A 72089-nucleotide genomic window follows, 5' to 3' on the forward strand; every position below is an offset into this window, starting at 1 on the left:
ACCTTTACCATGAAGTATTCAAAGGCCCTTCTCTCCAATATGTTCAAGCCTTCGATGCCATAGCATGCTCTTTTCTCCAAAGACCACTAGATTTTCTGCTCCACTTTTAGGAACCACAAAACTATTCCACCCATCAATAACAGTGCTACCTTGCAGATTGTACAGAGTTCCAATTCAAACTCCCCACATCAATACTAGTGCTCCCCGAACTATTTTGCAGGTATCCTTCTCGAACACTGTTTTTACACCTGCATCATCCAACTTGCTTATAGAAATTAGATTTCTGGCTAATGCAAGAATATCCAGAACACTCGGAAGTTCTCTAACCCTTCCAGCTTGCGACTTCAACTTTACTTTTCTGTGACCAATGATTCTAGACTTCCTATCATCCCCTAAGAAGACATCACCACCATCGTATTTCTCATACTCACAGAACCACTCTCTATGGGGAGTGAAGTGAAACGATGCACCTGAGTTAATCAACCATGCCTCATGATCTACATGTGTAATTGAAGAAGCCAAGTAAACATCCCCACCTTCATCTGAGGTGGTTTTTGCATCTGTAGAAGGAGCATCATTAGATCCCTTTCCTTTTCCAGAAGCTTTAGATTTACAATCCCTTTTGTAGTGCCCTTCCTTTCTGCATTTCCAACACACCACCTTTACATGTTTTCCTGGAGATTTAGATCTCCCACTCGATGACTTATTTTTGTTTCTATTCTGGGACCATCCTCGTATAGACAAGGAATCACCATTCTGTCTCTCCATATTTTTACATCTCATCTCCTCCATCATCAAGGATGAGACTATTTCATCAAACTGCAAGGCAGTTGCATTGCTACCTATTGCAATAACCAGACTATCCAATGAATCTGGTAGAGAACACAACAAACTGATGCACTTATCTTCATGTGAAATTTTAATATCAAAAAATGCTAACTGACTTACCACAGTATTAAATGCATTCATATGCTTTGTCACCAAGTCTCCATCTTTCATCCTCAGGTTATACAACTTTTTCTGTAGGAACAATTTATTCACCAGAGACTTGGATTGGTACAAAGTCCCTAACTTGTCCCACAAAGCCTTTTCTGTAGCTTCCCCTGATACATTTAGCAATACTGAATCTAAGACACACAATCGTATTGTGCTCTTTGCCTTCCGATCCTACTTCCATTCTTCATCAGGCACTCCTGTTGGTTTAATACCCGGATCTACCTCGATCCACTGATCTTTATCCACCAACAGATCCTCCATCTTGAGTTTCCACAACTCAATACTCTGACCATTAAATTTCTCGATCTTTATCTTTCCACTGCTCGCCGTCTTCTTTCACCACCAGAATCGATCTCGCAGATCTCCCACTAAACAGGGTCTACCACAGGCCCGAGCGAAACCCCTCAGCAACAAAGGCATCCCCTTGAAGCCAAAACTGCTCTGATTCCAAATGTAGGTTTTAACCCTGTACATAAATTACCTACATACAAATTCTAAAAAACATAGAAAATAAACAATGCAAGAGCATAACACATAAAACACATATACACAGAGATTTTCCCCTGGATCCCAAAATCAGGACTACCAACTTGATTTTTCATTCTGTTCCTTTCAGTGTTACAATGCATATTTATACATGCCAAAGCATCCAATACCATGGACCGAAAACCATCGCATCCAAAACCATGGGCCAAAAACCATCACATCTAAAAAACATGTGCAAAAATCATTCACAAAACCAAAATTTTCCGGTGTGCTGCCCCGGAGCCCATAAAGTGCGGTTACGAGTACCCCTCAAACCCCCTGTGACCTCCCCCCTCTAACCCCCAGTTAACTACATGGGCTAGTCATGGAAATAATATAACACAACCCAACACCTGTTGAGTAAGGACTGCCCCAATAGCATAGTCAGAGGCATCTGTCTCGATCTCAAATGGTTGTTGCAAGTATGGTAATGTGAGAACTGGTGTAGAGCAGAGGCGAGGTTTCAACTTTGTGAATGCCTTCTGTTGATATTCAATTTTTTTTTTTTTTGCTTTTTCTCCTCCATTGGTGACTTGACTCAAGGGCCAATTGATATGAGATAACCCCAACACGAACCTACGGTAGAAATTGGTAAGACCTAGAAAGCTGCGGAGCTCTGTTAGAGTGGTTGGGGCTGGCCAATATCGAATAACTTGGATCTTGGATGGATCCCCATGCACCCCCAGTTCATCAATAATGTATCCCAGATACTAAACCTGGGTCATGCCAAAAGTGTATTTCTCCAAATTGGCACACAACTTGTGTTGCCGCAGTGTTTGGAGAACCTGTCGAATGTGGTGGAGGTGCTCTTCCCAACTCTAGATGAAGATCATGATGTCATCCAAGAATACCACTACAAATGAGTTGGTGAATTGATCCAGGTGGATGTTAGTGGCCACCCACCTATCCCATTTGGACCCCCACAACTGTCTCTTTCAGTTTTTCAGTTTCCTTAATTATAGCGCAATTTACTATTTTTAGCAGTTTTTCGGGTCCTAAACTTCTAGAGCCGTTTTGAGGCCCTAAACAACGTTTTTTGGGAAATCTACCGCCAACAATTTTTTTGTTAAAAATCATCTTTTCTATTGTATTCCTCGGAGAGATCTTTCCAACGGGCCATCATGCGCGTCAAACGGAGATAATACGACCAATTCGCGACCCCGTGAAGTTGGCTGTCCAACTCACCCCAAAACGGGGCCCACAATTTGGCGTTTCATCTTCTAGGGTTAGGTTTTGGAATGTGAAGGGTTTTCCATTGTTTCTCAATATAAATAGGCCTTCGAGCCTCATTGTAAACACAGTTTGGAACAGTTCAGAGGCATGTAGCCGACACATCTCTTCTCAGAGATAAGCTACCAATGCCCTAGCTGGGTTATTTCTATTTCTATTGTAAGCATATTTCAGCGTTTCCCATTAATGAAATGAAGTATTATTTCCGCTGCATATCTGTCTTTATGGTTATCTCTATATTTTATTGCGTTCCTGTTTAAATCCGGATCAGTGGTATCAGAGCGGTCTGCTTTTTCTCGGTTTTTCTTTGCATGTCCCCAACGAGGTCAGGATATAAGGAGTTAGGGCTTGAATTGGTCGAACCTTTGCAAGACCAGCCTCGCAAATCTCGACGACCTCCCATGGCGGATGAGAAGAAAGACGAGGGGGCAGGAGATCATATCAGAATCTTGCTCGAAGAAGCCCTCGAGCGGCAAAGGAACGCGATGATGGTTAGCTTTGCACAGATCCTTCAGCGGCTACCCAGAGGCGACGCATCAGCTTCCAACAGCTACTCTGGAAATGCCACACCGTTTAAGGCACAAGTTAATTTTGAAATCCCCATCTTTGAGGGTCAAATAGACGCAGATGCTATAGATAAATGGTTAAATCTTCTAGATGGGTATTTTTCTGTTCATGAATTTTCAAGTCGGGAAAAGATTGTTTTTGCTCTTCTCAAAGCAGCCCCCCATGTCAAGGACTGGTGGGAAACATACTGCGAGCAGAAGGATGAAAGTACAGGCTCACTGTTTTTAGCCGCCCCCACTTGGAATGACTTCCAGGATGCCATAAAGGAGCAATACTACCCTGTCAAAAGCTATGAGGACAAATACATCAAATGGACCACACTGCGGCAGGGACGAGACCAAGATGTGCCAGAATTCACAAATATTTTTCATACCCTTCGCACACAGTTGGGTATCAAAGATTCTGAGCTGCATCTGGTACTCAAATACCGCGGCTGCCTACACAGATACATCTAGGAAGAGATGGAGTTCTTGAACATCTCCTCACTCGACACAGCATACCAATATGCTGTCAAAATCAAGCTAAAGTTCAAACAGAAGAAGCGAGACTTTGGATCTGCAAATCCGAAGCCCAAAGGACAAAGCCAAGGCGGGGTGACCCAAGACAACCCCTCGAAGCTGCAAGAAAAGAACAACACCAAGAAGCCGAAGAAGGACACAGGAAAGTGGTGTGAGTTCCACAAGAGTCCCACTCATAACACAAGTGAGTGTCGGACCAAGCAGTCGCTGGTGGCCGAGTTGAAGGCTTCCGAATTAGATGCATGTTCCGACTCTGAGCCAAAACCCAACAAGGCAGATGAAAAAGGGAAGAAAATCATTGATGCGGATCCTAGTGCCACTGTTTCCACTGCCAAGATCCAGAAGAATGAGCCCGAAGAGACAGAGGAGGGGGAACGTCTTTTCCACTCACAGATGTGGGTGAAGGGTTCACCGCTGCAATTCATTGTCGACAGTGGTAGCCAAAAGAAGCTCGTTTCAGTAGAGGTCGTGAAGCGGTTGGGCCTACCAACTACGCCACACCCAAAACCGTACAATATCAGGTGGCTTCACGAAGGAAGAGATCTCAAAGTTCGCCAGCAGTGCCGCCTTCCCTACAGCATCAAGCCCTTCACAGATGAGGTATTGTGTGATGTTACACCTCTGGATGTTTGTGATGTACTATTAGGCCAGCCATACTTGTGGAGGCGACATGCTGTGTATGAGTCAAGGCCTCGTGCTGTCATTATTTCTTTGGATAATTCATTATACAGGATACCAAAGGTAGCTCCACCTACTGCCACCTCTTTGATCACTGCTAAGAAAGGCAACAAGCTCATCTCATAGACTAGGAAATTTATTTTCTATCTGGTTCGCTCCCAAAGTAAGGGGAAGATCGTTGCTACATCCATGACCCCCGCAAAGGGTTCCTCCACGCAGTAGCAACAACATAGGGATATAGTCATGACAGAACACAGGAACAACTTCTCCTTACCTAGAGGGGTACCACGCAAGTTTCAGGTGGGCGACAAAGTTTGGTTACATCTACAGAGAGAATGCCTTACCAGAACCCATCAGAAACTCAGACCACTTCGACATGGTCCTTACACCAGTAACAAGGCTGTGGGAAACAATGCTTTGAAGCACAACATTCCTCCATTCCTTCGTTTTCATCGATTTTTCAATGTGGACCATCGCCGACCATGCTTCCCACCATTTCTGGACACATCAGAGATTGCAGAACAACTCACTAGAGACCCAGCTCAGTAGAAACCCAGCTCAGTAGAAGCTTCCTCATCTCAAGGAGGAACTCAACGCAATGGGGACCATTGATTCCTAAGGGAGGAGGAATGATCCAGGTGGATGTTGGTGGCCACCCAGCTATCCCATTTGGACCCCCACAACTGTCTCTTTCAGTTTTTAAGTTTCCTTAATTATAGCGCAGTTTACTATTTTTAGTAGTTTTTTGGGTCCTAAACTTTTGGAGCCGTTTTGAGGCCCTAAACGACGTTTTTTGGGAAATCTACTGCCAGCAATTTTTTTGATAAAAATCGTCTTTTTCGTCGTATTCCTCGGAGAGATCTTTCCAATGGGCCATCATGCGCGTCAAATGGAGATAATACGACCAATTCGCGACCCCGTGAAGTTGGTTGTCCAACTCACCCCAAAACGGGGCCCACAATTTGGTGTTTCATCTTCGAGGGTTAGGTTTTGGAATGTGAAGGGTTTTCCATTGTTTATCAATAATAAATAGGCCTTCGAGCCTCATTGTAAACACAGTTTGGAACAGTTTAGAGGCATGTAGCCGACACATCTCTTCTCAGAGATAAGCTACCATCGCCCTAGCTGGGTTATTTCTATTTCTATTTGTAAGCATATTTCAGTAATTCCCATTAATGAAATGAAGTATTATTTCTGCTGCATATCTGTCTTTATGGTTATCTCTATATTTTATTGCGTTCCTATTTAAATCCGGATCATGAATGGTCGCAAGATGTCATCCATCAACCTCATGAAGGTTGCAGGAGCATTCTTCAACCCGAAAGGCATAACCAACCATTCAAAAAGGTCCTTCTTGGCTTTGAAGGCAATATTCCACACATCGAAGGGTTCCATTGGTACTTGGTGACATCCAGACTTCAATTCGATCTTGCTGAAATATTTTACCCCCTTCAGTTGGTCCAGAAGGCCATCAATTCATGGGATCGGGTATCTATTCTAGATAGTGACATTTTTCAGTGCCTAATAGTTAATACAAAGTCTCCAAGTCCCATCCTTCTTCTGTACCAACATGATCGGGCTCCCACAAGGTGATGAAATCAGCCAAATATGACCTTTCTGTAGTAGCTCTTGAATTTTCCTGTTGATTTCATCATTCTTCAGAACATAGCACCGATAGATCAGTCCATTGGGTAACGACGCACCTGGGGTCAGATCAGTGGAGTGCTTGCTTGACAGTGCAAAGGCACCCCTAAGGGGGAGGTGAAGATGTCCTCGTATTCCTCCATGACCTTGTCCATCTGTTGTTGTCATGCAGAGGGGCCCTATCTGGAGGTCATGGCCACCGTCTTCTTCTTTCCTTGAGGGTGTATCATCAGGGAAACAAATTTTCTAGTTTCTGAAATGAGCTTACTACATTGTTTTGTAGTAATAAAAGGATGACAATAGGCGGTGCTACCTCCGATATCCTGTACAACTTATTTCCCAATGTAACAATAAATGTGCAAGGGCTTGACTCATCTACAATATGTTGCTTCCACAAGTATGGTTTGCCTAATAATACATCACAAACATCAAGGGGAGCAACATCACTTAATACCTCATCCATGAAAGGCTTGATGTTGTATGGAAGGCAAAATTGTTGGCTCATGCACAAATCTTGTCCTTAGTGAAACCACCTGATGGTGTATGGTTGTGGGTGTGTTGTGGTCAGTAAGCCCAGATGCTTCACGACCTCTGCGACAATGAGGTTCTTTTGGTTCCCACTGTTGACAATGAACTATAGCGGGGAACCCTTTATCCACATATGGGAGTGGAAGATACACTCCTCCTCCTCTAGATCTTCCGGTTCCTCCTTCTGGATATTTGTGGTGGCAACGATGGAGTTGGGATCCACATTAATAATTTGATTCCCTTTGTCACTCCCCTTGTCGGGTTCTAACTTAGAATCAGAACATGCAACTGATTCTGAAGCCTTCAGCTCGGCCACCAGTGACTGCTTGGCTCGACACTCACTTGTGTTGTGGGTGGAGATCTTATGGAACTCACACCACTTTCCCGTGTCCTTCTTTAGCATCACAGTGTTTTCCTTTGCTTGTGGCCTTGGTGGGTTGTGCTAGGCTATCCTACCTTGATTTTGTCCTTTGTTCTGTGGTTTGGGGGCACCTTTCCCTTGCTTCTGATTCATAGATCCAAAACCTCGCTTCTTTTGCTTAAAATTTTGCTCGATCTTGATGGCATATCAGTATGCCCTGTCGAGCGAGTAGATGTCCAGGAACTCCATCTCGTCCTAGATGTATCTATTTAGGCAGCAAGGTATCCACAATTGTTTCCAAAAATATATTTCCAACAAGGTATCCAAATAACCAATAACTCTACCTTAGAATTCACATTGTGCCTCAGAGATACACCATAGAAAACAAGTCTCCAAGATGACTGAAATTCATTATCTATCTCAACCTCAAATTATGTCATAGAGCTTTGCATCATACCTCAAACTATGAGCCTCAGAATTCACATGGTTCCATAGAGTAATGTACCTCAAACCTTCACATAGTTGCATAGAGATATAGCCTTAGATTTTGCACAATTCCATAAATTAATGTGCCTCAGACCTTCACATAGTTTCACAGAGATATAGCCTCAGAATTCACATAGTTCCACATAGATATAGCCTCAAAATTTGCACAGTTCCACAGAAGATATGCCATAGATACACGTCTTGATATCAACCTTATTTATATGCTAAAGTAAGAGCACATGAAATGTATCATTTCCTTCTAATCCAAACCTTGATTCTCCTTATCTTCCTCGCTTGAATAGAGATATAAAATGTAGATTCAAATTATGCCTTGAAGGAGAGTGAATAAGATCAATATATACTCTTTCAACCATGCCAAGGGGCGTGTCTCATGGGCAGGCAGAATTGACACTTGGAGGGCCAACTTGGTCACTTGTGGTGTCAAATAAAAATTCAAAATTTCATTTTTCTCTCTCTTAATGAGCCTTCTAATATTTTTCTTTTTGAATAAAAAATAAATATTTTTCTTTTTCTTGCAAGCATGAATAACATGCCTCAAATAAATTTTGTTTTACAAATATAATTCATATACAAATGAAATATTATGAAGGTCGACCATAGCTACAAAATTCAACAATTAGAGCAAGGTTTCATGAGGAGTAGGCCCAATTTTTTGAAGTTGGGCTTGATTAGGAGTTTGGACACATTACAAGAATTTAGTGTAAAGAAAACCCAATTTACAAAATCTAGTCAATCACAATCAAATTCCAATTTTTTTTTAAGGAAAGGCTTCTTGTTCGAGAGGAGTAGTTCAAAGGTTGCACAAAGACTTGGAAGAAAATTAGAGAAATGGAAAAACTTTGTTGGAAGGGAAGGTCAATTTAGAAATCAAAATCAATTGAAAATTTGAGATCACTTCACTACTTTTCAATGGGAAGACCCAATTTTGAATATTAGGTTGATCACCAAATTATACCAAGATCTAGGAACTTAGGTGATAGGAGGATTTGATTCAAATATTTGGATTGAATAAGGAATATGGCTTTTTAAGGTTAATCATCAAACACAAATGAAAAATTCAAACAATTTGAATAATGATAGGAGAGCATTATTTGAAAATTACTATTAATCTCCAAATTACGACAAACCTTAGTGAAGGAAGGTGTAACTATGGTGTGATTTTTGAAGTTGGGCCTCATTAAAAAAATGTCCATTTGAAAAAATAATATATGGGGCTTGATGTTGAAGTTGGGCGCAATTTTGAAAATTTAGCCAAGAGAACATAAGAAAAATGAAAAGGGGGGCAAGTTGAAAAATCATAGGCGCAAAATTATAACAGGGAGGATAAGAAAAGAAAATTGAAAGAGCTCAAGAAAAAATTTCTTGGATTCAAAATAAAAGAAACTACAATAAAAAATAAAAGGATATTGAAATAAAGAAGAGAAACAAAATGATGAGGAAAGGGTCCCAAATTAGGAAATTACAACAAAATTCAAAAAGTGATTGAGTTAAAAACCTTTTGAATGAAACATTATCTCAATTTAAAGGAATGAAACTAAGGCATAACTAAAATATTGAAATATGGAGGATCATCTAACTTATTCCTTTTAAAAGAATTCATAGAAACTAGACTACAAATCAATGAGGAGGGGAGATGAATATATATCCCAAGAGAGAATAAAAAGTTTGGCCCCAAGTTTTTCTCAAAATTTAAGGGGGTTGTTGAGGGCTCGCCATTTTTTTAGTTCTCACAAGCCTAAATTAGGATTGAGTGTTGTCCTTGAATTTCAATAGTGGTAATTTCTATTATAAAGGTTCCCTACATGACGAATTCTCTTCTTGAAAAGTTTATTCACACAAGCCAAGGTGATCTTACTAATGGTGTTCCTTCAAAGGGAATCAAGGGAGACCACCAAATGTCATAGTCATTGAATGATAAACTAGTTTGGAGGGATTTTCCTTTGCATGTAATCCATGTTCTAATGGATTCCAATACTATGCTGGGCTACACATTTTCCATGGATGAGGATTTTTTCAAGACTAAGCAATAAAGTGTGGAAATTGAAATTTGACCAACTTTTTTAATTAATGGAGCTCCATGAAGAATACAATTATGTAGGAGGACCTTCCAATTTTCTTGATCACACATCCCATTTATTTTCCACTTAGCACATGATGTTTATGCTTGTAAAGAAGAGATTATCATCCCTAGTGTTCATCAATCCTTCAAATTGCAGCATAGCTCTCAATTAACCCAATAAAATCTCATTTTCCCTACAAGCTGACTATGGAAAGTATTTCAATAGCTTCCTCTAACTATCAATAAGCGATTTCAAAAGGAACTCAACATGACGAGTAATAGATATGTGTTGCAACAAGAACTTTTGAATGAATTTTGAATCTCATTGCAAGGATAAAGGGTGGATTGATTGGTCTCTAGTTAAACTAAATGTGCTTATTCTATATAACAAAAGTCTAAGGATCTTACTAGTGTTGTTGTTTTGGCACATTCCATAAGTAACAAAAATGGTTGTAATCACCATATTTAATAGCAACAATAACATAACTGGGTGAGCTATATAAGAATATCAACAAATTAAGGAGCTACTCAATTTTTTGCATGAAGCACAATAGATCCCACTCCAAGAAACACCATTAGTTTATTCTTCTCAATGAGAATGAGCTTTTCATCCCAAGAGAGAGTGAAAACAAATATCAACAATATTATCCATGTCTTCCCTATTCCTTTATTCCAAAACTTACCTAGAATTCTTGTTGGTTATGATGGCTTATAAAAGAATAAATATATTGTATTACATTTGTTTGTGCTTGTATGCTATATTTAAAGTTAGATGTTGCTATATCAATGATTTAATAGATTCATATTTTTATATCATCCATGAATTATATGGATATCATCCCACCTAATTAATGAGGATCACTACAATTAGGAAGGGGACAAAAAGGATTAAGGGAAGAAAGAATGGGGGAGAATGATGGTGGTGGTGGTGGGGATAAGAAGGATGGTGGATGAAGAAAAAAGGGAGAAGGAAATGATGATTAGAAGGCTGGTGATGAATCCAAAGGTGACAGTGAAGACAATAAGGTTGAACTTAAGGAAAATGAAGTCCATATTCCTAGATATGTCATTAGTATACCTGATTAATACCATTAATATCAAATCTATTGATAGAAAAGAATTATATGTCCTCCACTTTCAATTTATTCTATCACTTTTTCCATTGTTTTCTCTTCTTCTGTTACTACATTATCCACCAATTTCTCCTCTTATTCTTAGTTTTCAGATTCACCTACCTCCTCAAACTCATTTATAGATTAGTTGAAGGTGCTTAGTCTATATTATAAATATGGTTTTATTCTAATTAGGTACCTTTTGGTTTTGTTGTTTTGGTGTATTCCAAAAGTAATACCAATGTGGTGGTTCCAATCAACACATTCAATAACATGAAAAACACAATGGGCATGAACTAGCTGAGAATAATAGCCTACCTCCAAGGCACAATTTCTATAATTTTCCTCGACATGATTTCTACTTTTCAATATATAAACAAGAAAAACAAAGACTTTCCAGGGTTGGAATGTAGATCCCACAACTTCCCTATACAAGAAATGATTTTTAATGTTTTAAGAAGAGGTAATTTCATTAATAGTTGCTAAATTATGTGATAATTCATGTCAATAAAATATAGATACAAGGTTATAACGTAATATTTGAAACCATGCACAAAAATGAGTGGGTAGATTTGTAAATTAAAGTACTCAAGATTCAAACATGCAAGTAAATTTAATAAAAAGAGAGTATTAGAACATCTATTGGACTACCTTCCTATCCATCTTCATTTATATCTTCACCTTCATAAGTTATACCTACCAGACTAATTTTTCTACTATTTTTGAAGCTACATAATAGATATATTTCTTAATTGATTTGCAAACATTTCTTTGATATACCTCTTTATAGTAAAACCTATTGAGTGAAAGATTAAATCATTTAAGTCGAGAAAAAATGAACAATTGTGTATACTATTTCTCATCCTTCTTGAGACATAATAGAATCAAAATTCCCATGGGAAAAGTCAAGATAGGGGAAAAAAAGTCTAAATAAATTTCCATTTTTAAGAGATGGTAGAGCAACATGTTGCATCTCTCAAAGGAATCTTTGAAATTGAAATATTCCCAATTTTGTGAATGCAAAAATCACTGAGTTTTGTCAATTTTTGATAATATTAAATAAATAAATTTAATATATGTATATGTATATATGTATATATAAGAGATGGTAGAGCAACATGTTGCATCTCTCAAAGGAATCTTTGAAATTGAAAATATTCCCAATTTTGTGAATGCAAAAATGACTAAGTTTTGTCAATTTTTGATAATATTAAATAAATAAATTTAATATATATATATGTGTGTGTGTGTGTGTGTGTGTGTGTGTGTGTGTGTGTATATAGATAGTGAGATAAAGGAAAAATTTATTATTTTAACAAAATGGTGGCAAAATAATAATTTATTGGAGGAGGGAGGAAAATCATTATTTTAATGGAGAATGGTAGAAAAATAATATTGTATTGGTGAATCGAGGCAAACTATTATTTTATTTAAATGGTGCAAAAAGTCTCTTAGTGGAAAATGGCCCTCACTAATAAAATAATAGGAAAAAGGAGGATCTAGAAGCTAGAGGGAGGTTCCATGAGGAAGTATAAAAGGAGGAGGAATTCAATTGCAAATCATTCTATTCATATCTATATCATTGACAATTTAAAATGACTCAAGCGAGTTCAAGAGTTTGAAGCAAAAATCAAGTTAATTTTGGTGGACTTCGAATGCCACCCTAGTTAGCTCTTTGGGAAGATTACTTCAGATCTTCCATTATGATTATTGTGGAGAAACTTCAACATTTGAACATAATTATTTGCATGAGGTACTAATATTGGGGTTTTTAATTTGTTACATGGTCATTCCATCTCCAGGGGCCAAGTTTCCTTCTTCAATAGAGCCGAATTATCAGGGGTTTGATGAGCAAGTATTGAAGTAGTAATCATGGGAGAATTGCATCAAAATTATTTCTAGGCCAGGAAGGTCGAATTATGTCAAGTTTAGTACCCAATCAAGGATCAAATTAATCACCTTCATATTTTTGTGTGCCATAGGGAAATTTCAATTGAATGTTCAAGATTATCATTAAGGTCGGGTCTTATCATTCAATTCCACAAGGAGTGTTCAAAAGTTCTTGAGTTCAAGAGGTTGAGTAGTTTGTTGTTTTGGGACTGTGGAATTTATCCTAGGAAAGGAGGGTTGAATTCTCTTCTTTTATGCTACCTGTCATATAACTATAATCATCTCCATAATTTTATTTGTTGTTATCTTATAACAGTTTGGATATATGGAGGAAGATTTTTCTTTGTGCAACCAACTTAGTTACAAATTTAGATTGGAACTCATTTGCATCCTATGAAACTCCCTTTTGAGTGCAAATTGGGGTTTTATTATTGCAGATTGGACCATTCCTTTGTGCGTGGGAATCATATCTATTTAACACAGTGCTAAAGTAATTTTATAAGAAGACTATTCTTGTGCTCATATTAGCAGACATATATGCCAGGTTCCTTGTTTCTCTGTGTATTCTAACTTTTCCTACCTCATTTTAAATTAAATGTAATTATGTTGTTATGTATTTCTGGGCTTACCTTGAGGAAGGAAAATAACATTACACGGCTATAACATGCATATCTTTAATGATAAATTCCATGATGAGTTCCTTGTAAACGTATACTAGGTTGGGTTGTTTATATCAACATCTATATGGTTCTATCTACTCTTACTATTACGTGCCAATACAGAGAAAAACACCTACACCAGTTAATACCTAATAGTTTGATGAAACAATTCATTGAAAACTAAAAAAACTTTGAAATAGTGGTAATTTTGGGAAATTTTATGAGGGAACATTATACAAATGAGTTGAAAATAAAGTAATTCATATGAAATAGAACTCAATAAATCCCTTCCCTTCCCATGGTTGAATATAAGTAAATTATAAACCCAATCAATAAGGAAGTTTAATATTGCAATACTAATGCACTAAAACATTTAGGAAGTGGAGAGTAGAGATATTGATGAAACAAAGTAGCGCTATTAGTGGCCTAAATCATTAGGACTTAAAATATTGTGACTTGAGGATATTAAGCTCTTATCAATTCTGACCAAAATGGAATAATTTAATAGGAAGGAACTATTTAGCATGAATTTAGGCTAGGTGGTATATCACAACACTAGGCACTTAATAATAGCTTGAAAAATCTTGATTTTCTTCTTCAATGTGGTGTATTAGCCTAAAATTTGAAGAGGGGAGATGGGTTAAGGGAAGATATATTATTTATTATTTTCTAACATGAATTTATTGGACATTGGATAACCCAATGCTCCCCATGTGTTTTGTGACATGGACTAACTGCCTGTCGTCAATCCTTATATCTGTCGATGCAATTGTTGATTAAAACCTATAGGTTTTGGTCTAATGATAATCGTGATTCTCAACAAGTGGTATTAGAGCATAGGTCACAAGTTTGATACACACCATGCTTGGGCTAGGGGCGTTATTATTGGACATTGGATAAACCAATGCTCACTGCGTGTTTCACAACATGGTATAACCATATATTATGGATCCTTATCTCTAGTGATGCAATATTTGACTAACACTTATGGGTTTTGGTCCAATGGAAATCACAATTCCCAATAAAACCCTTACATTATATTTTTAGATATTTCACTCTTGGTAGTTCTTAGTTATACTTCCCTAGAAGAATGACATCATAATTGTGTGTAAATCATGGGTGCTTCACTTAATGAACCTTTGACATATCACATGCATTCATGGCATACTAAACAATACCCCTAATTTGATTACATATTGGAAAATATCTCTAAAAATCACATTATTTAACCCCCTACCAATACAAACCCAATACACCTTCCCAATTTAAAAAACCTCTACTTTCACTAGATATTGTAGATATCCATTTTTTCATTAACATCTTTTATACCCCTTTATACTTTTTCATTAACTTTGAGCTCCATTTCTTATACCTCCCAATATAAAAACCATTTACCCCCTAATATATGCTCAACATATTATGTCATTTTCCCCTCAATATATACCCCCCAATATGAATGCACGTGGTATGGTATTGCTCCCCCAATAAAGCCCCCATGGTGTAAATATGACAAAATTTCCATAACACATAGTTTTTCAATAATTATATAATTAAAATGATAACATGATGATATACATTTATATATATGATACTAATTTTATGCAATGTGATTGCATGAACTATGTAAGCATGAAAAATAAGTCATATAATGATTTTTACTAATGCAAAAACTATGGAAATATGATAAAAGGAATATATATATATATATATATATATATATATATATATATATATATATATATATATATATATATATATATATAGATATATAGATATATATATATATATTGGAATCATGTATTAAATGCAAAAATAAGGCAATAATCACATTGTCAATATGTGATTCATGCCACTGAAAAAACTAAAAATTGAAAAATATATTGTGGTGATGCAAAACAATGACACAACAACTCCACATTATAGTAATGTAATTAGAGAGGAGAAAGGAGTATGGTAGAATCATTATTTAGACACCTAACACATATTTTTCATACAGTTCAAGATAAGAATAATTACATAGAATGGTAGGGGTTCAAAGATCACTTTAATAAGAAACATTTAAGGAACCTCCAAGGGTATTGATCAGTTGGTGATAATGTACTATAAAGGAAATCCTTGTGACATTATTGGTTCAGACACTAGATTAGCCTTGTGTGTCATGTGAATAGGCACATTGGTATGTGTTGGCTTGATGGACCCTAACCCAGATTCAAAGTTTTGTGTCAACCAACAAAACCCTAAACTGTTGGAACTTTCGACAACAGCCTGCGTAGCGCAAGCTGCTGTCTCACCTGAAGCAGTATTGGGTGATGACATAACTAGGTTTTGACATCTAGAGGTCTGTGTGATGGATTCTTGATGCTTCTAGGGCTTAGTTCTTTCTTCGCGAACCCTAACCCTTTCAAAATAGATAATTGCAGTAATTCACGTAAACAAAATATATACCTTCGCAAAGGTTGTAAAACATTCATAACATCCATAAATTATATTGATCTACTACTTTAGCTCATTAAATAAGCATTCATTCATATAACTTCAGATATAGAGTGAAAAGACAAAAAACTGTAGAAGTAAATACATATACATAGATGCACAATATATGGATCAAAACTGTCTTTATTAGATGCATTCTTTCAAGTACATACTCTTCTTCCCTGCACCCTTAGCTGTAGGGGCCCGTGCACTCAGCCTACGGACTTACCAAGGTCTCCGCGCACTTAGCTATAGGAACCTTCCCCTTTGCCTAAGTACAGGAAACAAACTTTCCCGCCTTAGATTACTTTCCCATACAATTATGTTCTATCAATGAGTTACTTTCTAGACTCATTATGACTCGCCTATATATAGCCTTTGTTTTTAAAATACCATGGTCTGCAAACCATGGGAAGGTCTCAAAACTTCCTATATTCTAGCAACCTAAGTGACTAAAGCCCCTTTGACTTTTATTACCTTCATGCTTTGCTTCTTGAAAACACAGAGACTTTACAATTGTATAAAAGGTAAATGCCAAAATTTGACCCCACGGGACCCTATCCCAACAGGCCCCCAACAAATTTTCATGACTCGTCCTCGAGTTGCTCGGCTAGAGCTTTGATCTTCACTTAGAGTTCACGAAACTCCAACTTCAAATTGTGCATATTAGTTGTTTCCTACGTAGCAGCCTGCTGAACTTCCTCAAGCAATTTTCTAGTAGTTAGGCCTTCCACCACGAGGCCCATGGTCCTCTAAGTCTGTTGCATCCCCTTAAGTTTAATCTGTACTGAAAAATCAATTGGATGGCCTCATCTATCCATGGCTAGGTTCTTGCAGTGAGAAATTCTTCCTTTCGGCACAGCTCATCAATTTCATTTTGTATCTTCTTTCCTTCCTACAACTGCGTGACTTGTTGTATTGGCACTAATGTTCATGTAGTCGATCAGATCTCATCGAACTGCCTCTACTTTTCCCTAATGTCTGCACCAATCTTCTGCAGAGTGTGATCCTCTTGGATTGAGCTCTATAACTCCATGGCTTGCTCAAATGACTCAATGAAATTCTTGACTGCTTCTTCTAAAGTGGCCATGCCCTCTTTGATAACATCTCTGCACTGCTCTCGAACCTCGAGAGGAGTTGTGAGCTGTATTTTTAACTGGAGTTCTGGTATCTATAGTTGCAACTCAAATTGAATGTGACCAATTTCGTCCTTAGACTCCTTTACTGCAATGGCCATCTTTTGGATCTTCTCCACAGAACCGGCTTCAGCCAGAATGTTGAGTTCCAGCAGCTCATTGCAGGCCTATGTAATGGCGGATTCAAATTGTTGGCTCTATGTGATGATTTCCTCTTTATCCTTCAGCGCTGCTGGGATGGGGTCCCCTGGGTTATTTTTGGGGTTAAAATAATTCAAAATTTGATGGACTTTTTGTAAGTATGGTAGAGTCTCCGTGACTTGTGGATGCAGAGTGCCTAGAGGATTAGAAGTCAAAGGGGTTTTAGCCCCTTTTTTATGTAAATTTTGAGTCAGTTTTGAGACCCACCCATGGTTCGTGGACCATGGGATTGTATGTAAAAAGCTATAAATAGGTGTGTCTTAGAGAGTCTAAGTCATGATCTAGGATGTAATGGGTCAATGACAGAAAAGTGATAGTGCATAGAAGCGGGTCAGATAGGGGAAGAAAGGCTATGTAGTTGAGTGCACAAAGGCCTAGATAGAGTCCGCAACTGAGTGCGTGGACCCCTGCAACTGAGTACATAGGGAAGTTTTGAGTCTGTAAATCTGAATTGAAGATAGATAAAGAAAGTTATCTAAGAAATACTATGTATATCTATTTATCTATGTTTACTTCTATTTACGATATATGCTATGGATAAATAATGTGCTTATGAAATATTGATCTAATGATGCGTGATTCTCTTGAATAAGTATTAATAGATGTACGCAATGCATGTTAAGTACTTTCATGAAGATTGTGATGAATTCTTTTATGTTTACTAATTAACTTAAGTAGATTTGCACAAACACTAATTTAGGATTGTTCTCTAATGCGTGTAAGTGGATGAATCAATTAATAAGGGTTTGCAAAAGCTGATCTAGACCTTCGTGAAGGTATGAAGGCTGTTTTAGTAGAGTTGCAGTACTGAGCCCTAAGGGCTTATCGATCTGCCCGAAGGTAGATATATGGCACTAAAAGACATCACACTTGTCTATGGATATAGAAACTTGGTTCTTGCATCCCCCCCTACTGCTTCGAGTGAGACTACAGCCTACATTATGCAAGTTTTTGCTGAAAGGGCTAGTAGTGTAAGGATTTGTTGGTTTGTACAACTAAATCTGAACCTGGGTCAGGACCCCCTAAGCTAACAAATCGTTCTATTTCCGAGACTGGAATCTGCTTGAAGGATATGCGTGATGTCGTGTCACTAGAACTTGACCAAGAAAGAAATTGAAAAGTGGATGGATAGAAATATTCACGAATTTGTAGTGTTGGAAAATAGGAATCCATGCCTGTCAAAGGAGCAGTGGTTGGATAGATATTTGTATACGGAGATACATGAAATTTTCTTCTGCACTTTTCCCATTGAACTGTATGAGTCGTTATCCAAATTGACATCCAGCCAAGGAAGGTGGAAGCTTGATAATCCTATAGTGTGGGCTCTTAAATTAGTGCAATGATTAGAAGCCTCTGAAAATTAGATCGCGTGGGTTTTTGATCATTGGCTGGATCAGATTCTAGGAGGATTTGTTATAGAATTCACAGTTGATACCTCAATCAGTTATAGTGAAATGGAGCAACGATTTTTCTGTTGGGTTGTGTTATATTATTTCCACAACTAGACCACGTAGTTAACCTAGGGTTAGAGGGGGGTCGGAGCACCCCCTTCATTGCGCTGATTGCGTAGCGGGGGGGGGGGGGGGGGGGGGGGGGGGTGGGGTTTGAGGGGTGCAGGTAACCCCCCTCTATGGGGTCTGGAAAATTTTGTTTTTGGACCCTATATTAGGTTGGACGGACCTACCTATGGTCTTGTGCATGATTTTCGCACATGGTTTTGGACGCAATGGTTTTCAGTCCATGGTTTTGGACGCAATGGTTTTCAGTCCACGGTTTTGGATGTGATGGTTTTCGGTCCATGGTAGTATATGCTTCAACATATATAAATATGTATTGTAACATTGAAAGGAAAATGATGAAAAATCAAGTTGGTAGTCCTGGTTTTGGGATACAGGGGGAAATTTCTGTGTATATGTGTTTTATGTGTTATGCTCTTGCATTGTTTATTTTCTGTGTTTTAGAATTCGTATGCAGGTAATTTCTACACGGGGTTAAAACCTACATTTGGAATCAAAGCTATTTTGGCTTCAAAGGGATGCCTTTGTTATTGAGGGGTTTCGCTCGAGCTTGTGGTAGACCTTGTTCAATGGGATATCTGCGAGATCGATTCTGGCGGCGAAAGAAGATGGCGAGTAGTGGAAAGATAGAGACCGAGAAATTTAATGGTCAGAGTTTTGAGTTGTGGAAACTCAAGATGGAGGATCTGTTGGTGGATAAAGATAAGTCGATCACGGTATATCTAGGTACTAAAACAATGGGAGTGTCTGATGAAGAATGGAAGAAGTTGGATTGGAAGGCAAAGAGCACAATATGATTGTGTGTCTCAGATTTAGTATTGCTGAATGTATCAGGGGAAGCTACAACGAAGGATTTTTGGAACAAGTTAGGGACTTTGTACCAATTTAAGTCTCTAGTGAATAAACTGTTCCTGTGAAAAAAGATGTATAACCTGAGGATGAAAGATGGAGACTTGGATAGTCTTGTTATCGCAATAGGTAGCAATACAACTGCCTTGCAATTTGATGAAATAGTCTCATCCTTGCTAATGGAGGAGATGAGACGAAAAAATATGAAGAGCCAAAATGGTGATGCCTTATCTATAAAAGGATGGTCCTAGAATAGAAACAAAAATAAGTCATCGAGTGGGAGATCTAAATCTAGAGGGAGATCTAAATCTCCAGGAAAACCTGCAAAGGTGGTGTGTTGGAAATGTGGAAAGGAAGGGTGATGAGCCCCCAAATTGGGTAACTTATTGGGCTCATTTTGCCTAATTGTCATTGTTCAATCCTCCATTTTTCATAGATTATGCATGTTTTTTAGTATTTGTGTTATTTGAATGAATAAGGGTGGTCACTCTACCTAGGAGGCTAATACGTGGTTATTTCAAGATTTTTGGACAAATTTTGGAGCAAAACCGAGCAATCATGGGTCAGATGATAGCCAAGCTTGAGGGGAGAATTCATAGGGAGGTTGTCTCTTGCATTAAATGGCCTTCCTCGAAATCTCCACCCTCAACGCCGAGCTCCACAGGCCACCAAAATGAGTTTTAAAGGCAGCCAAGAAGCTTTGGGAAGAGTGGTTGTTTACTAGCAGTTGGGACAGTCAAGTCCCTTGAATCTAGGAGGGCTGTTGGCCCCCTCGTATTGTATAAATAGGAAGGCCTCAGCCTTCATAGTTTACTTTTGGAACTGTTGGTATTTTTGTACTATAGTGCTGTCATTTTGCTTAGCCTGTTTTCTTGTAGCTACTGCTATACAACTTTCATATGATGATTATTTTTGAATAATGAGAAGCAGCTTTACTTGGCATCAGATCTGAGTTCTTTATAGGAGCCTGCAGCTCTTGGGGTTGGGCCCAACTCGAGTGCTAAGGCATCCTTTATGTATTGTTATTTGTCTTTTATGCATTTTCAAAATCATTTCTGTTGAGTAGATTAGATCTTGTTGATAAACTAGGTCACTGTTGATGATTAGAAAGACTTTTGATGTTCAGATTGAGTTGATAGGTTGTTGACAGGGAAAATATTCAGAAAGGGCCATCAAACACCTCCGATTTCACCTCTCCCTCAGTGGGATTAGGAGCTAGGATAAAGGTGACCTTGCTTCCCACAAAAACACTGATTTTGCTTTCCCATGCAATCAATAGTGTTTGATTTTCATTTGTAGAAGTTGGTTACCAGTTCAGATTTTTGCTTGTTTAGTTGCATAGGTTAGCATACATGGTTTCATTACAGGTCAAAATTCTGTTCATTCTCTTTACTGACAGCTAGCACAGATTAGGTCCACGTAACTAGGTCTTTGAATTTACAAGTCTTCGTTGGTTGAGTTGGAAAAACGACTTGCAGAGCAACTGTACCACTCCTTCATCTACTTATTCTCCATCAACACCATCTGCTCCACCCTCTACTTAGAATCCTTGCCTCACGTTTACCATTTGCTCCCATAACCCTAATTTTGTGCAACATTGGTTCAGTCTTCCTTGAACAAATCCAACCATCTACACCTGTCCTCAATTCCATCCACCAAGTCTTGGAACATCTCCAACCCTCACCCTACCTCCACACTCACTCCTTCACCTTTTCCTCTCCATCCACCCACCAAAATCTCATTTCTGAACATCCTGTAGAAAATTATAGACATCCTGTAGAAAATCACAGACATCCTGTAGAACCCCTGCAAACTTCCTGTAGAGGCTCACGAATGAGGTTTCTTGATAGCCAAACTCGGTGAAACTCTATGGAAGGGTGTTAGGGACCCCTTACGCCCTCTCTGAACCTTCTTGACCTCCTCCAAGCATTTCTTCTCACCAATCCACCTCTGCACAGCCAAAAACAGTCAAATCGCATGCATACTAACTCTGGCAACTTATTCAAAAATACAGAAAGATGTTTTTTTTCAAATTTTACTGTAGAAGTAGCGTAGATACATGCATTTACCTTTCTAGAAATCCATGGCATCTCTTTCAGTAGCTTGCATCCTCTTTCTTGCATCAGTAGGGCTAGCAGGTAAAATTAGGGTTTGCTAGGGTTTACGTTTCCTTTTTGCCTTTTAGTTTCTCTCTGCAAGTAGATCAATCTCCTAAGAGTTAGCTTTCATCCATCAGTTAAAAAGCTTCTTCTAAGAGCTCATAGAAGTTGGCTTAAGCCCCTAGCAGACTTGTGCCAGCTGACCAAGTGACAACAGCGGCAAGAGCTAGTACTTGTGCATACAGCACCGTCGCTTCCAAGTTTGTTACGAACTACTAGGTTGATAAAAGTAAAGAAGGGAGTCCCAGGAGTTGCAGCATTATTGCTGCAATACTGGAGCTCACCACTCTTTTTGGTGTTGTTTCCGGGGAAGTGTCAGAGTATTTGTGATTGCTTCTTTTCTTCTACTTTCCTACTCTCACCTTCTGCTAAGTAGTTTATTTCATTTCCTGCTTTCATAGATTAGCATTTCAATTTTGCAAGCGTAAAATAGAATTTCAATTTTGCAAGCGTAGTCTATCATTTCCTTCTCGCAATTTGATTTCACCAAAATAGATTAGTCCTTTCCTGCTTTCATTTCAGTTCCGCATTTTCATTTCCGCAAGATAGATTTTAGTTAGTTGCAATTCCATCTATTTCAGTTTTGCAGGTACAAGCAGAGAAAAAAAAGCAAAAGCAACCAAAAATCTCTTCATGCCTCGTAGGAACAGAGATAATACCGGAAAATTCCTACCCAACACCCCCACCACTTCACTGAGTCACCCTTCTCTCTTCTTCGGTGGCGGTGACCCAGAAGAACTTATAGGTGAACCTCCTGAGATATATGAAGATCCTATAACAGAAGAAGAGCAAGGAAACATCCCTTTTGAGACCATGGCTAAAAACAGAAACAATAGAGACGATGATGAGAGAATAGAAGGTACCTTCCCCATCCGAGAGACCAAGGGGGACATGAAAATGAAGAACATAAGTCCCCCAGCCTTACCTCATTTCCATGGATTGACCACTGAAGACCCTGATACCTTCTTGTTTGAGTTTGCTGTCCTTTGTCGAACTTATGACTATACAGAAGACGAGCAAAAGTTGAAACTCTTTCCCTCTACCCTCAAGGATGAAACATTACGCTGGTTCATGGGGTTACCTGGAAAAAATATCACTACTTGGGCTCAGATGCAACAAGCCTTTAACAACAAATACCGGGATTACTGTAGGTCAAAGGAAACCAAGGGAGAAATCTTTCGGATGACCATGGGAAATGACGAGTCTTTAGAAGACTACAAGGAAAGGTTCTAACTCAGCTATAAACAGGCCAGGTGCACACTTGACCTTGAATCTCTAAAGTTGGTTCTGCTCCGAGGAGCCCCTGAAGACCTTCTAGATACCCTTCATATGCTAGCTGGAGGAGACATCTACCAACTACCTTATGAGGATATAAAGACTATGTTTAGAAAACACTCTAGGGTAGCCTGGAAGAGAGGTAAGGGGAATCCACTTTCAGCTAGTACTACCTTCTCCAAGCATGAGTTTGCTAATCAGATGGAAGACCTCAAAAGTGAGATGAGAGAGACCATTGCCATGCAACTTGATACTTTCCGAATCCAACAAAAGAAAGAGGAAGCTGAGAGGGCTTTGGCCATTTTCTGTCCCAGATGTATGAGGAAGCACCCTAAGAGTGAGTGTCCATTGCACTCAGTAGAGGTATTTTTCGTTTGTGAGAAACACCACCCCACGAACTAGTGCCCAACCTTGCCTGGATTTAAAGCCATGTACCAAGGGACTAAGGCAACCACTGAACCTCTCTACTTCCTCAACCAAAGGAGATCGCATGGACCCAGACCTTACCAGCAGGGGATGCAAGGGACATCCCAAGCTTATTATAGCCCCAACCAATATGCTCACATGCCTTCGTGGGGTCCCCCTGCTCATCCTTCTTGGGCTGCACCTCCTCCATGGTATTATCCACCTCAATACCATACTCAACCCACTGCTCATTCATTTCACTCACATGTCCAGCCACAGCCTTAGTGGAATGCACCTCAACTGGGGTGGAGGCCCCAATACAACTCTCCTCCCGCCATTTTGCCTCCACCACTGGCTCAGCCACAACCATTACCTCCTGCTCCTCCAAGACAACCCCAGATGCCTGCTCAACCGAACCCGAACCCCAACAACCGACAGGCCCAGCAGGTATACACTGGGGAGACAACATGTCCTACCTATGCTGTGGAGATCTAGGAGATCAACCTGCGATCCAGGAATACCCTTCCAGATCGCTAACCTCCTCCCCCAGAGGATGAGGAAGACAAACAGGAAAGTGAACCTAAAGACATTCCACCCTTTCCTGAGCGGCTAACAGTAACCACACAACCAAACCCAGAGGAGACTGAACTTCTGGGAGAGATGAAACAATTGTGTGTGAAAATACCACTTCTCCAGGCCATCAAAGATGTACCGATATACAACAAATTGATTAAGGAGAAGTGTTTCAGGCACCTAGGCAGGCGAAAGAGAGATGCCTCAACTATCAATGTCATAGGACAACTATCCAATCTAATGTTGGGGAAAGTAATCTGTCTAAAGTATTTGGACCTTGGGAGTCCTGTAGTTGATGTCCACATCAATGGCACCATTATCCCCCATACCTTGATTGATCTAGGGGCTGCCATTAATGTGATGACCAGGGACACCATGCTTAAACTCAACCTTCAGAGTTCCTTAAGGAAGACCTCGACAGTCCTGCAGTTGGCAGATCGCTCCACTGTGACTCCCGAAGGGATTGTGGAAGATGTCTTGGTCTCTCTTGACTCTTGGGAGTATCCTGAAGACTTCTTGGTCCTTCAGCCAAAGGCAAAGCTTACTAGATACCCCCTCATTTTGGGAAGGCCTTGGTTAGCCACTGTGGATGCTTACATCAGTTGCTGAGCTAGAAACATGACCATCAAGAATGGTCCTATGTCCAAGCAGCTAGTCCTATACCCTCCTGCCCAACCTCTGCTAGAACATGACTTACCATTCTGGTTGGAAGAAGGAGATGAGGATGAGGTCTACTCTGCACCATTGTGCATAGTAGAAACCACTAGGGGAGGCCCTCAAACCGAGGATGATTTGATTGAGACTTTGATTCAAAATCCTCCTCCCAGTGCACTATCCTTAGGGGAATTGGTGGAAGATGCCCAGGCTAGCGCCGTAGTGGACCTCTGTGTGTCTAATTCGACCTCTCCCAAAGTTAAGAATGTGGAGTTTGGTCCAGAAAGAACTTTAAAGATCAGCTCCTCCCTATCTCCTCCCCAAGAGAAGGAGCTGTGTAGCTTACTGAAAAATCATTTAGATGCTTTCCCTTGGAGATATAAGGAGATGAAAGGAGTCCATCCTTTGGTCTGTACCCATCACATCTACATCAAAGATGATTGTAAACCAGTCAGGCAGCCTCAGAGGAGAATGAATCCAGCCCTTAAAGACAATGTCAAAGAAGAATTGCAAAAATTATTGGATGCAGGATTCATCTACCCTATCTCCGATAGTGAGTGGGTTTCGCCTCTAGTGCTTGTGCCCAAGAAGAACGGGAAGTGGAGAATCTGTGTAGATTACCGAGAACTTAAAAAAGCCACCAAGAAAGAGCATTTCCCTTTGCCTTTCATAGATCAAGTATTGGATGGACTAGCAGGGAAGAAGTTCTTCTCTTTCCTATATGGGTTCAGCGGGTATAACCAGATCCAAATAAGCCTGGAAGACCAAGATAAAACCACCTTCACTTGTCCATGGGGTACCTTTGCCTACCGAGTCCTTCCCTTTGGGCTATGCAATGCTTCCGCCACTTTCCAGAGAGCAGTATTAAGCATCTTTTTTGAGTTGGTCCATGATTCGGTAGAAATCTATATGGATGAATTTACTCGTTATGGGTCCAACTTCCAAGAAGCATTGACTAATATGGGAAAAGTTTTAACCAAGTGCATTGAGATGAACCTGTCCCTCAGTCCCGAAAAATGTGAATTCCTGATGACTGAAGAGACTGTGCTAGGACATACCATTTCTCGCCAAGGGTTACAGGTGGACCCTAACAAGATTGCTATCATCCAAAAGGTTCCACTCCTCAAAAGGTAAGGGATTTCCGAAGTTTCCTAGGCTTAGCAGGATATTATCGAAGATTCATTAAAGACTTCAGTAAGCTAGCCTTGCCATTGTTTGGCCTCTTGGGGAAAGATGTTGAGTTTAAATGGACTGACAACTGTCAAGGGGCACTGGACGAATTGAAAGATAAGCTAGTGTTCGCCCTGGTCTTGAGAGGTCCAAACTGGGCCCTACCTTTCCATATCCACACTGATGCCTCGAACAAAGCCATAGGGGCAGCCTTAGGAAAAATTAAGGAGAAACTCCCATATGCCATATACTTCGTCAGAAAAAGCTTGTCCAAGGTAGAAATGAACTATACTATAACCGAGAAAGAGTTCCTAGCTGTAGTCCATTCCCTAAACAAGTTCAGACACTACATCACTGGTTATCAAACATTTGTACACACTGATCATGCTGCGATTAGATATTTAATGAATAAGCCTGATGTCAATGCTCGTATTATTAGATGGTTATTTTTGTTACAGCAATTTGATTTGACGATTATTGACAAGCCAGGTAAGGAAAATGTTGTTGCTCACTTCTTGTCTAGATTGGACTTGCCTGCAGGTGAAGAAGGAACAGTGGATGACCAGATGCCAGATGAACATCTTTTTGCTATCTCAGTACTCTCTGCATGGTTTGTTGATATAGCAAATTACTTGGTCTCTGCATAGTTCCCTCCGCATCTATCCTCAAAAGAGAAGAGCAGAATCATAAGGAAGAGCGCTCTGTTCACTTGGATCAGGGGCAACCTATTTAAGCTTGGCCCAGATCAGATCTTGAGACGTTGTGTTAGGGAGGAGGAAGTCTTTGACATCCTCCTAACCTGTCATGATGGACCTTGTGGAGGCCACTTTGCAGCAAAAAGGACTGCCTTCAAAATTCTACAGGCAGGCTACTATTGGCCTACTCTTCATCAAGATGTCAGAAGATACATCAGCCAGTGTGACCAATGCTAGAGGATGGGGAAATCGACTCCAAGGGATAAAATGCCTCTCCAACCTCAAGTGACCTTCGAGCCATTTGAGAAGTGGGGCATGTATTTTGTGGGTCCTATCAACCCTCCTTCAAAGCAACGGTCTTACATCATTGTGTGCACCGACTATCTGATCAAGTGGGCAGGAACGAAGGCAATCCCAGCAGCAACAGAAGAAAAGGTGGTTGAGTTTTTGAGGGAAAATATCTTCTACAAGTTTGGCTACCCAAGAGAGTTAGTCACCGATCAAGGAAGCCAGTTCACCTCCAACCTGATTGAAGACTTGCTCGTGCATCACAAGATCAAGCACAAGACTTCCACCCCCTATCATCCTCAAGCAAATGGGCAAGTGGAAGTCACAAATAGAGCATTGGAAGGGATTTTGACTAAGGTTGTGAGCAGCAGCAGAAAGGATTGGTCAGATCACCTGGTTGAGGCCACCTGGGTCTACAACACCACTTGGAAGACTACAACAGGGTTCACACCTTATGAGCTGGTCTACGGGAAGAAAGCTTTGTTGTCCATAGAGTTCAAGTACAATACATTGAGGGTGGCAGCTCAGCTGGACCTAGATCTTAGCCATGTTCAACGTGAAAGATTTTTGCAGCTGAATGGATTAGATGAACACAGAATGCAGGCCCTCCTCGACTCAGAAGTAGTTCAACTTCAGAGGAATATCTGGCATGACTGGCACCTTAATGAAAAGCAATTCCAGCTGAGAGATTGGGCGCTGCTGTATGACTCAAGATACAAGGATTTCAAAGGGAAGCTGAGGACAAGATGGTTAAGACCATATACAGTGGAGAAATGCAATGACAATGGTTCAGTCCTTATCAGGACCATTGATGACGAAGCCATCCCCATGCTTGTCAATGGGCATCGACTGAAAATCTACAAGAAACCCCTCTCGAGGTAGGAGTTCATTGAAACTGTGGAAAAATCAGTGCTGGTAGTAGAGCAGGGTTCTGCCTCTATTCCCACCACACCTTGATCATCAAACAAAACAAAAAAAATAAAAAGAATAAAAGAATAAAAATATCCCTAGGTGAAAACCTCTCTGAGGCGCCCAAGGCAGACAGTGAAAGTGAAAACCTCATGGAGGCGCCCCAGCTATCTTTCAGAAAATAAAGAAATGGAATAAAAAAGAATCCTTGGGTGAAAATCTCTTTGAGGCACCCAAGGCAGATAGTGGGGGTGAAAACCTCATAGAGGCACCCCTGCTATCTCTCTCAAAAAAAAAAAGAGAAAAAAGAAAAGAAGAAAAAGAAGAGAAAAGAAAAAACATGTTTGATCTCTAAAATTATTGCAGGTTGTATGGAATATAGTGCAGATAAAGAAGGTTGCGCAAACCAAGGACAGGGGTCCATCCCAAGCTACCAGGCATCCTCATAGACACTCTCTCCATGGCCACTCACTTTTTATAAGATTTGAACACATTCGGGCCAAGATTCAACCTCCTACAGAAAGTTCTGAGCTTTCTACAGGAAGTTTCTGGGCTTTCTACATGAAGTTCTGCATTTCTACAGGAAACATCCTGTAGAGCCTTCGGGCAGGCAAAAATTGACTCTGGAAGGGGATTCAAACCTTGAAGCCTATTGATGAGGCTTGCAGCCACCCCTCTCTTCCATCCATCGCCGATTTCATCACTTTCCACCACCATGCAACAATCTGGTCATGTATTCCTGCAAAGTCATGTAAAGAGTCCTGTTTTCCTCAGAGTGAATTTTTTTCCCAAGGGACAAATCAAGCGTTCAAAGGCTCACACACTCTGCCTGTCAAAAGCTCCAATAGGAACCTTCATCCGTGAATACAACCTTGCCATTTTAGCATGCATCCCAAGAGGAGAGGCAGCTACAGGATGTCCTCCAGGAATCCTGTAGCAGCTGAGCCATCTGGAGCACACACTATGGAGTCAAGAGCAGTTGAAATCAACACAGGAGGCATGCAACTAGCTCCGCGTGAATGTGAACACCTCCTCGACAGCTGAGAAAAGACAGAGCCGTGCATGCAACGTTCACCACCGGAGGATCGGGTCCTGAAGCCTTGCATACAACATCAGCTAATGAACGAAGGAATTCCAATGCCTGTGCACGAAGCAGCAGTGAGCAAAGCCATCGTTCCACATCCAGAAACCTATGAAACATGTCCACGACCACACAGGTAAGTGTCTAACCTTATTTCATCAAATTGCATAAACTATACTATGAACACTGCATATATGTGAATGGTGCGGATTGAACGAATGCGGTGGCCAGTCAACTGGCCACCCACAGCCAGTAGAATTTCCTCGTGGGATCTGAACGAGCTCGGTTATGCTCGAATCTACCAGAAGGACGTGGAGCCGACACGTGGGAAGTGTCCAGTTGGGGAAAATCAGCAGATTTGCAATGAAATTGGCGGACTGACAGGGATGACAGTGGGTAATGTCGAAGATAGACTTTGGCGGTCAGAGACATGCCGAAGAATGATGGCCATGACATTGGCTAATGGATCGACCTGGACACCTCACCCCCGTGCCATGAATTGCACCGTAATTCAAAATCATTTGGCCAGAGCACTCACATTAACCACTGTCATTTACACTTGAAACTAGTTTTCAGCAATGTACGCATCCTCCTCCTCTGTAGTTCATTAGCCCGAGTTTCTCGGCCCAGTTCAAAATCTTCCCGCATCCTAGGCTTGCTCAGAAGTGCCGTGACGTCCTCCAGAAGCAGGAAAAGCTCTCTACAAGAAGGAGCTCTACAGGAAGCATAGCGTAACCTCCCCGGAGCAGAGAAACCCGTATCTTCTACGTCGAAATTGGAAATTTCGAAGAGAGGTAGGCTCGAACACGCCATTCCCATGCTTGATATTTCGAAAGGTGGTGAATTAACTTGTTTGGAGTAGGGAAAATTAAAACCAGTCTGCCTGTGGGTCAAGAATGGTGGTTTGCCTGTGTGATACGCGAAATGTCTTTCAATTAGTGCTGCATCACATTCTCCTCCACGGTTCCTGTTAACAAATTCTCCCTATGATAACGATAAACTGCCATAAGGATCACCTGTGCATATAAAAAAAATGTGACTGTTATGTGGTTGGAATAGAAAAATAAGCTCTGCACCCTGTCTGAGAGAGCCTAATTCCCTTTTGTCAATCGAATTTGGGCAGCAGTAGCATTATAACCAGGGATTTGGTGTAAAGGGAAATACAAAAACTTGAGGGAACTGTCTTCCATGTTCTGGGGAGGAAACCCTATCAGAATTCCCCTTCTAAATAGAGATCAAGCCAAAAAAAGAGTATTTTCATCATGCCAGGAAGGTTTATCAGAAAGGAACCCTCAGATTCCAAAAAATTGAGGGAAACTCCCGAGGTGGTAGACCTGTTTACCTGTGCCAATTGGATGACCTTCTGTGACAGAATCCAAGGCTATGATGATGAGGTAACCGAAGAATTCCTAATGTTCCTGCAGCCTAAATCCAAAATACTGGCCACTGTAAATTTCATAGGGTTCACCCTAAAACTGACCCCACAACTCATTAGTCGAGTCACTGAGCTGCCATTGGGGATACCATGGAGTAAAGAGGAGAGGTCATTGGGCCAAAAAGCCAAAAAGGAATTCTTCCTACCAGAGGAGCAGTTTTCAGAGGATAAAAATGGGGTCCGGAGAGCTAGCTTACATCCATTTTGGAGTGAGGTCAGCCTTCAGATTATGAAATATATTACCTGTGAGGGGCGATTCAGTATTGTATATGGTTATCACTTCCGCTTGTTAACTGAGCTCAGGTATAAGATGGATTTACCCACAGAACAAAAATTGAGCATCCCATATTTCCTCCTACAATCCTTGATGGAATGTGGCACAAAATTGAAGGAAGGGACACCGGACTAGCTAGCTCATCATGGGCTTATCAAGCTCCTAGTAGAAGATGCCCTCCATACTTATACTGTCCCTCTCTCCTGGGAGATTTTCCGCAATATGTCCAAGGATGATGATATCTAGATTCTGGCCGAAGAACTCACTTCATCCAACAGTGAGGAAAAGGAGCATATTGAGGCAGAGAAGAAAACTAAGGGTAAAGAAGCTAAGGGTAAGAAAACCTAGGATAGACCACCACAGGAAAAGCAAGAAGAGAAGCAAGAAAAAGGCCAAGCTGCTGAGGCCAAAGCTGTGGGTGGAGTAAAAGCACAAACGCGAAGGGAGAAGCAGTTGCAAACCCAGGCAGAGAGGACTGAAAAAGTCCAAGCAAGTGAGGGCACACCCAAGGCAACCACAACACAATTCAAAGAGAAGGCACCCCCAGCCAAGCAAGCCAAATCAGTAAAAACTAGTTCTACAGGAAGCCAACAGACCGTTTCTACAGGAAGCCAGAAAACTGCTTCTACAGGAAGCCAGAAAACGGTCATTATAGGACTTTCTACAGGAAGTCTAGGGAAAGGGTAGCAAAAGGAGAAATCGCCTGAGATTTTAGCTAGGGAGGCAGCAGCTGTGCTGGCCACCCTAAGCACATCTCCCAAGCAGAAGGGGAAGTGAAAGAGGGAGCCTTCATTGTATTTTAAGGCAAGAAGGAGCGTGAGGATTAAAACTGGTAGACCCCAGCCACCATCAAAAGAACCAATCACAATTGTAGACACCCCTACCACACAAAAGGAGAGGTCCCCCTCCAAGGCAGCCATCACTTATGAATGGGGAAGCCAAAAGACATCCACCTGGAGGGAGAGAATGAAAATGTTGGACACAAAGGCCTCTCTATAGGATGCTGAGACTATTCTACAGGAAACACTGGCTAGACTGAAGGAGACTGAAGCAATAGAAGGTGAGACAGCTAAATCACCACAGAGGGAAGAAAAGGTAGAGCACATTATGGAACCTAGCCCCCAACCCTGCTTGGGCTCCTACTATAACTTCTTGGAGGCCGGAAAGATCATTCCTCAGAAATTCACAGTGCCACTTTTCCTTGCACTAGAGGAAGAGAGAGTAAGGACCCACACTTGGATGAAAATTGCTAAGTCCAAGGGAGTGGCAGATATAGGTCCTCTGGAGGAACAACTCAAGGAGGCAAGAAGAGAATTGGTTATGGTCTGGCATGTGGAGAGAAGCCAGCGGGTCAAGCTACAGGAAGAAAATGAGCTGCTTAGACGACAGCTACAGTCACAAGGGAAAGGGAAGGTAGACAGGCCTCATATCTTGGGAGAACAACAGCAACAGGAGGAGCCCACATTAGCCAAAGATACCCTTGAGGAACATCAGAGAAAGGGAGGGACACAAACTGAAATTGAGGCACTGAACTGATAGCTACAGGAATAAGAATTGCAGATACACTCTCTGAAACAGCAGGTGCAAGAAAAGGAGGCCCAACTGGCCTGCATGGTCAGCTGGGAAATGGAAGCTCTGCAATGTAGGCAGCCTGCCAAATCCTATGCCCTATACCTCAAGGACCAGTGGTTACAGTTTCAGATCAATACCTTGGCTCAAAGGGGCATCACCCCTTTCCAAAATTATCATCAGTTTGCAGCTCTATGTGGCAGTAGTTCATCTGAGGATAGGGCCAAATTATCAGAGTTCTACTTGCACAACTTCGCCCTTCCAGACATGAACGCATGGGATCCCAAAACAGTGATAGGAGATGTCCAGCTTATGGCCATGGCCTCTTGGATGAACCATGAGGAGAAGAGGGCAGCAGAGGTCTGTAATATCATTGGCAGAGAGCTCAGTGAGCCACTCATGATCAGAGCAGAGCCGGATGACCCCTCAGCAGTGATAAGTGCCCACCAACACTTGGACAATAGTCCTCAGGATCTACCGGAATACATTGAGCAGCAGGCTCAAGCCATTGCCCACTTTGAGGACATGGAGAGACTGTTGGGAGAAAACTGCATGCATGCCTACACAAGGCGGTGGAACACACTGCCTCACAGCTTGAAGATAAGGGAATACCACTCTCCCACCAGGATGAGGGAGGCCTTGGCAAGGGTACCTCAATAAAAAAAGTTGATGCAGAATCTGTAGGCCAATTGGATTGACCTGAAATTCACTCCTCCTTTGCTTTTAGGATTTCTAGAGGGAGTCAAGGTGGAGGAGGAAGGCAGACAGTGGGAGGAAGTGGAAAGGAAAGCAGGATTCCACAACCAGGAAGAGGATATCACCGCAGAGGCCGGGGACGTGAGGGAGGCGGTTAAAGCCATCAAGGATGATGAGCTGGACTAGTTGCTCAGAGGATGAGTAACCAATTTAGCAGGGGGGTGATGATGAGCCCCCAAATTGGGTAACTTATTGGGCTCATTTTGCCTAATTGTCCTTGTTCAATCCTCCATTTTTCATAGATTATGCATGTTTTTTAGTATGTTTGTGTTATTTGAACGAATAAGGGTGGTCACTCTACTTAGGAGGCTAATACGTGGTTATTTAAGGATTTTTGGACAAATTTTGGAGAAAAACTGAGCAATCATGGGTCAGATGATAGCCAAGCTTGAGGGGAGGATTCATAGGGAGGTTGTCTCTTGCATTAAATGGCCTTCCTCGAAATCTCCACCCTCAACTCCGAGCTCCATAGGCCACCAAAATGAGTTTTAAAGGTAGCCAAGTAACTTTGGGAAGAGTGGCTGTTTACTAGCAGTTGGGAGAGCCGAGTCCCTTGAATCTAGGAGGGCTGTTGGCCCCCTCGTATTGTATAAATAGGAAGGCCTCAACCTTCGTAGTTTACTTTTGAAACTATTGGTATTTTTGCACAATAGTGCTGTCATTTTGCTCAGCTTGTTTTCTTGTAGCTACTGCTGTACAACTTTCATATGATGATTATTTTTGAATAATGAGAAGCATCTTTACTTGGAATCAGATCTAAGTTCTTTATAGGAGCCTATAGCTCTTGGGGTTGGGCCCAACCCGAGTGCTAAGGCCTCCTTTATGTATTGTTATTTGTCTTTTATGCATTTGCAAAATCATTTCTGTTGAGTAGATTAGATCTTGCTGATAAACTAGGTCACTGTTGATGATTAGAAAGACTTTTGATGTTCAGATTGAGTTGATAGGTTGTTGACAGGGAAAAGCTTCAAAAAGGGCCATCAAACACCTCTGATTTCACCTCTCCGTCAATGGGATCAGGAGATGGGATCAAGGTGACCTTGCTGCCCACAAAAACACTGATTTTGCTTTACCATGCAATCACTAGTGTTTGATTTTCATTTTTAGAAGTTGGTTACCAATTCAGATTTTTGCTTGTTTAGTTGCATAGGTTAGCATACATGGTTTCATTGCAGGTCAAACTTCTGTTCATTTTCTTTAGTGACAACTAGCACAGATTAGGTCCACGTAACTAGGTCTTCGAATTTACAAGTCTTCGTTGGTTCAGTTGGAGAAACAACTTGCAGAGCACCTGTACCACTCCTTCATCTTCTTATTCTCCATCAACACCATCTGCTCCACCCTCTACTTAGAATCCTTGCCTCACGTTTTCCATTTGCTCCCATAACCCTAATTTTGTGCAACATTGCTTCAGTCTTCCTTGAACAAATCCAGCCATCTACGCCTGCCCTCAACTCCATCCACCAAGTCCTGGACCATCTCCAACCCTCACCCTACCTCCACACTCACTCCTTCACCATTTCCTCTCCATCCACCCACCAAAATCTCATTTCTGAACATCCTGTAGAAAATTACAAACATCCTATAGAAAATCACAAACATCCTGTAGAACCCCTGTAGACTTCCTGTAGAGGCTCACGAATGATTTTTCTTGATAGCCAAACTCGATGAAACTCTATGGAAGGGTGTTAGGGACCCCTTATGCCCTCTTTGAACCTTCTTGACCTCCTCCAAGCATTTCTTCTCGCCAATCCACCTCTGCACGACAAAAAACAGTCAAATCACATGCATAATAACTCTGGCAACTTATTCAAAAATACAAAAAGATGTTTTTTTTCAAATGTTACTGTATAAGTAGCGTAGATACATGCATTTACCTTTCTATAAATCCATTGCATCTCTTTCAGTAGCTTGCATCCTGTTCCTTGCATCATTAGGGCTAGCTGGTAAAATTAGGTTTGCTAGGGTTTACGTTTCCTTTCTGCCTTTTAGTTTCTCTCTGCAAGTAGATCAATCTCCTCAGAGTTAGCTTTCATCCATCAGTTAAAAAGCTTCTTCTAAGAGCTCATAGAAGTTGGCTAAAGCCCCTAGCGGACTTGTGCCAGTTGACCAAGTGACAGCTGTGGCAAGAGCTAGTACTTGTGCATATAACACCATTGCTTCCAAGTGTGTTATGAACTACTGGGTTGATAAAAGTAAAGAAGGGAATCCCAGGAGTTGCAACATTATTGCTGCAATACTAGAGCTCACCAAAGGGCACTACAAAAGGGACTGTAAATCTAAAGCTCTTGATAAAGGAAAGGGATCTGATGATGCTCCTTCTACAGAGGAAAAAACCACCTCAAATGAAGTTTGGGATGTGTACTTGGCTTCTTCAAGTACACATGTAGATCATGAGGCATGGTTGATTGACTCATGTGCATCCTTTCACTTCACTCCCCATAGAGAGTGGTTCTGTGAGTATGAGAAATATGATGGTGGTGATGTCTTCTTAGGGGATGATAGGAAGGCTAGAATCGTTGGTCGTAGAAAAGTAAAGTTGAAGTTGCAAGGTGGAAGGGTTAGAACACTTCTTGGTGTTCTTCATATTCCTGCATTGGCCAGAAATCTGATTTTTGTAAGCAAGTTGGATGATGCAGGTGTAAAAACAGTGTTCGAGAAGGATACATGCAAGATGGTTTTGGGAGCAGTGGTATTGATGTGGGTAGTTCCGATTGGAACTATGTACAAGCTGCAAGGTAGCACTATTGTTGATGGGTGCAACAGCTCTGTGGTTCCTGAAAGTGGAGCAAAAAATCTAGTGGTCTCGGGAGAGAAGACCATGTTGTGGCATAAAAGGCTTGGACATAATGGAGAGAAGGGCCTTCGAATACTTCATGGTAAAGGTATTGTAGAAGGTATGAGTAATATCTATATGGATTTTGATTTCTGTGAAAATTCTGTATATGGGAACCAGAATTAGGTGACTTTCCCCTCTGGTGGTAAGATGGAGAAACAAATATTAGAACTTGTGCACAGTGGTGTGTTTGGACCTATGAAGGTTCCATCACTGGTTAAGTCTGTGTATTATGTATAATTTATAAATGACTTCTCAAGATATACATGGATATATTTCCTTAAGAAAAAATCTAAAGTATTTAACAAGTTTAAAGAGTTTAAGGCTCTGGTGGAAAACCAAACAGAGAAGAAGATAAAGGTGCTGAGGACAGATAACGATGGAGAGATTTGCAGTAAGGAATTTGAAGAATTCTATAAGAAGTGTGGTATAGCATGGTAGAATACTACTCCATACACACCTGAGCAAAATGGAGTTTTAGAAAAATGAACAAGACGTTGATGGAAAGGGCAAGAAGCATGCTCAATGGTGCTGGGTTAGGATAGGAATTCTGGGCAAAGGCAGTGGAGACAGCATGTTACCTGGTCAATAGATCACCTTCATCAGCGTTGGAGGATACGACTCCATAAGAGGTATGGACTGGTAAGAAACCATCTCTTTCACATCTGAGGGTATTTCGATGTGATGCATATGTACATTTTCCAAAGGAGAAAGAAACCAAGTTGGATAGTAAATCTGAAAAGTGCATCTTTATTGGGTATAAGGATGGTTTAAAGGGTTATAGGCTTTAGAACCTAGTAACAAGGAAGGTTGTGTACATCTGAGATGTGGTGTTCAAAGAGGTAAAATATGTTATTAAACATGAAGTCCAACCAAAGGAACCTGAGAAGATAGAGTTTGAGCTTAAGGAGGAAGAATCAAACTCTATAATAGAGGAGGAATCAGAAGATGAAGAGCCACAAACTTCGGGTGCGAGAAGATCAATTCGAGAATGAAGGAAACCAGAAAGGTATACTCAATCTACTTTTTGTTCAAATTTTGCTTTATCTATTACTGACGATGATCCAAGAACTGTGAAGGAAGCAGTAGATTCAGAGGATGGAAAACTATGGAAAGAGGCCATGGTTGATGAAATGGCATCTTTGCACAAAAATGAAGCTTGGGATCTAGTGGAGTTGCCGGCTGGAAGGAAACCCATTGGTAGAAAATGGGTGTTCAAGAAGAAGACAAATGCAAAAGGAAAGGTGGAGAAATACAAAGCTTGGTTGGTACCAAAAGGTTATTCCTAGGTGTCGAGAATTGATATTGGTGATATTTTTTCTCCTATTGCCAAGGTAACTTCTATTATATTACTTTTATTTTTTGCTGCTACTTTTGATTTTGAGGTAGAACAGATGGATGTGAAAACAACATTTCTTCACTGGGATTTGGAAGAGGAAATCTACATGAAGCAACCTGAGGGCTTTGAAATGAAGGGTAAGAAAGAACTAGTATGCAAGTTAAAGAAGTCTCTGTATGGATTAAAAAAGTCACCAAGGATGTGGTATTAGAAATTTGATACATTTATATGGGGACTTGGCTTCACCAGAAGCAAAGAAGATCACTGTGTGTATTTTAAATTAATTGGTGACCGTGTTATTTATCTGGTCCTGTATATGGAAAATATGTTGTTGGTTGGAAATGGCAAAGAAATTATCCAGGATTTGAAGACCCAATTGTCCTCCAAATTCGACATGAAAGATCTTGGTGCTGCAAACTATATTTTGGGCATGGAAATTAAAAGAGACCGAGAAAAGAGGAAGCTCTGGTTAAACCAGAGGAAGTATGTCGAGACAATACTGCAAAGGTTTAATATGCAAGATAGTAAATTGGTGAAGGTTCCTTTTCCTATAGGTGTGAGGTTATCTGCTGAACAGTGTCCCAAGACACAAGAAGAGGAAGAGGACATGTCTCGTGTTCCATATGCAAGTGTAGTCAGTGGCCTGATGTATGCAATCGTCTGTACTAGACCAGATATTGCACATGTAGTGGGAATATTGAGCAGGTTTATGTCAAAACCAGGGAAGGAGCACTGGACAACAGTGAAGCGGGTTTTCAAGTATTTGCATGGCACTAGTGATTATGGTTTGTGCTACCATTCAAGGCCCGAATTGGATAGAGTGTTGGATATTCGTGGCTTTTTTGATGCAGACTGGGCTGGAGATTTGGATCAGAGAAGATCTACAAGTGGGTATGTGTTTAACATATTTGGAGGTGCAGTCAGTTGGATGATTAAGAAACAATCTGTAGTGGCACTATCAACTATAGAGGCAGAACACAGGGCAGCCACTCATGCAAGCAAGGAAGTAGTTTGGTTTCAAAGATTGTGTTCAAGTATGGGGTTAGTACAGGTAGCTATAAGGATAGACCATGATAGCGAAAGCACAATTTTTTTGGTAAAGAACCCTGCATATCATTCAAAGACAAAGCACATTGATGTTCAATATCACTTTGTGAGGGATATGATAGAAGACAAAAGGGTATTGCTGGTAAAGGTGGACACTTTGAAGAATACTGCAGATGCATTGACAAAATCTGTGAGCTCTGAGAAGTTCTCTTGGTGTAGAGAAACAATGGGCATTGCAGGGCTGGATAAATGATTAATCTCTCTTGTGGCCCCCTATGGAAAGAAAACAACAAGTGGGAGAATGTTGGGTTGTGTTATATTCTTTCCACGACTAGCCCATGTAGTTAACCAGGGGTTTAGAAGGGGGCGGAGCCCCCCCTTCATTGTGCCGATTGCATAGTGGGGGGGTTTGAGGGGTGAAGGTAACCCCCCTCTATGGGGTCTAGGGCAGCACCTTGAAAATTTTTGTTTTTGGACCCTATATTAGGTTGGGCGGACCTACCTATGGTTTTGTGCATGATTTTCGCACATGGTTTTGGATGCAATGGTTTTCGGTCCATGGTTTTGGATGCAATGGTTTTTGGTCCATGGTATTGGATGCTTTGGCATGTATAAATACGTATTGTAACATTGAAAGGAAAAACATGAAAAATCGAGCTGGTAGTCCCGGTTTTGGGATCCAGGGGAAATCTCTGTGTATATGTGTTTTATGTGTTATTCTCTCACATTGTTTATTTTCTGTGTTTTAGAAATTGTATGTAGGTAATTTCTATACGGGGTTAAAACCTACATTTTCAAGGGACTGCAAAGTAAGTATTTAAGATCTTTGAATACCTAGATTAAAATGTTATTATGTGAAAAACAGGTTATGCCATTACCTTGATATTCGGAACTATGCAAAGTGGACGATTCTTTATAAATCGTGAAGGATCAGGACTAGAGTATAGTCCTTTGATTGGACCCCCTGTAAGTGACGATGAAGGGCTGGAAAGGAATCCACTGCAGAGTGCTATCCAGTGATAACATAGGGTTTTCTACGGACACATCATCCATCCACTCCACCTCCACCTCTACCTCCACCACATACACCCTTGCCTACACCTCCATCACCACCACCACCACCGCCACCATTCAACATGTCAAACACTATGAGGCTGCTGATTTTCAAAGGCATAAGGAGTGAAGATACAAATAAATTCTAGTTTTTTATGAATTATGTGTGGACGATGCAACAAATTAATGAAAAAATATAAAGAAGGCATAGTTGGTTACCGATCTGCAGGATGGCGCGCTGACTTGGCATATTAAGTATTGTTCTGATAATCCTCTGGCATCGCTAGCAGAGACTAAGGATGCTTTAAACAAAGAGTTTAGTAAGCCTAAGTATGACTCGCAGTTAGTAGTTGGATTTAAGGAAATCATGCTGAGGGTTGATGATATTCCTTGGGAATTAGATCAAAGGTTGAAATGTGTGATTCAAGAATCTAATATGCAGCTCACAGATGGTCAGCATCGCGAGTGGCTTATAGCTTCGCTCCTACCCCACCTAAGGATTGCTCTGTCACAAAAAAATATAGGAACTTAGGTAGAAGCCCTGGAAATGGCACTGAGGTTGCATGCAACACCTATTCAGGATGCGACCTTGGGAGTGCAACAAATTCACTCCTAGTTACAGAGCCTCTGCTTGGAATTGCAGAGCTTGAAGAAAGATAAGGAGACTAAACTAGAGGTGCATGTAGAAGTATGGTTTCTGAAGTGTAAGGGCCAGGGACACGATAAAGACCATCATCCCATGTTTGTAAATTATATCACAGTAGGGGGACCAATTCCCTTGAGGCCAGAAGCTCCAACAGAGCCAAGCGTGGGGGCTACACTATGGTGCACTATTTTCCAAGTGGTTGGACAACATGCGATGGATAACTGCCATTTTCTTCAAAAGTTTGTCCAAACACTGCAATAGTTGTTCTGTATCTTCTGCAAATCAGTGGGCCACGATGAGCGCCACTATTAGAGCTAGGAGCTGATGATGGAAATAATGCCTACATACCGGATGCAAGCGAAAACTCGGCTTCCATATCAGGGTGCTTGGGGGGGCAGAGGTCATCAGGGAAGAGGATGAGGCCGAGGAGGAGGAGGACCTGGTAGGGGTCGCAGTTAGCTCATTTGCTATAACTGTGGAATGATAGGCCACTACATGTGAGAGTGTCAGATTAGATGCACCCATTGTGTCAATACTGGAGCCAGTTTGACCACACTATAGAAGAATGCCCGGTGTTGATAGCCAAGATGCAGGAAAAGAAGTTGCAGCCTCAAAAACCTACATAGAACTTACAAATGATGAGGGTTGAGCCCCGCGAGGAATATCACAACGTGAATATATTGTTGATAAGTGGAATAATGACTGGCGATGATAAGGGTAAACAATCTGAAGAGGACGGATGGGTCTAGAAGGCCCGAGAGAAGGAAGTGGGTTTTGATCTAGCACATACTAAGGAAACATTTATGGAGGCCAAGAAAAGATTTGCTGAGGAATCCACCTTAGGAAGTTAGGACAAGGTGCAAGATACCAACGCGCCTACAGAAGTTGACCCCTCTGTGCTTACTTCATTTCTAGAGACCTGAATGAAACTGTTGCACGATAGAAAAGTTGTGAAAGGCCCACAAGAGTTAATAAAGAAATGAATGAGAAAAGAGAACATCCTTGATGGACATCGCATAGTTAGAAAAATTGGGAAAGATAAGGCAAGAATAGGGTGCGAGATGAGGCTCACTACGTAGATAGGTGATTATGAGATGGACCAGGTCATCTTGGATCTGGGATCTGATGCAAATAAGTTTCCAAAACAAAAATTGGAAAGAATGGGGAGACCTACACTGCAGTGGTCTCCAATTTAGCACAAAATGGCGAAACAGTAGAAGATCATCCCTGTGGGACGATTGTATGGGGTAATAGTTGATATAGAAGGTGCGAGTGCGATGGTTGACTTTGAGGCAATAGAGATCGTTGATGACAGTAATCCATACCTTGCGCTCATGGGAATTGACTGGGCCATTGACATGAATGGGGTCATCAATCTAAAGAAGAGGACAATGTCATTTGAAAATAAATCGATTCAGGTTGTAGTGCCACTAGACCCTGTAGAAGGAGCACGCTACACTGAATTAGTCCGCGACTATGAAGAAAGTGAGGATGAACTGGATCAGATCTACAAAATAATAGCACGAGACCATGACTAGATCAATCTAATGGTAGATGGATGGATTGTATGGGACTGAGAGAGTTCTTGCACCTATGATTCAGATGAAGAGTTGGAACATTGGTAGAATTGTTTGCATGAAGTATCCACATTGCGATGCAACATAATGAGAAAATCTATGTGCTGTGTTTCGTCGGGGGTAAGGAACTTACCTTATTATGATGGTTTAACTAACATAGATAAGTTTTTGGATGCATTTGAGTGTGAAGTCCCTGAGGATCAACGCTTCCAAGCATTAAATTTGGCGCTACGCGCTATTCCTGCACGATGATGGGGTACACACAAGGATATATTTGATGGATGGTGAGATTATAGAAGAATGATGAGGTTATGGTTTGGGCACCCTAACACTAGATTGACTAATAAATATTGCAGGAAGGATGATCCGTGCGATCACCTAGCAAAATGGACTAAAGCTTATGGAACGAAGCTGTAGCCAGAGTGGGTACACTTATTTTTCCATACTTTGGATACAATTACCATGAACTGGGATTTGGAGACGGAACTCCACCATGGCACCGCAAAGTGGGATATATTGAGGGAAGGGTTCTTATTAACCTTCAGTTTTGAAGATGGCTTCGCAAGCATCGATGAAGCCCTATAGGAGATTAAGGTGGTTATATTTAGAATGCTACAAGAACCTATGGAGTGGGTCCAATCAAATTGGAGTACCCAGCTGTGCCATGCATTGGAATGTTATAATGTGACAGCTAAAGAGGAGGATGAAGATTTGAGGAATATTAACATTCCAGAGGCATAAGGGCATTGCGAAGTCGAGGGCCCGTAAATAGATAACCTAGACATCATCACACCATTGAAGACAAAGCAAGTAAACATTGGTACTGAATCAGAACCAAAGTTGGCAAAGATTGGAGATTATTGGGACGACACTACTATGAATAAGGTTGCTGATTTACTCTGCGAATATCGAGATCTTTTCCCTATCAAGTTTTTATATTTGAAGGGCATAGTAGGATATTTGGGCATTATGAAGATTACTCTAAAAGTGGATGCAAAGCCTATTAAATAGAGGTTGAATTGCCTTAATCATAAATACAAGGAAAAAGTTCACCTAGAGTTGGATAAGACGTTGGAAGCAGGCATTATAGAACTGGTTGAAGAATTTGATTGGGTAGGCCCAATGGTGGTTTAGGAGAAGAAGTAGAAGGGAGAGATAATGATTTGCATAGATCTACGGAAGCTTAATGATGCTTGTGTCCATGATCCATTCCCGACTCCATTTACCAATGAAGTCTTAGACAATGTTGGAGGGCAGGAGGCATATCTGTTCACTGACGGGTTTTCGAGATATCATCAGATTAAGATCATGCTTGAGGATAGCATTAAAACAAACTTCATGATGGAGTGGTGTTGTTTTCAATACACTGTGATGTCGTTTGGACTTAAGAATACATCTGTGATATTTTCTCGTATAGTCATCGCATCGTTCAAGGAGTTCATTTATAAGTTCTTGGAAGTGTACTTTGATGACTATACAATGTTTGGATTAGTAAAGCACCATGTAGAAAGTTTTTACCTGATATTTGATATGTGTTGTAGATACCAGATTCCACTGAATTTGAAGAAATGCATCTCCTGCGTTTCCTTCAGAATCTTGCTGGGTCACATGGTGTGTAAGCAAGGGTTGATGGTGGACCCTGTAAAGTTTGCAGTAATTTTGAATTTGGAGGCCCCAAGGAACGTTAAGTAGCTGCGTGTGACACTGGGACATATGGGATATTACAAAAATTTTATCAAAGCATATGCTCAAATTACTATGCCTAAGGAGAAATTGCTAAAGAAGGACACAATGTTCTATTGGGATGAAGAATTTAAACACAACTTAGATGTACCAAAAGAAAAGATGGTCACCACACCGATCTTGGTATTCCCAGATTGGAAGAAGGAATTCCATGTACATGTGGATGCCTCTTATATTGTGTTGGGTGTAGTGTTAACACAAGCCAATGAAGGAGAAATGGACCATCCTATAGCCTTCACGAGTAGGAAACTATTGAAGGCTAAGAATAATTACTCAACTACTGAGTGCGAAGGATTGGCCATGGTGTGCGCACTACAGAAGTTCAGGCACTATCGGTTAGGAGGGAATTTCAAGATGTACACAAATCATTATGCCATGAAATACCTGGTCAATAAGCCTGTGTTGGGGGGGAATATCTACAGATGGTTGCTACTATTCCAGGAGTATGACTTTGAAGTAATTGTGAATCCTGGGAGGTTAAATGCAGGACCTGACCATCTTTCGTGGATCGAAATAAGAGAAGAGCCTAATAATCTGGAGGAAGGGTTGCCAAATGCACATCTCTTCATGGTGTGTGTAGCGGATAATGATTTTGTAGATATTATCCACTTTTTGACTACGAGGATGGAACCGGAAGGGTATTCAAGTTAGAAAAAGAAGGAACTCGTAATGCACACAGTTGATTTTTCAGTTATTATGGGACATTTGTATAATATGGGTGATGATGAAATACTGCAAAGATATGTGCCAGATTTTGAAAGAGCTAGCATTCTCGCTGAAGCTCATGGAGTGGATGCGAGAGGACATTATGCAGGAAAGGTGACTGCACATAAGATTTTGCGCGTAGGTCTATGGTCGCCAACGCTGCACAAAGATTCCAAGGCGTATTATAAGGCATGAAATGCATGTTAGAGAATGGGTAGACCATCGCGAAGGGATGAGTTTCCATTACAACCCCAAGTATCTTTGTAGCCATTTGAAAAAAGGGTGATTGATTTTGTTGGGCCAATTTAGCCCCCAGGGAAAAAACAAGTGCACGTTATATCATCACCTCGAAGGAGTATCTAACCATATGGGCGAAAACACAACTGGTTAAGGATTGTACAGGGCTACAACAACGAAGTTTTTGTTTAAGTATGTCTTGACCAGATTTGGCTGCCCAAAAGTGTTGATGAGTGACAAAGGTATGCACTTTCTGAATGAGACAATCAACACATTAACAAAAGAATTCCAGATCTACCATTAGAAGAGTACACCATACCACCCACAAGCCAATGGAACTATTGAATCCTTTAACAAGATTTTGGAGAATGCATTGATGAACATTTGCAATGCACAACAAAATGACTGGGATGTGTGTGTACCTGAAGTAATATGGGCATATAGGACTACTTGCGAGAACCTGATAGGACAAACGCCATTCAGATTGGTCTATGGTATCGAAGCTGTAATGCTAATGGAATATATTGTGCCTAGTCTGCGTATCACAAATCTCACAAGTATGGTAGACCGCGAAGCCTTGGAGGAACGGCTCGCGCAACTAATGGAGCTTGAAGAGGACCGATTCTTGGTAGGTCCATTAGCAAGTACAGAAGGAATGTGAAAAATCATGGCATGATCACCAGATCAAGCTTTGCATGTTCAAGGTAAATGATCTGGTATTCTTATACGATAGTAAGTTCACTAAATTTCCAGGTAGATTTTAGATGAATTGGTTGGGGCCATATATTATCAAAGAAATTATAGATGCAGGTGTAGTTCAGCTCACGAAGTTGAATGGAGAATCTTTTCTGGGAAGAGTGAATGGGAGGCGATTGAATCTGTATACAGTGGACCTTGTGTAATGACTATATGTTGGCAGGACAATATTAGTGCTCCAGGAATATGCAAGGGAGTGTGGGACTATAAACTACACTACCTGGTTTGGAGGAATACACAACAGGTGGGCTGCACGGACAATGAAAAATATGCAATCTAGGGAGATGCGCAGGCAGCTGCACCACAGAGGATGGTGCCATGCAGCAAAACAGAAAAGTGACTGTTGGAGTCACTATTCATGACTTGGCAACTAGGAGACAGATAAGGGGAGTGGTTGGCATCAGTTAAGGAAAAAATCTTTGAAGATCTGCTGCCAAAACAACATCAATTGTCAAAATTTGGGGGGAACGCTTGGATTTGAATTTAAAAGCCCCTATAAATTCTGCATGCCGGCCTAATAGAGAACAATTTGTTCCCTTAGAGTTGTTGTTAAAATTTGATGTCCATCGCTCAAGAGCCAAGTGGTTTAAGAGGAATTATTCGCACACACAGATGTTTATCATGAAGCCCATGAATTGTTTATGGAGAGGATGAATGCCACTAACCCTGCCGAAGCCTTGAGCTTAGAAGTCACTGTATCCGATGTTCCAAGACTTGAAGTAACCAGTGTTGAAGCTACGCCTGTGGTGCCCATGGCGCCGAGGTCACTAAGGATAAAACAATCCATGGTGAAATAAAAACAACCTGCAGCAAAGGAGAAGCAGAAAAATCTAGTACCAGTGCATGAGTCCCCCAAGAAGCATTCTGTAATGCAAAAACAGAAGAAAGATGAGCAACCCGCAAAAGATAAGAAGAAGGTTGTAGACCTGGAGGCGGAAGAAGGCTAGGGAACGAAAGATATTGACACTGAAGGCGTGGAACCTATCAAAAAGCTACCTGGGTATATCCCCTTAAGAAAGGGAAAGGTGAAGACGATAAAGGACCCAAATTCAGAGAATTTTTCCATTTCTATGCCCCTGCTACCTGAGCAGGTTCCCTTTGAAGGTCCGCGGCTTGCGCGGATCCCACTGCTAAAGATGGAGGATTGGGACCTCATAGATCATGCTAGGTTTCCACACTTAGCAACTAATAAGTACATGAAGTGCATCTACTACACGGAGTCGGGGGTTACCACATTAGAGACGGTGGAATGGATCCATGGTGTGGAGAACTCGAGGTTACTTAATCTATTGTGGGTGCCCCATTATCACTGCACCCCTATCAACACAATTTGTGTGCGTCAGCTACTCACTTTGGTGCACGATGGGTGTTTATGGCTAGAAGGGCCTATCCCCATCACTGACATGCTCATTCACAAGATTACACACCTGCCATATGAAGGTCTGAATCCATCCAAGGAGTTTGGCGGAAAGACAGGGGAAATGGATTTGACAGAAAGAATGAAGAAAGAATTCAACCTCGTAAAGAAAGTGTGAGGATATTCCATCCTCTCAATATCAGACCTGGCAGTACAAATTTCCACCCAAAGTTTAGCAGGAAAGGTGATGAGGAAGTGTCGTGTGGATGAAGTTCCAACACCTGTAGTATCCCTGGCTACTTAGTGCGCGAAAGACATACATTTCAACTAATCCAGGCACCTGTTCCAGGAATTTCTCGCGAATTTCCACGAGGACCAGGATGAAACCAAGCCATTTCACTACACTCGGTTGCTGCTTTCTATTGTGTTTGTTGCATGGGAACTGCTGGAGGATAACTAGTTTCCTCCACTTGAAGAAGGATTACCAAAAGAAACACAATTTGCATATCTATGGGCTAAGATGGACCCCGCATAGATCACAGAGATCAAGATCTTTTGGGTCTTGATGGAATCAAGTGTCCACATGGCTATCAACCAACTTCTGAGGTTGTCCCCAACCTTGTACACACAATTGTCAACCTGCGTAGCATTCAAGGCTGAATTCCACAGACTATACATTCAAGCACGGAAGGATCTACAACAGAATTGGCATGACTTGCCATATTTGGTGACGGAGACAGATGTGTAGGAGGTGATCGCGAGATGGCTAGAAGAGTGGTGTGGCCCCTATGATTTAGATGTTGGTATAAGAAAGGTCGTGGGAAGTTAGACATCATAGAAGAGAAAGGAGGAAACTAAACAAGTTGCATGCACACTCGCAGAATAGAAAAAGAAGGAAGCCGCAGAGAAGGCTCGAGTGGAGCAAGAGCATGCTGCCAAGGAGCAGGCATAACAAGAGTAGTGTGAGTCACAAAGAATTGGAAAATCACCTTTGCAAATAGACTGAGGAGGAAGAACTGTTAGAACAAGGCAGTGGAGGAGATGAGGCACAGAGAATCCCATTTATTCTAAAGTGACACGACAAGGGATAGTAGGAAGGTCCAAGGAAGAAGCAGAAATTAGACAAGTGGTAGGGCAATCCCATGGTCTTGATGGAGGGCGATCTCAATGAGATTGGGGATAAAATAAGGGACACTACGACTGAAGTGCTACAACAGTTCAAGCAACAATATATGAAAATGTTGGGGAGCATCAAAAAGGATCTACATGAGCTACATATCTAGACAAACATGATACAGGTGGGCATTGGTCAAGCGAACGCAGAACAAACGAGCTTGGCACCTGGGATGAGTCAAGCAACCGAGTTGGTAAGGATCCTCGACCTTAGAACTATTGCATTACCAAAAGGGTCCCTTCACATGGAGTTATCCGATGCTCGTGTCATCCTAAGCACCATTAAGAACATCGGGCTGAACATAGCAATGCTCCCCAACAAGATCCTCCACGCGCTGCATGCAGGGGTGATAGAGGAATTGAGAGCTCGGGAGAAACATGCTCTCAACCTCATCAGCAAATACATAGTGAACGATGAGCAGATGTTCACTGAGAAGACACAAGACTTAAAAGAAAAGGAGATGCTATAGGCACAAAGTTCCCAACTGGAGTCTGTAGTCGCAGAGGCATGTAGGACAATGCCTGAGCTTCACATCCTTGAAAATGCACAACTATAAGCGAAGATCAAAAAATTAGCTGTTGGTGTGCATGAAGCCAAGGCAGAGGTTGGCCAGGTTCAATTTGAACTCAATATGAAAATCATTGAGGTGTAGTTAAAATTAGAGCCCACGACTCTACCTAAGGTCCTGGAGTAGCGCATAGCTACCATCAGAGAAGGAATGGCCACCCTGGATGCCACAATCGCTGATTGTTCGACATTATTTGAGTAATCAATGGAGTTGGTGACAAAATCTACAGTAAGACCCAAACCTGTAAACACTGAATACATAGGTCAGGGAGTTGCAGAGACAGTATGAAGAAGTCAGGGCAATGACGCACTCCATTGCACCGGTGCAGTCCCTAACAAAATTGCAGGAGGTAAAGCATCTCCTCATGTAGGCAGAGAAGAAGGAGGGCTTGCTTGAGTCCAGGATGCATGCTTGGTTAGAGGAGGCTTATCAGGTCATGACCACTATTCAGGATAAGCTAAAGGGATTGTAGGGGACACAACAGATAATGAGGCTTGCCATAGTTGGACCAACTACAAAGAAGTTAGTTGAGGAGGTCAAGCATGCATCCACTTAGAGCACTACTGAAGTTTCCATGATTCAGGTAGAGATGGGGGATTTTCGCAGCAAGATAATAGCACTAGTCGAGTGACTCAAGGGTGGGTCATGATCTTTGTGTTGGGAGCTTGTTGGGATGGGGTCCCTTGGGTCAGTTTTGGGGTTAAAATAACACAAATTTTGATGTATTTTTTGTAAGATAAAGTCTTCGCGATTTATGGATGCGGAGCGCATAGAACATTAGGAGTCAAAGCGGTTTTATCCCCTTGTTTATGTAAAGTTTGAGTCGGTTTTGAGACCCACCCATGGTCTGCAGACCATGGGATTGTATGTAAAAAGCTATAAATAGGTGTGTCTTAGAGAGTGTAAGGCATGATCTGGGATGTAATGGATCAATGAGAGAAAAGTAATAGCATAGAGAAGTGGGCCAGATAGGAGAGGAAAGGCTCTGCAACTGAATGCATAGAGACATAGGTAGAGTCCGCAACTGAGTGTACAAAAGCCTAGGTAGAGTCCACAACTGAGTGCACAGAGGCTTAGGTAGAGTCCGCAACTGAGTGTACAGACCCTTGCAGCTGAGTGCACAAGGTAATATTGAGCATGTAAAGCTGAATTGAAGATAAATAAAGAAAGTTACTGAAGAAATACTGTGTATATACGTTTGTCTCTGTTTACTTCTATTTATGATATATGCCGTGGATAAATAATGTGCTTATGAAATATTGATCTAATGATGCATGATTCCCTTGAATAAGTCTTAATAGATGTACACAATGCATGTTAAGTACTTTCATGAAGACTGTGATGAATTTTGTTATGTTTACTAATTAACGTAAGTATATCTATGTGAACACTAATTTAGGATTGTTCTCTAATGCATGTAGGTGGATAAATCAACTATTATGGGTCCACAAAGGCTGATTGTAGACCTCCATGAAGGTTTGAATGCTATTTTAGTAGATTTATAGTACCAATCCCTAAGGGATTTTCGATCTACGTGAAGGAAGATCTAGGGAGCTAAAAGACATCACACTCATCTCTAGATGAAGAAACTTGGTTCTTGCATCCCCCCATACTAGTTTGAGTGAGACTGCAACCTGGATTACGCGGGTTGTTTCCGAAAGGGCAAGTAGTGTAGGGATTTGTTGGTTGGCCTAACTAACTTTGAACCTGGGAGATGACCCCCTAAGCCAACAAGTGCCTGCGCCTTCTCTTTGAAAATTTGTAGGTTTTCCATTTTGACTTCACTTATAACTAGCATTGTATGCTACTCCCTAATCCACAACTCATCATATACCCCCTAGCGAATCTCATGCAGGGTCTGGATAGGGAGTGCCGTGATGTTTAGGCCCAAATTATTGATCTGCAGTAACTGGGTGCATACCTCTTCTGTCTCAGTGCGTAGGTATCCATCGGGTAACTGAACTACACAGAGATCCAAGGTTCTGGTTGTGTCCAAAATTGTCACGATCACTTTATTTAGGCTCGCTTGTACCCTGCTCGCCTGACCCATGCTCACCTCTAACCTTCCTGTCTAGATCTACTGCTTGCGTAGATCCTATTGAACCTTTCCTAGCGCCTGTTGGTATTGGTCTTTAAAATGGCTCCAAAGGTTAGTCATGGTGTCTCGAACCATGTCGCTAATATTATTCAAGTCCCCTTGAGTAAGGACTAAAGGGGTCACCTTGACTGATCGGTCAAACTTTTATTTCTTCTGCGGCCCCATGGATGTCTATTTATTTTGTTTCTTTACCATGAAGGGGGTTTCCAACTCCACGTCCCCTCCCTCTTCTTCCTCTGTCTCTTCTTGTTCTAGTGTTTGTTGTGTATCCTACTCTTCAACGTCGATGGTGGCCTATTATGTTGTCATTGCTTGGGCTGCTTGTGATTTGTCTACCACTTCCTTTTCTCTATCAATACCCTCTTTTCTCCGCGTAGCTTTCTCTCGGGTGGAAGCCTTCTGGGCTTCCTTCTGTTTCTCTGCTATTGTCATATTTCAGTGGCATCCTCCACAACCTTACTTGTACCTGTACCCAAATATAATGCGTTTAGCCATTCACCTGACCACTTGCCCATGATCTCTGCTACGTCTTCCTTAGCCACCAATTAAGTCAACTTGTGCCAAGTCTTTCGAGGATCCCTCCTTGTGTGAACATACAAGTTGTGAAAATCTACCTTGAATTTAGTGATGGCTCATATTGGGCGTACAATGTGGGTGACATCCTCGACGTCTGGCTAATCACTATCTACATATCCATTTCAAACAAGACCCATAATATCTTTACCTCAGTGACTAAAGCAGGGTCCTTTGTAGCCCAGAGCAAAGCAAACTTCACTTCCTCTGGAAGGTCTGACTCATGAGGAGGAAACTGACTGTCTTCCGAAGTCCTCCAAGCCACCAATGTTATCAGCAATAGCAACCAGGCATAATGAAATTCCTTGCCCTCATCCTAGGCCTCCCTACAGTTCTCCAAGAATTCCTTACACAAGTATTGAGCCAGTTATACTGGACTCCTTTGGCGCACTGCGCAACCAAAGAAATGACAGGGGTCAAACTTTGTCTGTGCAGCACTTACGCATGATCTTTCCCACCAATATCTGTGCGGAAAACTGCACTGCGGGATCCAAAATAGAGTGGATAGAATATCCATGCGACTTCTTTATTAGGCCAAACTCGCTCTTCATCTAGTCCATGAGTTTCTTCTCCTGCGTTTTTCCCCCAAACACCTTTGCCGGATCCACTCCATGGTATGGAAACAAGGTGATCCAATGGACCAACATGTCCATGATCGAGATGGGTTCTGTTATCACCCTAAGAAACTCTCCTAGGTTGTATCTCAGAGATGCTCAGGAACATTACAAACTCAACAAATGTTGGAGATGGATGAATGGAAGGAATGATGCATATTCAAGCCAGATAACCACTTCTACTACGCTTAACCCCAGACATGGGTGAAAACCCCCAGACTACAAGGCTTTAGACCGCCAATTGCTCACAGTTTGAGGATTAAGTGGACATGGAGAATACTGACCACACCAGCAGATGCACAAGACCATGTGATGGTCGGCTGCAATAAGTAAAGAGGTCTATAAATCTATTTCCTAATGCACAGACAGGATGACAGCTCTTTAGCATTAAAATAACAGAAACCTGCATAACACATTCAATGATACATACTAGATCCTAACACAGAGGTGGGATGACAACTCCTTTAATGCTAAACATCAAGAGCACATGAAAAATACATAACTGCCACAGCCTAGAACAGAGTAGAAATGGAAAAGTGAGCAATTAACAGCAAAAGAAGCTTGTATTAGCTAAAAATAAAGACCAGACGCTGCAAGTATCATAGTAGTTACAGTCTCCAAAAGTTGGACCTTACATCAAAACAATAACCATCAACCTTGATTACATCTGTGTTCTGGGTATATATAGAGTTTTTTTTTACAAAGATATGCTGCTGTGCTATGTGTGGAGGGGTCATAATGGACCACCAACCACCTTAACTCTCTGATGGAGTCTCTGCTATGATATGTGTGCTTTAATGAACAAAATGACCTTTTGTGTTGTTCATCAGTCCTTCTCGTCCTTTGGCCATGATGTTTGAATGCAGTAGTTGAAGTAGTAACTGTGCAAAGTACTTGGTAGCTGATCGCTTCATCCTTCAGGAGCAAAGAACAGTCGGGGGTGGTACAGACAGTGTGTTGGAGGCATGAATATGACGGGAACAATTATTGGTCGTCGAATCGTGCATATGAATGGCTTAGATTGAATCAGAGGGAGCTATCGGGAGGAAGCAGGGGCAGACAATCATGGGCCATCGGATCACGGGTGGACAGATCTGACGGCGATCGGGCGGTAGAGATGTGTGAATGTTAACGAGCGAGGGACGTACGAGTGGGCGGTAAGTGGCATTCCCTGCACCACTTTTCGGAGGTGGTGGTATTCATACGTGGGCGCGTGATACCATTCAACGCGCGACGCGTGGCGGATGGGACTGGCGGGAAACCGCTTTCCCCGCTGGTTAATGAGTGGGCAGCTCACACGATCGGGAGGTGTGAACGCCATCGAATCATGCGACAGATGGTCAGATGGCAGGGAACGTGCATGAGGTTTAACATGTGGGAAAAAGGTTGTGGTGGCAGGGGGACTGTTGGATCAGGATGATCAACAACTGTGCTTTAAAGGACGACGAAGGGATGAGGAAGCGCGGGGTTGTGTGGGCGTGGGTTCATAAGTTAAGCACCCGGGGCTTAAGGAAAAGGGGCCTATGGGGTATAATGAAAATGAAGGGGAAGGGAGGAAAAGACTGCTGCGATCTGCCTTTTCCGCATAAACACATGGCTGAGCTAATATTTGGTCCTCCAAATGCTAAAGTTTGTAGTAGATCTAACACTGGCTCCTTCTGGGGATGAGATCCTCCCTGTGAGGTCTCAAGAACTGCAGACCAACGCCTTCATACAAAACCAACTTAAAAAAATTTGCCTAGTATTCCATTGGGCATGGAGTCTAATTAAGTCTATACTAAAAGGAACACAATTACAACATTAAGGCTTGAAAACTTAAAAATTCAAAAAATGCCCATTTGTTGGGCCACCAAAATTGTTGCCTGTCAGCTGGTTCATCAAAAAGCTGCAAAACTGGATTTATTTGATCATCTACCTCAAACAATTTTGGGCATTTGACCTTATCAGGTAGAGATGATATATATTTCATTCCCTCTCTGTATGCTCTTATCCTTGGAAGTTCTTCATGGGAGCCTTTGTACACCTGCTGAATAACAATGGTAGCTGTGTACTTGTCCGTGTCATCTGTGTCCTCCACAATTAGTATGAATGGTGAACCAACGCATTCTTGTGCTGGGGACACAAAGACCTCATCTGCTCCTGCATCTTGCTTAGAACAGTCCTCATCAAAGGAGGGGTCCCAAAACTATGCATCTTCTTCCTCTGTCATTTGGCAAGCTGCCCTTTCAAGCTGTGTGGAGGCCAACTGAGTAGGTTTTAGAATATCAAGACTAAGGTGATCAGTATCAGCCTTGGGCTTTGAATCATGGTCTGCCTCAGTGTTTAGGGGGCAACTTTGAGGGATTGTCTCTTGAACAAACAGAGAAGCAAAAGATGATGGGGAGCCTTCTTCGCCCTTATTAATCACAGTGCTGTGGATAATAGCAGGCTGGTGAATTTGCAGATCTGCATAATCATTAGAAGATGTGCTAGCTTTAGGCTCAGATTCTTTGAGGATGGTAGGACCTGCTGCTGGTTGCTTCTACTGATCTGTTTTTTGTTTTGTAGGTACAACAAACTGGTGAGCAGTGCCTGTAGATAATGACTTCTCATAGGAAGCTCTAGTTAGGAAAGGGGCATTGCCCTTATCTTCCAAACCGTGGACCTCCTCCTCTTCTTTAGGCTGCTCTTCTTCCATGACTATAGTTTGAAAAAGAGTCTTCACCCTTTGGTCTTCGTTTCTATCTCTTCTTCTCTCCAAAATCTGCAGCTGCTCCTTTGCTCCTCTACATGGATTTGGATTTGGAAGAGTAAAGGTACAAGGAGCACCTGCTTCCTTAGAATACTGCTTAGCTTTTAATCTGGAAACTTCAGAGGTTAATGATTCTATCATCCTGGCTAATTTATCGATCTCAGGATCAGAGGATGATGAGAGATCTCCTCCTTGTCTTCTCGTATCAGCTTCACCTTCAAGTCTTTTTGCAGCCATGATGTTTGATTCTACTTCAAAGGCTGCATCTTGCATAACAGCCAAAGAAACACATCTTCTTTCTCTCAACAATAGGAAAAACTGAGAATCGAAGGCATTGGCATAAGTGATCATAGCAGAAGTAGGGGTAGGTTTTACTTCAACTGGTATTCTGTTGTACATATGGTTGAATCTGATGTTGAAATCAGACAGCAGCTCACCACTCTCCCTCTGCAAGTTCCAAAATTCAGTATGATAATAGAGCAGATCTTTATTATCCCCCCAATGCTTTAAAAACACATCATCTAAGGCCTCAATTTCTACTATAGACCTAGGGGTTAATTCTCTAAACCATTTTCTAGCCTCCCCATCTAGGCTTTGGACAAAAATCCTCATCCACACATCCTCTTCATTAATATCTAGGTTATCAGAATAACAATAAAAAGATTTGAGGTGCTCTTCAACTGATACTCCTTATGTACCAGTAAGCTTAGGCATATATTCCTAATAATCTCCTACAAGCATGGAATTCAAAGGGACAGGCAAGACCAAGGGTCCATACCTAGCAGCAACGATTCTTTCTATCTTTGTAAGAGCTTGCTAACCTACGATGGCTGGGGTATATGAAAGCATACTGGTAGATTGAGTGGTATGAATCAATGAAAAGGATGATAAAGACAGAGGAATATGATGGACATCATGGATTCTTCTTTGGACTGAGATCCGAAAGGGAAATGAATGACTAAGGAGCTTTATGAATCTCTAAAGGGGACTTTCACTAGCAGAGATACATGGGATTTCTAAGGCTTACCTAGTCTTGATGCTCCTTTCTATGAAATTTTCTTCTGCTTAACGATCTTCTCAGGGTCAGGCACTGGAACAACTGGTGATTTCTGAGAATTTCTTCGAGCATGCCTCACAAACTGAGCTAGGACTATACTGTGGAGTCGCCGAAGGTTGGTCTTCCTCCATTGGAGTCACCAGATAGATGATTACAACCAGAAATGTGTCCAAACCTTTTCTATCATCAAAATCTGGAACTGTGTCATTCTCCCAGGGAAGCTGAGCTTCAATCTCCTCTCCCAAGAAATGGCGCCAATTAATGTTATCACCCCAAGAAACTCTCTTAGGTTTTATCTCAGAGATGCTAGAGAACATTACAAACTCAACAAATGTTGGAGATGGATGAATGGAAGGAATGATGCATATTCAAGCCAGATAACCACTTCTACTATGCTTAACCCTAGACATGGGTGAACACCCCTAGACTACAAGGCTTTAGACCACCAATTTCTCACAGTTTGAGAATTAAGTGGACATGGAGAATACCGACCGCACCAGCAAATGCACAAGACCATGTGATGGCCGGCTGCAACCAGTAAAGAGATCTACAAATCTATTTCCTAATGCACAGACAGGATGACAACTCTCTGGCATTGAAATTGTTGGAAATAATACTGAGGGGGGGGGGGTGAATCAGTATTATCAAGTTTTTAATAAATCTTCCTTATTTATACTTTTAATTATTCTTGTATGTCAGTACCATAAAACAATGAGCATGAACAAGACAAACAGATAGTCACACCAAAGAACACCAGATATAAGGTGGAAACCCAATGTGGGTGAAAACCACCTGCTGCAATATGTTTCTATCTTCTTTCAATTAGAAACTCCTTTTACAATGATTTTGTACTGGTGCAGTCCTTTACCAGTATGCAGGCTGCAACCTGCAGAGATCTACAACTCTCTCTCGTTTTCCAGTCTCTCCTGGAAGGGAGCTACAACCCCCTACTTCTTTTCTTTCAAGGACCACTTTTCATAAATTTTCAAACTAGATCCAAGAATATCAAATAAACATCAAGTACATGCAAATTACCCAAACTCCTTATACAATCAACCAAGAATTACCCAACTTCTCAGAATGCAGATGATCAACAAATGTTTTAGGACAGATACGCAATTTTTCTTTATCTGGACTGCGTGGCTTCGCACTTCACCTTCTACGTCTCTGCGTATCCCCGCAGAGAGCCTTCCACTGCGCCGCGTACCCATGCACTATTTCTTCAATCACGCCGCGTACTACTACTGTGGCCATGCACCCTCAGATGCTATCGCGCCGCGTATCTATGCACCTGTGGCTTCTGTAGCGCCGCGTACTTTCACTATGCTTCCGCACTTGAACCTCTGCCACGTCGCGTACCTTTACTATTCTTCCACACCTAAACCTCTATCGCGCTGCGTACCCATGCACTGCGCCTTCTTCTGCTGTGCGTACCCACGCACTGCGCCTTCTTCTGCTATGCATACCCCCGCACTTGCACAGTTAATTACATGCGAACCTCTGATTAGGGCCAAATTGGCAGTCCATCAGTGTGCCACAGATAGTCAGATGCCCAGATCTGATCATGCACCCGAGATATCACACTTCATAGATTCACTTTCAACTTTACTTTTATATAGATCAAGCTTTTAAACCGATAACCCAATATTTCAGATCTTAAGATATTCAATTTGTAAAAAGATGCCTTGGCCAAGTGATCTCCTTCCCTATTTATAGTCAAGCCCGCATTCACACCATGGGACAAAACCATCAAATAATCAAAACAAAGGATCCAAACCAGGGCTAAATTAGATCCTATACCATGGGCCAAAACCATAGAATCAAGAATGGCGGGCTAAATACCACGGGCCAAAAATAAGAAACCCCACGTGAGCGCACTTCTTTGCCTTGAAGTGAGTGAACTGGGAGTCCGCACCTCATGAACGGGTAACCTGCGGGTATGAACGCACTTCCTGGCTGGCGTACCTGCGGGTATGCACCTTTTGAACCATTCACCTATGTACCTCTTAATTTTCAACAATTTGAGAACCTGAGCATTGCTACTTGAGTGAGTTTCCATCAAGTACAACACTTGTAACATAGAGTCATACCAGAATCATAATGCCAACAAAAATAACAGAAACCTGCATAACACATTCAATGATACATACTAGATCTTAACAGAAAGGTGGGATGACAACCCCTCTAATGCTAAACATCAAGAGAACATGAAAAATACATAACAGCCACAACTTAGAACAAAGTAGAAATGGAAAAGTGAGCAATTAACAGCAAAAGAAACTTGTATTAGCTGAAAATGAAGACCAGACGCTGCAAGTATCACAGTAGTTACAGTCTCCAGAATTTGAAACTTACATCAAAACAACCATCAACCCTGATTACATATGTGTTCTGGGTATATATAAAGTTTGTTTACAAAGATATGCTACTATGCTATGCGTGGAGAGATCATAATGGACCATCAACCACCTTAACTCTTTGATGGAGTCTCTGCTACGATCTGTGTGCTTTAATGAACAAAATGACCTTTTCTGCTGTTCAGCAGTCCTTCTCCTCCTTCGGCCATGCTGTTTGAATGCGGTAGTTGAAGTAGTAACTACGTAGAGTACTTGGTAGCTGATCGCTTCATCCTTCGGGAGCAAAGAACAGTTAGGGGTGGTACAGATAGTGTGGCAGAGGCATGAGTATGACGGGAACAATTATTGGTCGTCGGATCGCATGGATGAACGGTTGAGATTGAATTGGAGGGAGCTATCGGGAAGAAGTAGGGGCAGACAATCGTGGGCTGTCAGATCGCAGGCGGACAGATCCAACAGCGATCAGGTGGAATAGATGTGCGAATGTTAATAAGTGGGGGACGTACGAGTGGGCGGTAAGCGGTATTCCCCACACCGCTTTTCGGAGGTGGTGGTATTCGTACATGGGCACGCAATACCATTCAACGCGTGACGCATGGCGGATGGGACAAGTGTGAAACTGCTTTCCCCGCTGGTTAACGAGTGGGTAGCTCGCGCAATCGGGAGGTGCGAATGTCGTCGGATCACTCGACGGACGGTCGGATGGCGGGGAACGTGCATGATGTTTAACGTGCGGGAAAAAGGCTGTGGTGGTGGGAGGACAATTCGATCAAGATGATCAACGGCTGTGATTTAAAGGATGACGAAGGGCTAAGGAAGTGTGGGGTCGTGTGGGCACGGGTTCGTGAGTTAAGCACCCGGGGCTTAAGGAAAAGGGGCCTAAAAGGGTTTTGTTGGGTTTCAGAGGGTTCGAACAAGAAATGGAGAGGTTCCAAGAAGAAAAAAAAACAAAGATGGCGAGGCTATGGGGTATAAGGAAAATGAAGGGGAAGGGAGGAAAAGGCTGCTGTGATCTGATTTTTCTGCATAAACACATGGCTGAGCTGATATTTCGTCCTCCAAATGCTAAAGTTTGTAGCAGAGCTAACAATTTCTCTAAACCAGAGACACCCCTTGTGCACTAATGTGAGAATTTTCCGTACAAAGATGGTGTTTATGTTGGTGCTACTGAAATGTGGCACCTAGATCATGTTTAGGAGCCCCACAGCCCCAACACCAACGACCCACTTCATCAGCTCCAACAATGTAACCTCTGTTTGTTCATAGTATACATTAGATAGGTATTTGGTTGGCACAAACTGAGGGAAATTATCGTGATCCCCTAAGTCCCAATCTTCCATTTTGAGGGCCAGTATATAGGCAATAATGCACCATCAAACACCACTTTCTCTGACAACAGTGGTGTAGTCACCATGAATTTTGCATTGTCTGGATCTTTAGGTACTTTAGATGTGGCCTAGCATGGGGGGATATACTTTGGAAATCGAATCATTGGCTCACCCTCCTTAGCATAAATATCTTCTACACCTTGACGTAGTTCTTCCTCCTCCAAATCTATTAGCTTGGTTGGCTGCTAAGGTCGATCCATCTTCCCCTTTTAGTGGATTTCCATGGGGTTTTTCTGCAGTGACTATCTCACTAGGATCTACTGCGGTTTCTTCTGCTTCTTATCTATTTCCTTGGAAGCAGAAGGTTGAGGAGAAAAAGGTTGAGGAGAAAGGCCTAGGTCTAGGAGACCTAGGCTCCGTAGCCGGAAATCATATAGGGACAGATGGCAGTGCTTGCATCTCAGGGGGAATAACAGTCATCCTGTCAAAGATTATCTTACAGTGTCACTCAAGTAGTTTAGCGAACTTCAGTTGTGAAAGAATTTCCTCCCAAACTAGCCTAGACATATAGTGCAACAATTGGCTCAAAGCAAAGTAAAAAATCTCAATACAAACTATCAGGAAGAAAAGTGTTCGAATGGGAAGCGACATACCATATTTATAGATGAATTTGAATTCAAATCCAATTTTTCCCTCTAATTTCCTATCATTAATGCATATTTGGTGGAAAATTTCCAAATATATGCTCCATAAATGTGTCTTCCCAGCTCCTCCTAATGGAAAATTTTCCATCCAATCATGTACAGTGCAACAGTCACTTTTTGACCAGGTTGTGTGGTACCGAACCTTGTGGTGCAGCTTCTGCATGCAACTCCCCTATGTGCCTTACTTCCATCTATCACACAACCCTCTTTCTTCTTCTTTTCCACTTTTGGGCAGTGCAGTTTATAGTTTCATACTTCCTTGCATTTCCTAGAGTAATAAGTCTATCCTGCCATCATATAGTCATTGTGTAGGGGCAAAATCACCCTTGTACAACTTCAAGTGACTGCCATTGAATTTTCCTGGAAATAATTTGTTGTTCAACTTCGCGAGCTAAACTGTGCCACCATCTGTAATTTCTTTTACGATATAGGGTCCCAGCCAATGCATTTGAAACTTCCCTAGGAATTTTGTAAATTTGCTGTCATATAACAATACCAGATCATTAACTTGGAAGGTGTGTTGTTTTATATGGTGATCATGCCATGCCTTTTCATGATCCTTTTGCACCTGTTGATGAAATCCTGCTAAGAAATGATCTTCTTCTAGTTCTAGCATCTGTGTGAGATGCTCCTCCATAGTATCACGATCAACCATATCTATTAATGCTGCAATCCGTAGACTTGGCACAATGTATTCCATGGGCATTACGACCTCCTGCCCATATACCAATTGGAAAGGGGTTTGGCCTGTCAACTTTTTACAAGTGTTCCTATACGCCCAAAGGACTTGTTGTCACTCACTGCAAAATTTGTTTTCAATTGTCAAAAGGGTGCAAAAGAGCAGAAACATTACATCCATCTCTAAAACCATAGAAGCTATCAAAGCTAAATCAAACCCTCTCCATTGGATAGTGATCGGAATAAGATTTCCAATGGTATATGGAACTCCTCAAATGGACCCCATAATTAGAAGATATGACCTATTAAAGTTGAGGGTTTTGTCACCATTTAAATAAGGGAGAAGAGAATATTGGAGGTCCGGGAGCATGTCACAAATAGCAATTGGGGTTTTCTGAAAGCACCAATAGGTATGGCGCGTAATCAACAATCAATGTTCGCTGATATCGCAAATCGAAAAATCTCTTATTAATGGCACTAAGCATATATCGATGCATCACATGTCAGATGTACAATATATCGAAGGTCCTACATCAGGGGGTCATGTAGCCCTGACATATTGGAGGTCCCGCACATCATAGGTCTCGGAGAAATATCGACATATGGGCAGTTAGGGATCCATGGAAATTGGAAATCGACGATCGCGCTCAGAACATCATGGATGATCGGCAGGCTAGAGGGGTGACAAATCTAAATATTGCGATATCGTGAGTTGCGATATGTTAGTACTGTCGCTTTGAAAAGATAATTCAGATTTGTACTTAGCATTCTTCTTGTCATTCACACATTAAGAAAGCTAAAAAAAAATACACACATGTGCATTTGCATTTAGACTGCTTGTTGGTTTGATTTAGGACAATGCATCTAGTGCGTGCTCCTTGCTCTATGTTGAAAGAATATCATCTCTCTTTCTTTAGTAGCTAGGATTTTCATTGCAAAAAGAAGATTAAATGATTGTTTATCATCTTAGATTTCATTTTAGGAATTGTACATCTACATCACGTGGTGAACCTGAAAGGCAAAGTTCTTAAGAAATATCAACTGTAAAATAAATTTAATGAACCTAAAAACGCTTTGGAACCTAACGCACAACATCTAGAAGTCTAGGCTAGAGACATATTCCGGCATCGTAAAGCCTGGTAACTGTCACTTTCACTGTTGGTTGGGTGTTTCCTCCTCTTTGAGACGACAAGTGCCAGTACGGACTTGTGCTCCCACATACCGTCGAGTATATATTGGGAGACCACAATAGGCTATATCCTTTATCCATAGGAAGCCATGTCTGCCGCCCTATTGATCGCAATGCACTGAACACAGCATTCGGGAAGATTGACTGCCATACAGTAAAAAGTATTCTGCAGTTTTGTGATTGGTTTGGTAATCCCTCTGTCTAGATTTCCAGAGTAGTCTCTTTCGTTCCTTTTCAAACTCCTTAAAGGAAAAGGTCCATCTGAGCACTTGTCACTTCAGGCTCATTAAAAGTCGAAGGAGACTAGAGTCACCTTTTGTTTTTTCTCGACTCTTAAAAATTGAAAAAATAAGTTGTGTCAAAGCGTCTAAAATTTATTTTAATCGGAATAATATCACCATTCCCGTGTTGGTCTTAGGTTGAGGAAAATGGAGTCCACCAACCAAGGATTTCCCCTTGGGGGAAATCCTAGTCCTTTCTCCTCTTGGGGAGATGTTGGTGCACCTCATATGGCCACATTGTCACTTCCAGGATTGACGATTGGCTTGCCAATATGGCTCTTCTCAACCTCTGTTGTTCAGAACACCATGATTCCTAAGCAATCAAGTCAACAACTGGATGATACTAAAGTTACCCCCAAACCTTCTACTTCATCCGATTCTCCCTCTCCTCCTTCCTCTTCGCTTGATAAAGCTGGTAAGGCCAAAAATCAAGTAACTAAGAAGGAGAAGAAAGAGAAGAAGAAGAAGGAGCCAAAGGCGAAAAGGGGTAACCAGGCATCGTCTAGTGAAAATCCACACACTGCACCATCCAAGCCTAAATCTCCATGTGTCATTTGCAAAGGAGACCACTATCATCGAGATTGTCCTTGCATCCCTCGGATCTTAAGGGACTGGTCTCCTCGTTTGCACAACCTGGTGTCATCAACCTCTGAAGACCATGTTGAAAGTACACCATCAACTAGTGAGAACGAAGCATTTGGACAAAAAAGGAAATGTAAATTTCCTTGTAAATTATGTGAAGGCGATCACGCCGTCCACCGTTGTCCCTTCCTAGACGAAGCTAAAAGAGTTTTGGATAACCGTCTGGCTTCGCCGCTACGGCTTCCTCCTGGATACAAGAAACTCTTGCTGAGTCCATTGCTAGTTGAAAATCTGACCGACACACCATTGTGGTCGGTCAAAGCATCTGTCATTGAAGATAAACCTGCTGAATCCATACCAGACAAAAGTCAAAAGGTTGAGGCGGCAGTTGACCCGGTCTTGTCTTTGGAAGGTCTATCTTCAGATGACACAATCACCGAAGAGAATGAGAACGACACCGTCCAAATTATTTTCGTAAATATAGACTCTGATGAACATGAGGGCAGTGTACCCATTCATTTACCACAGGAAGGAAGTTTGTCAGAGTCATATCCGGCAGTCTATTCGGTCCCACCTCCAAGCAACCTAGTCATTTCTTTCGATTGGAATCTACTAGGAAAACCCCGAGTACCGGCCAATGTACCATTCTGAATCATTGTACAAGCTTACAAAATGATCATGGTCGGTACCATCATAGATGAAGGGGCTTCTATGAGTATCCTTTCCTCAATTTCTTGGGAAGTGCTTGGTTCGCCATCGCTTCTGCCTGAGATGAGAAATCTAACAGGCTTCGACAAAGGAACCAATCGACTGTTAGGGATCCTTCCCAATGTGCCCATAATGTTGAGAAGGAAAACCGTTTACATGAACGTAATGGTAGTCCGAGGACCTCTAGATTATAATCTACTCCTTGGGCATGACTATATTTATTGCATGGGAGCCATTGTCTCCTCACTCTTTAGAGTAATGTGTTTTCCACATGAAGGCTGACTGGTCAAGCTCGTAGACTAGCTTTCGTTCCCCGGCTCACACATAGAAAATAGTCAAATGCCATCCCTAAATGGTCTTTTCATGCAAGGAATGTCTCATCAATCTCTAGTCCGTCCACCTAAAGAGCGCGAGTGATTCAGGAGGACATGACTGAAACCCAGGGGGCATGCACCCTGGTCTGTTTCGGCAGGAAAACCTTGGGTATAGGGTAGGTTTCCATGGAGGATATATGACTAGTCTGACACACCCATCCATTTAGGAAAATGGGATTAGACTAGAATAAGATTCCCTCATCAAAGTTATGTGAGTGGAGGCGACCGCGCCACTCACCTTTGTATATTTCTGTAGACATCGCCAAGGAAGCATTTTGTCTGCAACGTGGATGGGGAGCTTTCATATGGTAACCTCGAAACGTTTCGCTATACTTGGGGGCATGCAAACCTTTTTGCATGCAAGCAAAGAGCGACCATTTATTTTCATATTTTGTAGTTTCTCAACCCTTTAAACTCGTAGGATTGGTCGTTCCTAACTTGCATAAAGAAAGGATTGGGGGCAAAGCTTTGAAAGGTGCAAGCTCCATAAAAAATGGCATCTTAGATGAGATATCCTTATTATACGACTGGCATGAGCAGTTTTTATGTGGAGTTCAAGCTCGTTAAAAATTAAACATAAGCAATGAGCAAACCTTCCCCAAGAGTTTAAGCTCATTAAAAAACGAACCAATTTCCGGTAAATAACCATTGTGAATGCATTATCATCAGCTTTTGAGCCCTAGTCGTGTTCTCATCATCACCTCCACTCTGTTTTAGCTGATCATTCACCTCCATTTGATTGTTTACCCCTTTTGAGGAAAAACTGCGAAGAGTGATCCTGTTAGCCATCCTTGTGACACTGCCATGACTGGAAAATTCCAAACCTTACCTGGAATCAGCTGCTACCTGAAATTATCACTCATTCCTCAAAAGCGAGTCTCCTTTAAGCTCTTTTCACCTGACTCGTAAAATATGAAAATATTGTCGAGCGCTTGGCCTCTCCAGTTCGTTAAAGCGACCGGAAGTGCTATCCCTCCTCTAGATTTTAATCTTTTTGGACCTGAGGGATTATTACACAAAAAGATCGAGCGCTTGTCTTGTTCAGCTCATTAAAATTATTGAAAATTCATCCCTTTTGTATTATTTTAAACTTTTTCGGACTTAAGGGATTATATGACGAAAAAGGATTATTGGAGTTTCCTTTACGTCCATTTCAGACTCTCTAAAATTGAAAAGGACCGAGTTATCTTTGTCATTAAACTCGTTAAAACCGAATAGCGACAAACTTGTCCATACAGACAAGAACGAGTTTCACTGTTGCTAGGCTCATTAAAATATAGTGATGGGTTTTCCTGAATGGAAAGTTATAGAACAAGCACCTGTTATCCTCCTCAAGCTTGACAAAAATAAAGAGGTACTGGCAATGACTGGGGAAAAATTGGGAAGAAAACTTGAAGAAACTTTATTGGTAGCAAGTCGCTCTTGAACATGACACTTTCACTCCCCATCCGAGTTGGGTTGGGTTGTTCCTTCACTGGTCATATCACCATTGGTCCATCACACCATCCATATTTGGGGTTAACGCTACCAATCCATATCAGTGTCTCCGGTATGTTCAAGAGAAGTCGCTCAAAGAATTCACCTGTGTCTCATCCGCTACAATACTTCACGCTCCATTCTTTCATGACCACCACCCTGAACCCTGTATCATCAGATCGTCTTCACCTCCAACATTTACTCCGTTCCATGTCGTAGATGTGGGATTCATTAAGGCCCTCCAATGGCGGGTTTATTCTTGTTGACATCAGCTCATTATCCAAGAATTCGACTTAGGAAAACCCCTTTAGGTACTTTGAAGCTTGCATGCCTCAATGGCAAGTTTCTCACTTCCAGCGATAGGTTTACATCAATGGCCTTTGACTGAAAGATTTTGTGTGGTGTTTAATGCCAAGTCCCTTATTCACACCATGCAAATTGTACTGTAGTACCTTGAGGGTCATCATCATTATCGGTGATTCCTCTCGCACCTATTAACAGCTTACATCATTGGCTGGTAATCAGGCGATGTCTTTCTGTGTTTGACTCCAGAACATCTTTCACATGGATCGACTTGTACTCCGAGTGAAGATTGAACAAGTTTGAAGACCCCAGATCTAGTTTCACCCATCCAGGTTGCGATATATTCAGGAAAATAAAGACATCAAATGTACATTGTTGCTGCATAGATGATCATTCGAATCAAAGGATGATGACTCTATTAGAATCATCGGTCTCCCGCATAGACAATTGTCTGTCTTATGTACATGAAAATGAATTTATAAAGCTGAGCATGGGAATGCCTACCTTAGCTAGATCATGAAAAATATTATGAAGATAATGTATTGTATTGTATCTTATTACAGGTAGCCTTCCAGCTCGAAAAAACTTCGGATCCTCATGATAAATCATTTCACCCGACATCAAAAGATTAACGACCTCATGCTTTAGGGGGAAATTGTTATAGACATTTTTGGGCACTGCAACCCCAATCAAACATGTCCATAAACCAAGGGATCCTAATTCCCTAAAAGTGTTGTTTCATACCCTAAAGGAACAAAGTCAGCTGATTACATCATCTCCTAGAAGTTCTCCATAGGAAACTGCTCAGAACTGGTCAAAATTGGACCATACAGATTGCTGAGTGCTAAGGGTGCGATGCATCCCACTTGCCCAGTGAAAAGGGTGTGATGCATACTGAAAATCCCTTCTATAGGGTGCGATGGGTGAGAGTGGACAAATGGCAAAGATAGTTTGTGAGGTGGATGATCATGGAATCTTCTACAAACTTCTCCTATGACACTTGCCTCTCTGAATTCGCCTAGGGATGAGTAAGAGATCATCAATCTTCAAGTGGAATCAAGAAATATCAGAGAGAGGACGCTAATCAAAATCCCAGAAGCTGACTCACCCCCCTACAATCATCTATATATGGATCCCTCGTCCCAGAGATCCAGAGGCTGGAATTTTGTATCTTGTAAGGAAGTGCTGTTGGTTTCTTGTTGGAATATCATAGTGTTGGGTGATCTAAGATTTTCATGAGGTGAAAGAAGGGCTTTCATGCTGGAGGATGACGCTGGGTCAGAACAATTGGTTGTAATCCTCTTTTCTATTCTTGATATTAATAAAGCTATTCGAGTTTTCCTCCACATTCTTGTATGTTTGATGATATATGCATTTGTGTGGTCAATATACATCTGGTCATATATTGTTTATGATTGTAGATCTCTGTTCTTCGATAGTATTATGCTGCTTTGATTCCATAGGTGCTCTTTGAAGCTGGGTAGACAAAGGAGAAGTGGAAAGGATCTGTCAGAAGGGAGAGGAATCGAGTGAGGAACCAAGCGCAAGACTGAGGTTGGTGTCCTTCATTCCACTCTTATCTACTTTTCATAAAGGAAAACGAAAGTAGTTTTAGTTTGTTTGTTTTTAAGATAGCTACCAGTCTTAGTGGGACTAGCAGCTTCGAGTGGATACTATATTTCCCGATAACAAAACCGCTTACCACTCCTACGCTACATGACAAGAAGTCCCATCAGCTAACTCATGCTGATGTCATCCATGCAATAAATGCAAAAGAGCCCCGCCAAATCCAAATTTTGTTAAAACCACGATAAAATGTCATTTTCATTCATTTTTTCTGTGAACTGTTTCCATGCGCATTACGTTCATTGATTGCTTGAGCACCCAGTCCACCACCCAGCCAAGAAATTACAGTGTCGTGCTCTGCAACTCGTCGGTCAACCTGTGAAACGTATTGTTTTTTGCCTAAACACAGGTATTTACCTCAATTCAACTCCCAAAACTATAATTTCATTCTTCCTTTGTGAATTTTACCCAAGAAAGCCAAATTCAATTAGAATCAATTTGTAACTCTCACAAAAAGACACTCAGAACTGTTGTTTTGCCCATTTTCCTACAGAATCATGACCTCCAGTTTGAGAACACAAGAACCAAACATGGAAGCTCTCGTAGCCCTAAATGTGGCAACCCTCAATGCACCTAATAAATACCTGGATTGGTTACCCTTGGCTAATAGAAGTTTTCAAATAAAAGAGTTATATGGTGATATGAACCATCTCTAGGCATTTTGCAAAATTAGGAATAGTCATCTGAGCAACTCTGATATTTATGGAATATGGCAATCTAATCTTCCCAGGTACTACCTTCCCTCAGTCAATGTGCTCCTAGATATTATTCACCAATGCTATGCCAACTATGACCCTGTCAGTAAAGCAGTTATGACCCCATCCCAAACTGTTATCTTTTACATAACTGCTGAATCTATCAATGAGATGTTACACTTCCATCCCACTTAGCCCCTTGCTCCTCTTTCCATGGGATTTTTGCTTGAGCAAGGCTCTCAATAGCCCAATTCAGAAATAACTTAGATTGCTCAATTATTCATGAAACCAGATTGCCAGTCCCAAGGTCCACCTCCCTATGTGCATTCTTGGCTCACTGAAATAGGCAGGCTTATTCTTGACATGATATCCTTTATCTTGGGATTCAAAACCAGTCAATACGTTGATGAGACCATCTTAGTTATGTTGTCAATGTTTACTCCAGGACAACCCCCTGCTGTCAAATATGATTATGCCTCTTTCATTGCCAATAAAATCAATGAGAAATTCATAAATCTGGACAGAGAAGGAGTCTTTAAGTACACCTCATTCATATACCACCTTCTACTATATTATCAACCAGACAACTTTTCATTTCCCATTAGGAAATTGGATTCCAAAGGAGAGCGGAGGTCTGTGATCTTTTGGACGTCAGTCTTCCACAATGTTTGTGAATCCCCTTATACCTACTGTGAATTCATTGACTTGTTTGTATATCCATGCTGCACTCTATTGATAGGAGCTCCTCTTCCTAGGCTCTCTGGTGATATAAAGAAGATTTTACAGCTTTCCAGAAAAGACAAGATAGGTGACTGGTACCTCTACCAAAATCATATGGAAATCAGAATATATGGCTGTGAACTGTGCCCTTTCAAGCTGCCCAAATATGTGCCCATGAGACTATTTGCACTGGAGTATTTCAGGCAGCTTATCAATGCAGATTTAACCCACTTTTGCAATGCAAAGAAAAAGGCTCAGCTGAGAATAAAAAACTAGTTAGGCCCTTTTATCATCCATAATAGGGAGGGATGGGAAGATGCTGATAAGATGTTAGGGGAAGATCTTAAATTGAAGAAAAGTTTCTAGTAGGTGCCATATGACCCGAATCGATTTATAAGTGGCAGAAAAGTAAGAAACAGGCTATTGGCTTATATACATCATAGGATACCTGAAATTGAACAGTTTGCTAATCAGGATGAGTGGGCAGAGGGTACATTAATAGAAGAAATGACTGAACAGGAAAAGATGGAAAAAGCTATGAAAGATCTTGAAAAGACCCTTGACCTAGACTCTTTTGGACATGTATCTTTCAAGCTACCTTAGCAAACCAAAGTGGGTACATCCTCTGCTGGAACTTCACAGCAGCCTATACAAAAAACTAGCACACCAGTTACACGGTCTTCTAAGGGCAAGGAAGTAGCAGACACGGAGCAGCAAGCAATGACCGATCAGCAGGGGCAAATTCCTTCGGTCCAAACCAAAGTAGCAGAGGTCCCAGCATTACAAACTCCTCTAAATGAGGAAAGAGGCAAGAAAAGAGACAAGGAAGAAGCCACACCTATCAGTGGGCCCGCAGAACAACCAGGGGAAAAAAGGCAAAGACTCAATCCTCTGTCAGAAGAGGAAATCTTTGAAGAAACAATTGAAAGTTTAAAGGGGGAAGAGATAGCTAGCCAACAAACTTCTGCAGTGGTGGATACATCAACTAGCTCACATAGGAAGGAGCTAGAAAGGCAGCATAGTGTTGAAGTATCATCTAACAGGCCACAAGGTAAACAACGCTCTCACATCAAAAGAACATTCACTGAGATAAAGGCTAGAAATGACCCACTAAGGCTGCAGATTTACAACCAATGCATTAAGATGGCCCCCACCAACCAGCAAAGGTTAATGTTGCCTATGACATTAAAGAGAGCAAAATGATTATGAGTTACTTTAAGCCCAAGGTGCAGCAACCACAATCAGCAACTGATTACATCAGGATGAGTTTGGAGGTCTTAGCTAAGGATATTCATCCCATGGACCAGATTGAGCTACATAAATAGACTGGAGAGATGGTATACTCCACACTAGCTGATAAAGCTATGTTAGCTCATAAATTGCAAAACTCCTTGAATAATACTTCTGCTCAACTAGATTTGGAGAAAGCCTCTTCTCTTGCTAAGGACAACATGATAAAATCTTTGGAGGAGATCATCATTGAACTGGGACATGATCCCAAAGATGCTAAAGGCATAAAGGCACTGATGAGGAAGAAGGAGGAAGACATTGCAGCCCTCAAAAAACAGCTGAAACTGCCTCCTTCTATGCATCCACAGACTGCAGAAGTTGTACAATAGAAATCTGAATAGGACATGATGGACCTGCTCATGAGACTAAATGAGAGATTGAGTGAGACAGAGTAGGCATTGGAGAAATCTCTACAAGAAAAGCAGGGAGAGTCAACCTCCCAACCACCTGAAGTAGTCCCAATAGTCGCCACTACCCCCTCCACACTTATAACAACATTGCCTCCTACTGTCCCAGCATCAACAACAGAGATCACCACAGGTACCTCAGCAACAACAACAACAACAACAACAACACTAGGCAGCAGTACTACTAGATAGGACATTAAGGAGACTGACGAAACTTTGAGGAAGCTTCAGAGACATAAATTACCAAGACCGTAGTGGTGGCAAAGTATGTTAGAAATTATATAAACTTATCTTTGGTATCTTTGGTATCTTTGGTCAATTAAAATTTTTGGACCATCCACTATAATGTGGAGAACAGAAATGAATCAGAGTCATGCAGGTCAAAGCGCATCACATCAAAGCTAAGGAATATCCATGAAAAACAGGGCAGCCATCGCAGAATATCAGTGGAAGACAACTGCTAACCAACTTGCAGAACCTACCTCCGGTACATCTCATAAAGATGGAACAACCAACACATCATCAATTTATTGCATCAATTTATTGTTCCCCTGTTTTCGAGACTGTCTATCTCTATCTTTGTAAAACGCATTAATCATCACTAGATATTATTTCTACCAGATATTTTGACATTTTTGTATAAATACCCCCCCAAGCAAAGTATTTGGAGTTGGTTGGTGGGTGTTCATAGTTTCTGACTGTAATACTAAAGTTTTCTGGATTAAAAGGATTTTGGAACCATTTTTGTCTGTCTCACTGAATGAGGAATTGATGCTGAGGATCATGTTATAGAATTCTTGAATCATCTTACGGATCAATAAGTCCCTTATAACTTGTGTTTTACAGTTTCTATGTTTATTATATCATCTATGTTTCATGATCTCAATAATAAAGAAAAAGAATAATTCAGAATTTGCTTGACTGCACTCTGTCTTCAATCTTTGTTATTTTCTATGTTTTCTTCAGAATTAGAATAAACAGTGAATTCTTAATTGCTCCTATTTCCCCTGATTCTTTCATCTTGAATATTTTCTAAGGAATTCTTAATTGCTCCTTAACAAGTAATCATCCATTTTCCCTCTGTCAAATATGATGAAGGATTCTTAATTGCCCTTCACCCAATTGACTCCATTCCATCTGATTCCAGCCTATAAATTGTTCCATATTTGAGTACCTTGCTCTGTGATACCTCCTCTGATAAGAAACCTAATCCAGGAAGCTATCCTTCTTTGACTCCATCATGCCCAATGGACTGAAACTTTTCAGTTTTACCTCACTATTCTATTGAATCTCCATCCCTCCAACCAAACTCAAAACAAAACCCTTGCACTTCATAGCTAGCCTAATATACCTCAAAACAAAGCTAAATCATAAAGAGAGAGCCCTCTTTGGATGCAGATTGGCTAGAATCTGTATCTAAAAGATTGGTCTGTGGTTACCTCGACCGTATTCCCTTTCTTACAACTTTTGGGAACAACCTGAGTGATAACATCATTGGCGACTCCACTGGGGATCTGAATAATTGTTTGATTACTGCTGTTTATTTCATAAGCTACAGATGGAGCCTAAAGTTAGCTAGGTAGCCTTTGAATTTGGTTTTGCTATGCAATTGTAGGAGTAAATAAATGTTGCTTTAGCCTATCTCCAATCTAGTTTATGTATTAAATAGTTGTCCCAAATACTTGATCAGTTCCTTGTTTCAATAGATCTTCAGGAAAGCTCATAATCCCCTCATCTAAAATTTCCTAGAAGATACTGTCAAAGTTGTATCCTTAAAATATTCAAAGAAAACCAAAAACATACTCAGAAACTAGCTCCAAAGAAAAAGATCCGTTACACCAGATCAAATCCTAATCCAAATCCACCACCTATCTTTGAAAATCCTAATCTGATTCCTAAGATCCTTAGAAGCCAGGAGAGCCAAGAAAATTTTGTTGATTCACACCTTGACACACTTTAGCAGAACCATATCCAATCTGAGATTACTTCTAGAAAAACACCAATCCTTTCTGTCATTTCTGTAGTCTCCAAGTTTACCATTACCACCTCAAACTATCCTTCCCACTCCTCCATCTACAACATATATTTCCATTGTTATCCCTGCTCTCCCTGTTGTCACTCTTATCTCTACAAATATGGAAAAACGGTATGCTCCCCTGCAATTACCTGCAAATCCAGGGGCTATGCCTCAAGATTATCAAAGAAAAATCACCTATTTTGATGGTACTGGCACTTACACAGCTCAACAACATACTAAGAAAATGACTGATTATTTTGAAAACTATGAGATTGATGATGATGATGTGAGAATGAAAGTCTTTGTTCAAAGTTTAACTGGGGATGTTAGAATCTAGTTTAGAGTGCTCCCTGCAAACACTATCGCTGACCCAGAAGCCCTATATCAGACCTTCTTAAACAGATGGGGAAAGAAGAAAGATCCTCTCCACATTTTATCAAAATATGGAAACTTGAAGAGAGGCCCACAAGAAACTGTTCAATATTACTGTACAAGATTTAATAATGTATACAATGCTATTCCTCAGAATCTCATACCTCCTCCAGATTTGG

Source organism: Pinus tabuliformis, chromosome 6 (assembly GCF_031772625.1).
Source record: "Pinus tabuliformis cultivar Carrire ecotype Pingquan chromosome 6, CPIR1, whole genome shotgun sequence".
NCBI lineage: Eukaryota > Viridiplantae > Streptophyta > Pinopsida > Pinales > Pinaceae > Pinus > Pinus tabuliformis.